A 72,089-nucleotide genomic window follows, 5' to 3' on the forward strand; every position below is an offset into this window, starting at 1 on the left:
ATAAATAGAAAATAATAATAAGAAGAAGAAGACAAAGTATATAAAACAAAATAGAAACTATCTGAGCCCAACCAATAATAGATTTTTGTTGGTCAATGCCAATACCAATATTATGATTTTTTTTTTTTTGTTACTATAATATATCAGCTGATATATCGGCTGATATTCGTTATGCACAATATAAAATATAGACTATACAGAACACATTTTTTTGCAATGTCTCTCAAATGTTCTCTCTCAAACACTTGTGACAAACATAATGGAAGCAGGATATTTCATAGTTTAACAATCAACTTATTTGTCAAAATGACATCAAAGCACTGAAACAGTAATAAATAATGACATAAAAACATGCAAATATATTAGAATTAAATCAGATCAAATACTGCCTATAAAGCGAAGACATCAAAACAATCTGCTTTCTGTTAAAAAAAAAAAAAAAAAAAAAAAAAAAAGCTGATGTCAGGCTGATAATATCAGGTGGCCATTAAAAGTGCTCACTCCAGAAACTAGACAAGTGAAAAATTACAAAAGTGAAAAATTGCAAGTATAAGTAACAGCAGTGTGATTACTGTAATAGCAGCAAAAGTCTAAAATATGTAAACAGTGTACACCAGACTATAACATAATTAAGTAATGGTACTCTTTGTCTGTATTAATACAACACAAAAAACATTGACTATTAAATACAATAAAGAATGAGTATAGTGTGTTATAAGAAATAAACAAAAGTAAATATAGCATAATAGATAAGAAAATATATAAAATATAAGCCAAGAGTATACTGTACATTGAAATAATATTGAATACAAAATAAAAGTGTTATGTATTATGTCATTAGTGGGGTGTTTGTGTCACTACATGCTGTATGAGCTCTAAAACTTAATAAAGCTATATTTCTCTAGTATACATGCTCACCTCATAAAATAGGCCATAGGGATATTATTATGTAACTTAGATAACCAAAATACAATAAATAATCATAAATTCACAACCGATAATCACAGAAGAAAACTATAATTCTGAGGGAATTGTGTTTTATTCACACATGTAAATTAAGGCGCATCTTTCAGACATACAGTTTGGATTGGTAAATTTATAAAGTATCTCATTTTCGGGGGGGTTGAGTCGTCCTGGCTCTCCACAGAGGGGGGAGAGATAGAGAGGATAGTGGGAGGTCCCTGTGGTGTGACGTCGCCATTGGCCCAGTGTCTCTCCTTAGCAGGGACTCGCCGCCTCTCTCTCTCCCTCTGTGATCAGTGGGTGAGAGGGGGGAGACGAGCAGCACACAGCGGAGAACCCGGCCGGCGTGCGCCTCCGGTAAATGACGCCCACCATTCATACCTTTACACTTACCATTACGCATGCCTTTTGTATTGCATGTCAGTGTCTGGAAGTACTATCCTCTCTCCTCACCCTCCTATTTTCTGCCCCTGTAGTCATCATCATCATCTCGTTGGCTCTTCATCCTTTCATCTCACCACCACCGGTCCTGGATCCCACAACCATCGGTCCTGGAGACGCCTGAGAGTCTGAGCGCACGAAGACCTGCTTTATTTCCAGCCTTTATCTGAATGACGGGCGGAAGGTTTGACTTCGACGACGGTGGCACTTACTGCGGGGGGTGGGAGGATGGCAAAGCCCACGGACACGGCATCTGCACTGGACCCAAGGGCCAGGGCGAGTACGCCGGGTCTTGGTCGCACGGCTTTGAGATAGTGGGGGTGTACACCTGGCCCAGCGGGAATACCTACAAGGGCTACTGGTCCCAGGGGAAGCGGCATGGGCTCGGTGTGGAGAATAAAGGCAAGTGGATCTACCGCGGAGAGTGGAGTCACGGTTTTAAGGGTCGGTACGGCGTCCGGCAGAGCCACAACACACCTGCGAGATACGACGGCACCTGGAGCAACGGGCTGCAGGATGGATATGGGATCGAAACCTACGGGGACGGCGGTAAGAAACCACGTCTTTACATATGGACCAGTGTTTGTTTAACGTGTGTGTCGCTTTAACTGCTGTGACTGACGGTGTGTTATGTAGCCTGTGAGTGTGAGGATGCTCAGACTCAAACTGAGGGAGGCTAATGGAAACACATCAGTGCATGAATCTCCATCTGATATGATCTGAAGCCGAGATTGCGCACTGCGCACGATCATCACTTACCTCACCAAAAACTCTGACTTATCACCCCGGTGATGTTAACTTGCTGGATACACTTGAAGATGATGGTTCCATCTCATCTGGCAACTACCGGTTGCTCCTCATATGACAGTGGGAGGAGAGTGAGTCCTATTGCCAGCTCAGTGGCAACATGCCCCTGGCTACAAGAAGTTTGGAAATCACAGTAAATCAGTCTGTTTGGAGCCAATTACAGCCAGACAGTCACCTACTTCTCTGTCATTTTCACATTTGAACCTTCACTTCAATGACACACCTCTTCAAGAGTGCATCCTTTGCATATTTGCCATCATTTCCACTGAAAATGAGTCAAATTTCTTGAAAAAGTACAATTTTCTCTGTCATTCTGCTGGCATTTGGTTCTTGAAAACACACAAAACAGGTGCACCTGCAGTAAAAAATTAGTGAAAACACATTGGTTGCCTTTTCCAAGTTCTAACACACCTCTACAACAGTGTATCTAACTGCCAACATCTTCAGTGAAAATGACTCAAATGTCTTGGGCAAGGTGCTGCTTTGAAGAAGTTAAGCCATTCTGCTGACACGTGTTTATAGACACCTCTTCAACAGTGTGTCTGTTGCACATGTGCCAATGTTTCCACGCAGAATGTTTCCAGTGTCTTCGAAAAAATTTAAGCAATTCCCCTGACAGTTGTTTCTAGAAAACAGACCAAACAGGTGCACCTCAAGTAAAAACTTGCGAAAACACATTGGATCCATTTTCCAGTTTTGAGTACTCCTTTTCAAAAGTGTATCTTCTGCATTAGTGCCAACATTTCCTCTGAAAATCAGTCCAATTTCATGAGAAAGTGCTGCTTTTAGTATAAGTTAAGTAATTATGTTGACACTTGTTTAAAGAAATCACATAGAAAACAGGTGCACCTGCAGTGAAAACTAGCAAAAACAAACTGGATGTATTTTCCAATTTCTAATACACCTCTTAAAGTGTGTATCTTTTGCATAGTAAGTGCCAACATCTCTACTGGAAATCAATCCAATTTCTTTAAAAAAAAGATGCTATTTTTAGTTAAAGTTGCACAGTTCTGCTGATACTTGCTTGTAGAAAAGGCACAAAAACAGGTGCACTTAGAGGGAAAAGTATTGAAAACACATTGGATGCATTTTCTAATTTCTGTTACACCTCCTCGAGACTGTATCTTTTGCACAAATGCCAGCATTTCCACTTAAAATCAATCCAATTTCTTGAGAAAGTTTTACTCTCAGTAGAAGGTAAGCAATCCGGCTGTCGGTTAGAGAACATAGAAAACATACAAATCAGGTGCACCAGCAGTGAAAACTAGTGGAAACATATTGGATGCATTTATTAACAATGCAGTTTATTTCAGATTACTTTTACTATTATCATTACTTAAGACTGACTAATGATTACTCTCATTATTTGTTAATCTGCTGATTAGTTTAATGATTAATCGATTAATTGTTTTAGAGCAGTGAATAATCGATTAATTGATTTGTTGTCAACTGAGTGAAAAATCTCAGATTTCAGCCTCTTAAATATGAATATTTTCTCTCTTCTTTTGTCTTTTATGACAGTAGAATGAATATCTTTGGGTTGTTGACAAAATTTTTGAAATTGAAATCACAATTTTCTGACATTTCAGAAAGCAAACAGCTAATCAATTTATTGAGAAAATAACTGGCAGATTAATCGATATTGAAAATCAACAATGGACTGAAAAATGACTGAAACAACGAATGAATTATCAAAATAGTGGCCAACTCATCAATCAACTAATCAATGAACTGACTAATCGTTGCAGTTCTGCTTAAAATAAACATTCCTACAGTGCTAAAAATACAGAAATGTATCTATCATCAATGCTTTTAGTCATGTTAAGTCACATACAGGACACACTCTTGAAGGTCAGAGGTCAGTGAAAGCCTCTCTCAGAGCTTTGATCCCACTAATCGGTGGTGTGCTCACAGATTGTGTGATCAGGGAAGAAACATCCTGATGGGCTCGCAAACATGAGTGCTTGCAAGCACTGCACGAGGCCTATTACAGACAGTCCTTTCTGGTTATAAAACATCTAAGTCGTCGGGTGATTTATGAGCATCATCTCCACTAACGGAGGCCTTATGGTGCTGAGTAAATGCCTCACATATGACAGCTACAGAGGGCCGGGCTTGGGAAATCAGCTGATCCTAGAGGATCTACAGAACATCTGGCCGTCTGACCCCGCAACATCCTGATAACTTGATCTGCAGGGTCACCGATTTGAACTGCAGTGCAGAGCCAGCCTGTTAATCTCACACTGTTTATCCATCTAAACTCCTGCCCAGGCGAGTATATCATTTTCTGTTAGAATCTGACCATTATAACTTATTTCATTGTATTGGTCAATGAGATTGGGGCGCTGGATCAACAAGCCTTTCTTATTATTAGGAACAGGATTGTAATATGATGCTCTGAAGAAGCTACAGTAGGCCGGCACATGCTCATTGGGCTCAGCAGCACCAAATGGGATTAATGAAGTATTCCTCTCATTATGTGACTCATAGCAATTCCCTGCCGTCAGAGACAAACGGATGGTGGTGAATGTGCCTACTGTCAGTGGGTGAGTTAGTGGCTGCCTGAAAATAGGCTCCTCACTGAGTGATTCACATTCATCCCCAGTGATCCTCAGTATCAGTACCTTAATCAAATCTCTGTGATTGAGTTAGTTATACTCACAGTTCCAGATCTGTGGGGAAGGAGAGAAAACATTTCATTGGCTGACGTACTCTGCACCCCTACAGTACAGCAAGACTCCTCTGTGTTCCCATATATAATGCTGTTTCAAGGTGCTGATATAGAGAATATCTGGCCAGCAAAATGCAAGGTGCACAACAGAGGAAAAAAAAAGAAACCTTGTGAATGTCACGCCAAAAAAAGAGTACACTCAAAAAAAACATAAATGCAACACTTTTGTTTTTGCTCCCATATTTCATGAGTTGAAGTAAAAAAAAAATCTAAGACTTCTTCTGTACAAAAGGTTAACCAAGGTTACACAAAAGTTTCACTTCCAATTCTATTCACGAATTTGTTCAAATCCGTGTTAGTAAGCGCTTTGTGAGCTCCTTTGGCAAAATAATCCATCCGTCTGACAGGTGTGGCATCTTGAGATGCTGATTAAACACAGTGATAATAAAAAGCCATTCTAAAATATGAGTTTTATCTTGAAAATACACATTTATTAGGCACTGAACTGTGGTTATTTAACATAGGTCCACAGATATAAATTATTTTATCCAGTCGTGACCCGCTTCTGTTTGGCTTACCCTGACATTCTTACACTAACCCTAACCAATCACTCCTCATGACTTAACCTAACCAATCCAACTAATGAAGGCAACTAATTACAAAAAACAGGAGGAGGAGAACAAAGTCATAACCCACTCCAATCTAAACAGAAACAGAGCAGGATGGGTTATGACTTTGGCCACCTGGGAAAGACGTTTGGCATCTGTAGCCCCAAGCCCTTTGTATGCCCCTGAATCGGTCACGATAAAAGGCTACTCTAAAATGTACAGATTTATGTTCAAATAATACATTTATTGTCAGCTGAACTGAGGCTGTTTCACATAAGGCTACGGATACAATTTTCATGATCCACCATACTTTGCCTCTGATTGGCTTAGCTAACATTTGGCTAGTTAGCTTAGACTTATTTAGCAGTTATCTCCCAATGACTGGACTCTGTGTCTGACTTCATCATGTGGGATAACAAACCAATTTACCAAGATGTTAGTTTACCCAAATTTATATTTATCAATTTATTTAACTGTTAGGAGACTTCAATCAAGGCTAGTTGTGGCTGTTTTTTGTTTTTTTGGCTCTGTTTGGTTTTAACTGCACTTTCAACATACTGTTTTCTTTGGAATTATGCATTTCTATGGCATAAAAAAGATATATGGAAAAATAAATGTCAAGAAGTCAGATTTTGATCTCAACTAAATGTGACTAAATCTGTAGTTTCTGCATTTTGTCTTTCTAGGCCAGTGTAGTCCTATGTGGAATAAAATAAGTCTTAGATCTTTTGTTTCAGCTAATGAAAAATGGGAGCAAAAATTATTATCATTATGGTAAATGTTACCCTGGTATGATTTCAAAGCATTCGAAAGACAGGTTCCACTTTTCAGACATAAATATCCCCAAATTATCAGGTGTTATCAGTGTTGGTGCAAACTTTCCCCTTTAGGACTGAACCATGAGGAGCATTTTAAATTGTTTTGGTTTTGTCTTTTTGTTTTGCTCAGATAGTTTGTGGAAATCCCACACTGCAGACATTTTCTAGGCTTGTACACTCCTTTAGTTGATTAAGATAAAAGACAGTCCCTTTTTTGGAAGTGGGCCCGGCGAGACAAGCAGACTGTACACTCAAGCAAAAACAGACAGACACAAGCAGCACTTTTAATACACATTTGCTTATTAAAATCATTGTGAGACCACTGCTGACTGTGCTTTATGATAGCAGCCAATGCCAACTGTCTGTTCCTGGAACTGATGGGTAATAGAGACAATGTTCAGAAAGTGATGACTAATTTAATCTTCCCAAATATTGTAAAAATAGAATATGCTAGAGCTTCTGCGGGTCAATGACTGAGATCATTTTGGAAAAAATTGTGTTGTTTATAATGGTGGACCTACTAAGTTACAGTCTTAAGCTCTTGTCACCTTAAAGTCTTTATTACCTTATGGCCTCACATCCCTTACCTGTATCAATGCAATTTCCACAACTCATGGTTTAATTGTAATATGCTGTATAGTGGTTCCCAACCTGTGGGTCAGGACCCTCAGAAGGGGTCACAAGATAAACCTGAGAGGTCTCAAGATGATAACAGGATAGGAAAGAAGAAAAAATGTACTTCTGCTGCATAAAATAATTCACTCTTTGATGGAGCTATACTCACAAATCACATGCTTTGTTGAAAGGTTCCAAAAGATTGAAAGTTTGGGAATAGGGTTGGGCGAGGAGACGATGTCCACAGTGAAACATCATGATGACTGATAACCTTTTTTGTTGGTGTTGTTCTGTTTTGGGTTAGGGAGTTTTGGGGGGGTTAGCTGTCCCATGGCAGAAAAGCCAGTTAGTGTAGTCACTCCTCGCTCCTTCATTCAGTCGAGTGGCAGGCTCCCATCACTCGTAAAAGAAGCAGGCAGGTCAACTCTTACATCCCCTGCCAACACACGGACAGCTGCAGGGTAACCAGACGTTTGGGTTCATCTAGCTGGGCATGTTTAATATTGAAATAATAAACAGGACATGGAGACGTAGCACAATGACCAGCAGCAACGGCTTCTTTGTTTTCTGTCCCACACATCAAATGCAGAAGTTTACCAACAACTCCTGCCTCAAGGCAACTCAACCACTGCTATATAGTGTCAGATGTATACAGTTGTGTCTATGATGACTCACTGACTCATGTCTACCTGTTCCTCAGGTACCTATCAAGGCCAGTGGATGGGTGGGATGCGGCATGGCTACGGCGTGCGTCAGAGTGTTCCTTATGGCATGGCCACCGTTATCCGCTCTCCACTCCGCACGTCTCTGGCCTCCCTGCGCTCCGAGCAGAGCAACGGCACAGTGCTCCAGGACCTGTCCTCCCCCGCAGACACGCCGACGGGCAGCCGCGGCGGCTTCGTCCTTAACTTCCACTCAGACAGCGAGGTCGTCACTGGCAAGAAGAAGGGCCTGTTCCGCCGGGGGTCGCTGTTCGGCAGCCTCCGGCAGTTGCGCAAGTCGGACTCTCGGACCTCAATCTCCAGCAAGCGCAGCTCTGCACGCAGCGATGCCGCCATGAGCCGTATCAGCTCCAGCGACGCCAACTCTACCATATCAATCGGTGACGGCGAGCTGCCCGATGAGGACCTTCCTCTAGAGGACCATGTGGATGCCACCACGACTGAGACCTACATGGGCGAGTGGAAGAACGACAAGCGCAATGGATTTGGTGTTTCAGAGAGATCCAACGGGATGAAGTATGAAGGAGAATGGCTTAACAACAAGCGCCATGGTTACGGGTGCACGGTTTTCCCAGATGGCACCAAAGAAGAAGGGAAGTACAAAAATAACGTGCTGGTGCGTGGAATAAGGAAGCAGTTGATTCCTCTTAAGAACCCCAAAACCAAAGAGAAGGTGGATCGGGCTGTGGAGGGGGCGCAGAGGGCTGCGGCCATCGCCAGGAGTAAAGTGGAGATAGCAGCCTCCAGGTACTGTGTGTGCGTTTGTGTGTGTGTTCATTCATGCTTCTGTGTGTGCATGTGGGTGTATACTGTGTAAACACAAAAACGACAGGGTGAATATCCTCAGGAGTTTATTTTCAGTGGTGAAGAGTCAGAGCAGCGGCCTGTTGGACAAACATCTCCGGCTCTGATTGAAGGCTCAGTCTTGTGTAAGTGGAGTCCCATGACAACAGCGCCGACCTTTATACATCATCAACAGTCAAGGCTTTTGTGTAGCCGGTGTGATCATCCCTGGAAAAGGTTCTGTTTCTATTCTCTGCCCATATCTTTCATTCCCAGGGAGAGGGGTTAGGCATCTTGTGTGTCTGTGTGTGTGAGATTTGTGTGCCTGTGAGTTCATGTGCATAAGCAGTATAGCCATACCCGCGCCCGTGCCAAACGCGTCTCGTGTGCCCAATAACGATACCTGCTCCTCCTGCCAAGTATTGCTCTGATGTGGCATCTGCTCTTTAACAGGTGGATGAGACGTGACCTTTTCCTTTAAAGCCTCCCTCCTACTGGGACACAGTTCAGCGTACGCAGCATCACTTTGACATCCTCTGGTTTCATTGCATCAGGGAATTATTAGACTGAAGACTGTGAGGATGTGTACAAGCTGTGAAAAGGTCTCTATGCAATCATGCCTGTTTGGATTTTTTTTTTCCTCTCTCAAGAGGCGCACATGAATTTGCATGCATGAAAAGACATGAATAATAATTTATAATACGCAAAAGCAACTACAACTCTATTGTATTTCCATCTCACACACAAACGGTGGTTCTAAAACAATTAGTCAATCAAATGATTTAAAAAAAGCATAATGAACTATAATTGTGCTTAATTAACTAATCACTTTAATTAGACTTTTATCACACTGGGCACAGCTTTACAAATTTCCAGATTTCTTTTTTATGTTTCATATAAAAAAGAAAGCTAAATGCTAACATCAACATGCTAACATGTTCACAGTTCACAAGATGCTGATGTTTAGCAGGTATAATATTTATTGTGCATAAACCGTTTTAGTTTAGGCTGTTAACATAACATTTGCTAATTAGCAGTAAGCACATTTCGCAGGTATTCAAACAAACTATTTTAAGAGTTATTGAAGAATACTTTTCTTGTGGCAGCCATTTTGATATGATTTATCATATTATATAATTATACTAACCTTAATTAGTATAATTGGTAACACCTGTTTTTGCCCTACTATTTCATGTTAATCCAGCTGCCATGAAACAAGCCAATTCATCCTGTTGGGAACATAAACATTTGAACCAAGTTTCATGACAATCTGTCCAATTTTTGTTTGATTCAAAATGAAAAATCTCCAAAGACGTCAGGGGATCGACTAAGTTTATCATTTATTGTCTGGGAACCATGAATGTTTCTCGAAAATTTTAAACAATCCGTCTAGTAGATGTGAAGATGTTTCTCAGGAAAAAGGGGAAAAACTGACAACAGTAAGAGTCAGGGGACTACTAAAATGACCACCATGAATATCAGTAAAAAGTTCATGTCAGTTCATCCAATAACTGATGTTTCACTAAAAAACAAAAATGTCAGTCTCATGGCTCTGGCAGATTCATCTGGCCTTCCTTCCTTTTAGACAGAATTCGAGCCAATCACAACCATTTATTTAATATGGGGCGTGTTCTATGGTTGACAGAGGCCTATAAACTTACATGACCATCTTTATAGTCACTCCACTAGCCTGGGTAAAAAAAACCAAAAGACTTTTTTTTGGCTGCTGTTCAGACCAGCTAAAGAATAATAACTCATTACTCTGTGCTCTGGTGATTTATAATGGGTGTCATTATTTCAACATTGTTAGTCTAAATGATTAATCAACAGTCTAATTTAACTGGTGAAATAAAATACACACCCTCGATATTCTAACACACAGGAGAGAACAAATATGAATATTTTGACTCAGAGCTGAACCTAGCCATTTCCGGCAACACAGTATGAATAGCAGGCTTTATTACAATATCCAGACGTTCTTTTAAAATATAATAATTCCTCCGCAGCTAGAAAAAATGCTTTATTCTGCAGATTTCAAGGATATAAGATAAAGATTACATAAGGTGGATTTAACATGCCTGATATTAAACCTGCTGCATACTGTTTGCTCCACAGATAAGACCCATGATATTATGAGTCTGTATCTGTGTCAGTGAGAGCCAGCGAGGCTGAGATAAAAACCTACGGGGGGAAAGGAGAAAAATGGATAATGTGTTGAAAGGCAGACGCTCCTCTTCAGCTGTGTGCATTAGAGCACCATCTCACAGCAGAAGGAAACACATGACCTGATGCATGGCGCTAAAGCTGCAACAGTAAAAGCATTCAAGCTGATACGGAGTGTTTATGGCAGCAAACAAGGTCCCCTGTACTGTAGTAAGTGATCAAATTACTGCCTGGTACGTGCCGCTGGAAATCTCTAAACAAGCTCTTCCGTTCTCCTGACTGAAATCAACATTTTTAAATTATTTGTGTTGCAAACAGCCCAAACAGCAGACTGTGACCGCTGTGTGTAAGCAGGTTATGTAAGTCTCATTATACAGTGCATGGCAAAAGATACACTCGTATCGATCCAGCTCTGGTCACGTGACTCTCAGTCTTTGAATGTGGAGCGGTGGATCCACGGGGACTGAGGGGAGGGAGGGGAGACAGAGGCACAGAGAGAGTAAAAAAAATGGATTGAAGTGGGAGAGAGCCAGGGGATAAATGTTGATTGGATAAGATGGGGGATGCGGCGTCTTTGCTGAGCAAGAGGTTTGCGAGGAGTCTGGAGTGGACAGAAATGAAAAAAAGAAGCAGAGTCAAACAAAAAAAAAAAAGAGGGCACAGAGGGACACACCCTCCCCTTCCCTCGCCTCCCCTGTGAATTACAGTACAGAAGAGCTATCCCATCAGCCTCTCTGGTGATGCTGATGACCTCATGCTCGTGATCAGCCAATCGATAGAGAGCTAGAGTGATGAGGTGGAGTGGATTTCTGTGTCTGTGACCCCCATTCACTGTTATTTTGCCACCGTTATCTTTATAAAATGGACTTCTACACACATTCAGTATGCTCTTGTGTCCCTGGGTGTGTGTGTGTGTGTGTGTGTGTGTGTGTGTGTGTGTGTGTCCGAGGCCTGTGAACTGAGATAAGTGACTGTGCCACTGAAACGTTTACTGTGTCATGGTGCTTCTCCCATAAAGCCTTTTTGTTACACATCAGCAGTTTCGGTATCCTGGTGGCTCAGTGGTGAGTCAGTTTATACTCTGTGTAATCTACTGTAATGGCTGCTGTTACACTGAAACTTTACCGTCACTCACAGGAAGAATTCACCTATCTCCAAAACTGTTCATCCAATCTACACTCTTAGAAATAAAGGTGCTAACTAGAACCACAAAGGGTTCTGCAGTTTGTCCCCAGTCCCTCAGTTTAAACTTTTAGAAAGGCCCCACTAGGAGAGAGTTCTACCGAGAACTATACATAAAGGTTTGTCCCTAAAGCCATCTGTGGTAACAAGAACCCTCCCCATGGGTTCTACTGAGAACCTTTTCATATTCCAAGAGATCTATGTATAACACACTCTGGGAACTCTACTCAGAACCTTTTCATATTCCAAGGGTTTTATCTAGAACGCACTCAGAGGGTTTTATATGACTCCTCGAACCTTCTTGATGAAAGACTTCTTCTTTCTTCCACGAAGGCTTCTTTGGATGAAAAGATTCTTAATGGAACCCTTACTCATACAACCAGAACCCTTCCTTTCTTCTCCTTTCAGGAAGAAGCTGTTTGGAACCTTTATCTCCAAGCGTGCACTACAAACTTGGCAGGTGCATTTCTGGGGACCCAAAAAAGTTGACTTTGGTGCAGTTTGAACAAGTGACATGTTCAGTAAACTTTGAATAAACAGGTGAAATGCAGCAGTGGGGGCTGGGACTCATTGACATGATTAACATCACGATTACGAGGTCAGATTCTCTGTGAAATCAGACGAAACAAGCACATTTTCCTAAAGCCAAAGTTACTGTGAGTCCTGTATTACCCAGTTGATTTTTAGATGATTTAATTTTTTGACGTTATAGTTTGTGGTTAATACTGTGGAAACGCGTCTGCTTTTGTCCACAGGGGCCTCCCAAATCAATAAAATATTAAAGTTGTAGCAGTAGCTTTAAAATAGATCTTCTTAATGTTTCTTCATCATACATATGTTAAAAGTAATGTCTATTTTGCTGCTGTTACGGTAACGTAACATTGTACCATGGGTCATCTAATGCTGTTATTCAGCCCTTGTAGATTTTCTTTTGACTTTAACAATCATATATGAGTGAGAAAATGGCTTACTAACGTTACAGACTGTTGTTACAGTTTGTTTCAAACAAATCAAATTAAACGGACACTGCACTGGTCTCATAAACGTCTTAGAATGAAGTGTGTGAAGCGTTAAAATGACCTTACAAACGCTGTTTAAATTTAAACGCGGTTGAGCTGTGTTGATGTTCTATCTTGTTTTATCTGACCTTCCTCTTCTCAGGTTAAGTTGATTAAGCACACCGCCTCTACAATGCTAAGAATGATTAAAATGCCAAAACAAACATACTGTAAGCCAGGCCGTGCATGCAGGCCAAGTGTGTGTTTCCATTTGATAGCACTGTTTGCTCTGCAGGCTCTAGTGAAAGGTTAACCAACACCTAATATGCAGCTCCTCCGGATATAGGGAAGATATTTATATGATGTGTATTTTCTTCTTCACGGCAATCAGCAAGAAGTTGAGACTAATGATATTCAGAAATGTTTGTCATCATCACATTTTTCCTCTACCAGCGAGGCTGTTTTGTTTGTCCGTCTGTCTTACATTTGAAGATATTTACATTAAATTTGCGGATAGGACAGAAAGGACACTGGTTACAAAATGGACAGGTTTTAATGACAATCCAGTCTGGAACTTCTGGTTTTAGATAATCCAAAGTTGGTTGGTTTATAGGTGTGTAGGAGATGACCATTGACTGGCAACTAAAAATTTAAAGATGAAGAAAAGAAGTATCAGTTGCTAGGTAACAGGAATAAAAGTTGATAAGCAATCTTGTGTTGAGTGTTTAAGATTTCCAGACTGAGATGACATAAGATAAGGTAAGAAAAGTTACAATTCCTACTTAATTAGGATTTGCTTCTGTAATTCTAAACTGGGGAAAAATCGTATCTTAGACTCAGGGCTATATTTTCAACATCCATGATGTGATACAAGTCTTTATATCAAATTAGGGTAAAGTTGCTCTACTCTGGTTTGTTGAGTATAATTTGATTACAATCAAGTACAAAATCTGAGATAATTAACATTTGCATAATTATAACAAAATATAATTAAAACCATAATCATACAATTACTGTAACAGTGGTGATTACATCATTCTAAATCAAATAAAATATGTTTCAGGATCACAAATTGAATTGTGTGCGATTGTGTGTCAGCATTATTATTAATTCAAATGTCTTTTTACCTTGTAGTTAATGTTGTAATGGATTGTTTATCTGTAAAGTATTGCTGCTGATGTTTCAAGTTGCTCAGTTTGTGGAGACATTAGGCTGAAAGTACAGAATATTCTGAATGACAAAAAAAGAAATCTGCTGCTACACCAAAACTTTTTCTCAAGTAGAATATTTTGTTAATGTCTACACTTAACAACTGTACGTATTAGTAGTAAAAGTCAAGATGCACATGTGCATGTGTACTCATCACGCACACACACTATCACACACACAGACTATCATATATATATATAGAGACTATCTATATGCATTTACCTAATCAGAACTCACCTCTCTCACCACACAGGAACACCTCACACACAGACACTCACTCACTCTCTCTCTCTCTCTCTCTCACACACACACACACAAGACAAATGCATACAGTGAGGGTGCATGCGGTGTGTGCTGCTCTGCTGGTGTGTCAGCAGTGAGTACTGACTAAATAAGGCAAGGCATCAGTTGGCTTATCAGCACCAGCCAGGAATATATACCCGTCCCACTACTGATATAGCAGCCCGCCATCTCACTCACACTATCATCTCTCCTAAATGTGTGTGTGTGTGTGTGTGTGTGTGTGTGTGTGTGTGTGTGTGTGTGTGTGTGTGTGTGTGTGTGTGTGTGTGTGTGTCTATATAAATAGGAGGGAAAGATTTCAAGAGAATGGGAGAAACTGTCTGTTTGGATGTGAGAGATTAGATAAGGTTTGCTATCACTTGGCAGGAGAACAGAGAAAGTGTGTGTGCGGTGCGTGTGTGGTGTCCAGGGGTGTTTGTTTATCACCTGCTGTGTGATGACCTCAGCCACTCACCACCTGCCCTTTTTGGAGAGAGTTATAGATCAGCCTGTGTTTCAACATGTGAACAAAATAATCCCAACTCGCAGTACATCATGTAAGATTCCATCTTGGCTGTCCTCAGCAGCGATGACTTCTTCTTCTGCTTCAAATAGGGGCAGAGGTGCAATTAGGTTAGATTTTTCTGCGTCTGTGCTTGCGTGTGTTTGGATCTTCGTGCTGAGGCCACCTCTTTATGAAGTGGCGCCACGCACCTTTCAAAGGTATGTCAAGTTTGGCCCTTTATGAAGTGACAAAATGTACAGTAGCAATGAGGCACGGAGCGTACAGTAACTGTAACTGTGGGAAGGACTGCCAGTCGTCTGAATCACGAGTCAGAGTAAAGCAAGCCACATCATACAGTATATTTATCCCCCGACCTGTCTCATATTTATGGTGATGATGTGGTGTGGGGTAACACAACATTTATTGCTGACAGAATCAAATGCACACACATAAAATAACCTGCCACATGTGCCTCATATTATCTATATAAGTATAATTAATGACCGCAGTAATTGCCAGCTAGTACCTACGAAAGAGCCATAAATAATGTAGCTGATGCAATGGCGCATGCATCATGAGTTAGCCGAGCAGGTTCCAAATGACCCACAGCGCAATCAAATTACAGCGTGTAATGTAATCTTATTCTGTATTTACACCACGTTATCATCATATAAAGTCATAGTTAGCAGTTAAGTAGGTGTTAGTGGATGGAAGCTGAAATGTCTCAGTAACTATTGGATGGCTTTGTTATTGAATTTTGTATACACATTCATCCCTCACGTGTAATAATTTAGGTGTCGGCTTTGGATAAAGATAGAGGGTCAATGGACGAGAAGTGTTTTTCCAACAAAGCGACAGGATTCAGCAGGTTCAACTCAAACATAAATCCCTGGAGGCTCTCTTTGTTTCGTTTTGCTGGTGGATAATTAATGTAGCTACCGGTTCAGACGAACATAACCAAGGAAATCATATGGCTCACCTTCCGTTTTTTTTCACAGAGGCATAAAACAGATGGAGAGCCTGACTCTGCTCCATTTTGGTGATTGCTTTAAAGTCAATAGCCAGATATTTCTCGTCCAGATTTTTCTCATCCTGGTGGGTGATAAATGACCACATAGTCTGGCCACGGCTTTGTTTCTTGGCTTTTCCAATTCTTCAATTACTCTGATTAATTCTTTCTTTTGGGACAATATTGTGGGCCTTTATGCCTTTAATTTATGGGACGCCTGAAGTGAGGACGGGAAAGGTGGAGTGAGAGTGGCAGCAAAGGGCCACAGGCGGGAGTCGAACCAAAATTTGTAGTTTAAAGAGCCAAACAACTACACAAAACTGTCTTTATTTTCATGTTCAAATGATGATTATTGTCCCGTTACACTGAATGTAATGAAACCTTAATTAGTACCATCAATAACACCAGTGTTTACGCTGCTATTTCATGTCACAAAGTCTACTGGACAGCTCTACCTATATCATAACTCACAGCTCAGAACTCTTAGAAAGAATTGAAAACATAACATAAAACCCCCAAGAGAGGATGTTACAAATCACATCATATACAGACAGAGAGGAGCAGATATAACAGCAAATAAATAGTTAATTTCAGTCTAGTAAAAGTGACTTTCTCATTGCAAAACCTCTTGCACAGACAAGACACTAGATAACTTAGAATGAGCAAAAAGTCCGATGCATCTGCTGCTGTTGATACATGTTATGATGCCATATGACATCTCAGTAAACAGAAGTGATGTAGAAGTTGGAGAAAGACTACATAGGCTTAATTTTCTGACGTACAGTTACCCCGCATTAGAGCTTTGTTCCTGGGGGAGCACTAGAGGAGAATAGCGTGCGGGAGACAGCCGTGTGTAAATGTGAGTGGAGCGCTGGGCTGTGTCGACAGCAGTGGTGATAGGATTGGGTTTCACCAACATGCCATTACACTGTGTGGCTGCGGCTCGTAATCTCTCTGAGAATGGCACATATTTCTGCAGCTTCTCAAGAAAGACCAGGATGAGTCAGGCAGGCGGGCGGGAGGGCAGAGGGGGGGAGTCACGTAGAGTCCAAGGCTGTTACAAAGAGGTTAACTCATGTAGTGGTTCACCTGCAATCATTAAAAATTCAAAAGTACTCCTTGTGCTGATGGTTTGCCCACTCTTCCATTTCCTCTACAATCTTTCTTTTCTTGGTTTATAAAGAACTACACCTACAAGGACGCATTCCCGACAGTATGAAACAGTAGATGTGAGGTACTGCCTCTTTCTTGTTGTGTCTCTGTGGTAATCGTGTGTAACAGGAGTTAATGAGAGTAACAGTCAGTGGAGTTAAAAATTGTGTTAGACAATGATTTCAGATGTAAAGAAATAAGGAGTACAAGTTAGTAGAGTTTCTGGTCAGTATGCTTGTTCTCCAAGGGTTTCCTTCCCTGTGTGTGTGTGTGTGTGTGTGTGTGTGTGTGTGTGTGTGCCATCCTCCTGAGAATTTCCCATGACGTGACAAGATATTACGTTAAAATCCCACATGTCAGCGTCATTTGCGTCTAACTCTATGCACCTGTTCAATGGCTGTTTACATTATTTTACATAGGCACGGTACGCAAACACATGTTCGGATCAGTGGTTCTGAATTCTGCTGGTGAAGTGACTCCAGACGAAAGTCATTAATATACTATAAGCCCATAACAATTATACGGTAATTGAGTTGTGAGCTGTGCTAAAGGTGCTGAGTTACTGCCCAAAACACTGCTTGGCCTGATCCAAAGGCGCCATCACTGATAGGGAATAAACCTGTTAACTCCTCAAAGTCCACAGCGTGTAGACGTGACTGTGGCAGTGTCTATAAATAGATGTACACTGGAGAGGCAGAGCATACTCTTTAGCCTAAAATCAAATTTTATTTTACACACCGTTCTGTCTGCTTTGTATTTTGGTGGCCCCTCGAGAAGTTAGCATTGTAGATTTTTGAATATTTGCAGTATATAAATGTATAGGAGTGGGCGATATGAATGACATCCTTTATTACAGTATTTGTAATTTTCTATTCCAGTGTTGTACTACATTGTGATTCAGGCCACAAGTATGGCATATTTTTTAATTATTTGTTAATCTTTTCATTACGTTCTCTCTAAATGACAAGACGTGACACAGAATTTCTGTGAACAAAAGTCTGAAACATCTTTGCTCAAACGTTCAATTTTTATATATTTTGTGTAATCTTTGGATTTTTTCTTGTATTCTTTTTATTAAAATGGTTCATTAATTATGAAAATTGTTGCAAATTAATTTTCGGTTTAAGTGTTGGCCAATCAATTCACCCTTCCATCAGTACCCTTAGCAAAACACAAGCTAACTACTTAGTTAACGATTTCTTTAGATCAGCTAGCTAGTAAGCTAAACTAAGTCTAACTGTGGGTACACAGTACTGCAGATTGACTGTGGTTCTTCCGGGTATCAAACTTGCTCAGCTGCTATTGGAGCACAGACCAAAAAAGGGGCGGGACTTCAGATGGGTCGACTGATTAACAGTTAAAACATATAACAGATAAAACATATTTTCTGGAAATTCTTTATGCACAATAATAAACATCATTATGAATTACACTGACATAAAATCCTAAAATTCAATACTGCTATAAATTAGTTCTCTTCAGTACTCTTAGAAATGACCTAATAAAAAGATACCCACTGAGGTATGATCCAGCCCTTCTCATATATAACATTGCATACATGTAATATCCACATCAAAATACATAAATCATCAATAATTAATACCTGCTGTATCTTGAAAATGCACAAATAAAGAATTGCAGCCACACCAGATTTAGCCATAATAGTAGACATCTGCTTAACTGAGACATAAACAACAGTGAGTCTGTTTCCGTTTGTGTTGCCTGAAGCAAGACTTAAAATCTGTCTTGTTGTTTTTCTACCTGCTACCACAGACTTGTGTCTTTAACCTCCGGATACTAATGTGCCCTGCTAAATCTGTTCGCCCACTGTGATTGGCTAGCTAGGCCGCTTTCACTCCAGATGTTCATGGATTGGATTATGGAATTATCACTTCTCTTGTTGAGTCACAGTATTGCTTTTCCACACAGAAATCCTTTGTGAAGCATGCAACCACACTTGTAATCACACACACACGATGGTATAGTACAGTGTGTTTGGCTGTGTTCATGATGAATTTCTTTAGAATTTATACAAATGAATGTGTTGACATGTAAACATGGCTACGGAAAGAGGATATTATCACCTTTTCACAATAATCCACTGGATTATATTACTTTAATGATGCACAGTTTGACCCACTCGTCATTATGAGCCACAGCTGATGGCACTGAGATATTATTGTGTAAATGTTTTTCACAATAGTTGACTTTTAATGCACATCTTCCAGTTAAATAGCCATAAACAATAGATTGTACAAAGATTGCATGACAATTTTTCAGCTGTGGGCAGATGTAACCTAATGCTAATGCTCCTTTTGGCTTTCCTCTGAAGAGGAAATTGATGGTTGTGTGTATATGATTGTGTGTGTGTGTGTGCATTTGTGTGTGTGTGTGTACCGACAGTGGGGTGAATGGTGACAGGAGATTGGAGGAGAGAGAGCACAGACCATAATTAAAACTATTCCTTAAGCTCAAGTGGTTGCCAGGCAATGTGACCTTTACTCACACAGGTTCAGCTCGGATGTTGAGCCTTGTAGTTAAATTAGACACACCATGGAGTGGCTGTGTGTGTGTGTGTGTGTGTGTGTGTGTGTGTGTGTGTGTGTGTGTGTGTGTGTGTGTGTGTGTGTGTGTGTGTGTGTGTGTGTGTGTGTGTGTTTCTCTGTACCTGTTTCTCCTTGTTTTAGCAGTTTTAAACCTTTTACAGTATATTTATTTCTCCAAAGCAAACATTGGATAAGCCGTTTCTCGTTTATGCATCACTGATAGTTTGTGTGTCTGCAAGATTATACCCATACATACAGTACACTCACAGAAATAAAGGTCCTAACTAGAACCATAAAGGGTTCTACAGCTTGTCCCCATAGGAGAACCCTTTTTGGTTCCTGGTAAAACCTATAAAGGTTTCATTTGGAACTCTTTTGGGAGTTTTAGCTAGAACCCAACATAAAGAGTTATACCAACAAATTCAGAGAAACTTTTTATATTACCAGGGTTCCACACATTCTTGAGAACTTTTTTTAATATTTCAAGGGTTTTATCTAGAACAAACTCAGGGGGTTCTTCAGAGAACCGTTTATATTATGGTGCAAAGAATCCTTGACAAAAGAGTTCTTCAAGGATTTCAGCATCCTTAAAGAACTCTTTCTTCCAGAAAGGTTTTTTTTGGATGAACAGGGTTCTAATGGAACCCACGGTCTTACAAAGAGCCCTTGACAAGCCCCTTTCTTCCCTTCTGGAAGAACCCTTTGGAACCCTGATTTCTATGAGTGTATGCTGTAGTGTGGGTTTGTTCATTTGCAAATTCATTAATACAGACCAGATGCCTGGTTGGACAGCTCGCTCAAGTGTCTCTGGTGGTTTCCATAGTAACTGCCTCACCGCCGTCATCATCGTGTCAGCCATTTGTTGATTTTCTTTATGAAGTAGTAGAGTGAGGAGGCGTTGTTAGTTTAACATTGTGTTTTTTTTCATCCGTTCACGCTCTGTCTGGTTGCAGTTGGAGCTTTACAAAAGATTTATGGACTGTTATTACAGAGACTGTGACACTCTGAAGTCACCTCGGTGTGTCCTTCATTCACGCCAACTCCCTGATTCCCAGGAGGCCTCATTATGGCACATCTCACTAATGGTCCTTTTCAACTTCTCATGCAGATTTGATGTGTGTGTTTGTGAGTCATTTGCATGAGGTAGCCCGTTTTTCAAGCTCCTGCATGTGTGCATGCATACATATTGCAGGTGTGTAATATTTGCATAGTCGTGTGACAGCATGTCTTGATTTGCATCAGCCTGAGCCTTGTGTGTGTCTCTGTGTGTGCAGCATTGGTGATGCAGTGCAATCTCAGGTTAAGTTGCTTAAATTGTCAACTCATGGCTCTTGGATAACAGCAGCTTGTGAGTGTTAAACAAGACAGAGAGCACGACACAAACCGGAGATCCAGTCCTAACATTCATCTCTCGCTGAGAATATGGACTCAAATTTCTTTCTTTTTCTAAGTTAGTGTTTTCCTCAGTTTCATTTTTGTGCTAAGACAGTCCATTGTGCCAGTTTCTTTCTGTCTTTTTTTTCTTTGTTGTTAATCATTGTGTAGATTTCCAGCTGTGTTCCTTTTGTATTCAAATCCATACAATCAAATTTTTGGTCTAAGTACATATGTTTTAGCTTCATAATGTTATTTTCCCAAAGCTTTCTTAAAACATTTTCCCACGTGACCTGACAGGTTTCTGCATGATGACATTGCTACATATAAACCATACAATATATAAACCCACAGGTTGATGGAGAGGAAGGCATCAGTGCTGTAACCTACATCACAATGTTTTGCTAACACCTGAGTATAAATAATGTAGATAATTAAAATAATTCAATACAATTAAATAATACAGATTTTATTCTTAAAAAATTAGTTTTTGTGTGTCTGCTTTCCTTCTTTAATAAAATAAAATAAAAGTAGCCAGCCTTTACCTAAGCATGTACAAAAAACTGGCATTGAATTGTCTTTAGCAGTGAATGCTTTTATAAAATAAAATAAAAAATAATACATAATATCACAGTAAATATTGTCACAGTCCAGTACGATATTGAGACATTTCTTCATTGTGGTATCGAGATATTCAGTATACTGTCACATCCCTAAGAACGACACTGACAAAGAAACTAGTTTGAAAAAGTATGTAGTGGATTCGACATCCGATGTCTGGCCGTTATCCCATCAACTTAATACAGATTTTACAACCCTAAACATTTATGGACAAAACGACAGAGAAATGATCAATAATGAAAATAATAGTTGCAACCCATTTCCTAAGGATTTCCTATCTTTATATTTGCAGCTAATCCACAAAGGCCTTGACATTTTACTAACAAACTTTATATTCAGTGATGTTGTGCACTGCTGTGAACTACAGAACTTTAGTGATCATAATTATGTTAATTGCCACTTTCTCATATGAGCTACATGTCACTTAAATACTCTATAGCCTAAAGATTTAAGGCTTAACAGACAGTATATCCGGGGCCATGTTGATTGACAGGTGTCTCAGCTTGAATAGTTGCTGTCTCCTCATCCCTACCAGCAGCTTCAAAGATACTACATCCCTGTTTTTCTGCAGTGTATGGTATCGCTCCCCCCTTCCTTTGTGTCATTAGCTCTATCAGCTGTGGCCATGTTTCACTCGCAGTGTTGACACAAAGAGCACAGAGCCGAGGTCTGAATCCCTGCCACTGCCCTTCACCAAAACCAGAGGGATCATCTCCGCAAAGGATTCTGTGTCACTCCCTGAACAGACTCACATCAGCACTCAGAGGAGACCCCTCAAACATAGCAGAGATCTTAACATGTACCACACAAACACGTGCACTTACACTTGTTATGTATTTATTATAAGACCATAATTCAGTGTGTGCATATTCACGGTAGCTTCAGAAAAGCATTTATACACACTGATACCCTGATGCACAAACATCCATCCGTACCTGTACCCATGCGGTTTTGGATGAAGGCCAGATAAAGTCTCTGTAGAGGGTTCAGTGGAGAGTGCAGAGGAGAGAGCACCGCTGGGAGATTAGGTCTGTTTGTAATCCACAGCCAAAAATGTCAGTAGAGTTTGGGGATTTTTTTTCCTGTTTAATCAAAAACTGATTCTACTCATTCTTCTTCCCAGAAATGAAGTCTGTTTGCTAGCTGAATTTCAATCTGTCTCAACCTGCCAGCGCAGCCATTGTATCATGAGTCAACATGATAAATGTATTATTTGAGGATAAATAAAATGATGAATATTTAAGCATTTAATGAAAAAGTACTTATATGGACCTAAAATAATATCACAGTATTTCAGGGGATCTCTGCAATAATGATATTCTTGAAAATATGACAAAATGCTGAAAAATATTTTTGGTTTAGCCTTGAACTCTGTTGAACTTCTCTTTGTTGGATTTGTTGCTCTTCTCATAATCAACCAGGTGCTTTGGCTTCAGGCTGTGAAATAATTTTGCTGTATTGCTATCTTTTGTTGTCACAGTCTTCTTGCACTTTTTAAATATTACTGTGGCTGTTTGTACATCTGATCTTTTGTTACTGAGGTTACCGCTGTCACTACATTAATCATATTTTTAAAAAAATCATACCAATATTATTGTGAACAATACAGTAATTATATTATAGTTTAGTTATCACAAACTAAACCAAGAGACATCTCTCATGTAGATGAAACTACCGCCAGCCTGTCTTAGAAAACCTTGAAACAGAGGGACACTGCTAGCCTCTGTCCAAAGTAAACTAGTCCCAGAACCAGAACAATTTGTCATTTTTTAAGTTCTTTTTGTACAGACAAAACAAATGAGAAATGACTTGTTAATTTGTGAGCTTTTTGTGCTTGAGAATTGAACTAGCTGTTTCTGCTTCTAGTCTTTAATCTAAACAAAACTAACTGCCTGCTAGCTGTAGCGTCTTCAGCGTGCAGACATGAGAGCGGTATCAATCTCCTCATATTGCTCTCAGAAAGAAAACTAATGTGTGTATTTCCCAAATAATACCTATTCCTTAAAGCTCTGTCATGCACATGCATTGTGCTTCCCTTCGGGGATTGTCTAGACGTAGCCTAATGATTAGCGTGTCTTCATCCTTTCTCTTTGATCCTTTCTTCTACGGTCTGACAGGTCGATTCATCACTTACGCAGTCGTGTTTTTTCCACCCTCATTTTCCCGTTTCCCTGCACCCTGCCATATGCTTTTACCCTTTCACCCTATGCTTTTGATATAGTCGCATCATTTATTCAAGTGTGTTTTTATGCTGTTGCAGTGGTGTATGTACTGTGTTCCATTTTACATTGAATAAACTCTGTATGTCTTGGTAGAAAGGAACGCTCACATTCCCTTTACATTCCCATTAAAACATATTATTTTGCTCAGCCTGTCATAAGACTGGGGTAAATCCAATAAGCATAATTGATGTAAGATGCTGCTTTTCTATTCTGAGCATGCATATCTCTCATTTTTCTGAAAGAGTAACAAAGAAAAGAGTAAGAAGTGGAAGACCCCAAAACCGTCAGGATGTCCTGAGATCTAAAATACAGTAGGCCCTCCCCAGATATTCTCATTATACAGCACTATAGCTCTCTCTTCAGGATAAAGTTAGCTTATCTCATAATAACAGCCACTTCATCTCCCATTTAAAGCCTCATTTGCTATAGCCATTGTCCCTCCCCTACCACTCCAGCCCCTGGTAATGTGAGCTCAGACCTCAGCCCAGGAATAATTCCTGAATAATTTCAGAGTCGGTTTTAGCTAACCACTAATGGTGTTAGTCATGCTTGAGTAATCCTGAATTAGCACCAGCCGGGAATTCAATAGCAGGCCTGCACGGATATAAGAGATATGTGCAGGGCAAGCTAAGTGCTAATTTGTGCAGACTTTCTGTGATGTTCTGCGCTGCTCCTTTGGACCTGGGGACTGTTTGGGAAAGATACAAGGCAGTAATTGCTGTTGATGTATAATATCCTTTCATGAGCAGATTTGTGCAATATGACTCTTGCTGTATGGCAGTAGTTTTCTCTTGGTTGTGGGCGATGACAGAACGTTTAAAGGGAGATTGTCAAGTGCTGATGTTTACCAAGGACAAGGTCAAGACTTCATCTTCTATCTTATTATATATACTGTACCAGTCAGCATTCCAGTTACCAAGCTGGGACTGACGGGGAGGGGGAATGGGCTGGTGCGATGGAGAGAAGGAAGATGAGGAAAAGAGAAAAGGGGAGGGCGGGAGGAGGGGACCAAGAGACGAAGGGGGCGCAGAACTGTGTCAGCATATGTGAGGGAGATTCCTCAAATAGGCCATAGCCTGGGGAGTGATGGACTGACGCTTCACTCAGGGGAATGTGCACACCCGACACGCAATCACACACACAACAGGCACAAAATAGTCGTATTAAAAAGTCATATGAATGTACTAACAAACTAACAAATCATTATCATGTCACAGACATGACTGATTGAGCAGGAACTAAAAAGAGAATGGAAAGTGAAAATCTGGAGGGTCATCAGGCCATATATCAAGGCCAAACAACATTTCATAACACATTTGCTTCTGTTAGACAAAGGTTAACATTCGCATTAACCACCTCTGAGCTAACATTACCATTTGGTATCATGTCACTGACTCCTGATTGATCAGCGACTAAAAAGAAAATGGATAGTGAAAATCTGATGGAACATGGGACCATAAATCAAGGTAAAACCAGACATTTGGTTTCCTATTGTATCACGTAACACTATAAAAGTAATAGGAATAGGAAGTGGTTAATGCTAATGTTAGTTGTTGTCTGACTGACAAATTGTTGTCATGTCACAACTCCTGATTTATCAAAGATTTAAAAAACAAGAGACAGTGAAAATCTGGAAGAACATCAGGTCATATTATGAAGCAAAGCAACATTTGATAACCCATTAGCTACCATTAGACAACCGCTAACATTAGCATTAACCACATCCTAGGTAACATTATTGTTTGACAATATTATACGAAAGAAAAAAAAATCCTAAGTGGTTGATGCCAACATTAGCTGTTGTCTAACCAGAGCTAATGGGCTATTAAACATATTGTTTTAGCTTGAAATATGGTCTGATGTGTCTCCAGATTTTCACTTTCCATTGTCTTTTTAGTTGCTGATTAATCAGTAAGGAAGTGGCGTCAGAGGAAAATGGCTGCAGTGTGAATATGGTGAATTCTGCAGGAGATCGAGGTATGAATAACCCTTAAGGAGGATGCACCATGCCGCATACGAGCCCGGGTTTGAAATTTAACCCTACAGTAAAATTAGCGAGGCTGAGATGCATACCTCAGCAGTTCCAAATACCCAGGAGTCTTTAGAGCAGCAGTCTGTCTCATTCTCTGTCTCTCTCTCCGGGTTCTATCTCTCTCTCCATTTCCATACATTTTTTCTCGCCCTGCACTTTTTCTCACCCTCATCCTCTATCTCAAACACACACACACATATACACACATTGTACAGAGAGAAAGAGCATCAGCCGCACTGCTTGCCAAACTGACTCAACACTTTTCACACAATTCATTTGTCACAGTAATGGAACAACCGAGGATCTCACCAGGCCTTTATCAATATCATCTCCCAAACTGAGCTCCTGTCCAACAGAAACTGCTTCAAAGTCTTTGCTTCTAGACCTCATCCAAATTTCTACAAACTGTGTGTGTATGTTCGTGTTTGCTTGCCTGTGTGATATTTGCATGTGTGCCAGCAGGTGCATTTATGGATTCAAATACACTGATTTGCTTGGACCCATCCCCAGCACTCAGCCAGACAGGAGTGCCTACAGAGCCCAAAACTAGACATGAACAGGTGTTGCTTTATATTCAGAGGCAGATCGGCCTCAAGTAGGGACGCTGCAGACTGTCTGACAAGTTATAGAACTTAAAACTTTTCTAAAGGTCAGTTGTGAGCTTGCACAATGTTGTTTAGCCAGACTTTTTTTCTCCTTGAATCCACTGTATAATCAACAAGACGATGTATTACATAATTTCTGCAAAAAAAGGTATTGTGTCAACTGGGGTAATCACACTTAAAGCTGCTATAAGCAATATTTTTTCGCTACGAATGGTTCGAATGACGATGTATAATGTAAAAGGGGTTGCTTGTAGCAAACCCAGGGAGAATTATCAACTGACTCTACAATTTCCATTCCATTTTTTCTGGATACCCAAACTTTGCATATCAGCCGATAAACCTGCAAGTCAGTTTTTGAACACTTTGCTCAATGGGACTGGTGATTCCAAGTGCTGATCCAATACCAGTGCCTTAAAAAATATATGTTGCTATGATTTTAACAGCTGTATACCCCTGTGTGAATGTGATATGATTCCTATCAGTGTTACATGTCCTGGATCCCATTTTGGGGCTAATAAATTACTTGGATTGGATGAATACCCAATCCAGCATTTTAGGCTGTATCGTTATCAGACCAACCCTATCTATATCAAGCATTTTAACAACTTTCAGCTCATTGTCTTTGTTTTAGAGCAGCAGCTGTTTGGATTAATGCTCACTCATCTCATTAGTGATGTTTTCAACCACATTTTTGTGCACATTTTCTGAAAGCTTATACGGTCAAAACACAGCAGCACCACCTCTGAAAAAGCTCTGGTAAACCCACTGTGCGGTGCCTCCTTAGCACCAAATGGCAGACAGAAAAAGCAGCTAAAGAGCTGGATATTTGACTCAGGAGTTAAAAAGAGAGCGAATATTGGACTTAAATTCATCAGGTCTAGAGAAACATGACTCCAAATGAGTCCTAATGGTGCTCTATATCTGTGTTCTCAATATCAACTTGTCAGAGAGATAATATGTCACATGTTGTGTTTACAGCTTGTTGCACTCCTTCCAAGTGGACATAAAATAGACTTTCGCAGGTTTAACAGCCCATGCATTGTGGAAGGTGTTGGTCTCACTCGCTGGTTTGATTAAAAGCGTCTATAAGATTAAATGAACCGATGCCAGGACAAACCAACCAAACCATTCGTCTTTGCGCTCCACATGCCCATGTTTTCTCGCCTTTCATTTCACTCTCCTCTTGTCCCACTGCTCTATCACACTCCCATCATTCTCTGCCTGTCACCTCCCGCCACCAGACATCCTGTCTGTGAACAGTCTGCATCGCTTCCTGTGTCTGCCCGTGACTTTATGCCAACTCTACCTAAAGGGAACTGTTAAGATCCTTGGGATATGTCATGGGCACGCTGTATACATCCGTGACGCATTCAAGCCTCCTTTCACTCGGCTGCACATTTCACACATTTCAGAAATAGAAGCATGTACGTCCTTGTGGCAGCGTGTGTGGCAAGTGGATGTGTACAGTATACATGTCAGCAGTATGATGTAACTGGAATGCTTTAATGTCCGTTTTTAAGACTGAAGTGCTCTTAGATAAGGCCATAAAGCCACACTGTACCTGCTTTTAGCCACACCAGTCACATTCCTATATGTTCATAATAACTCATGACGAGAAGCAAAGCATTGTGTGTTATAATGAGTGTGACTGTTAAAAATGTCTTAAATGAGAATTTTTGTCTGCGGCTGGTCAGTGGTTTCCACACAGCCTGACTGTGTCCTCTGTCTGTGGGTGATGCAGGGACTTATTTCTGGAGAGGAAACTGTCCGTCTCTCCCGCCAGCATATGGCTCCTCATGCATTTTAATATCTCGCTGTCCCAGCCCGTCGAAAACAGGCCAGCCCAGAGTCCAAGGACAGAGAAGTAGTCTGAAATAGAGACATCTGTCCGTTGGGGTCACTCTTGACAGAAAGACAGAGGGAGGGGAGGGGAGGCGAGGAGGATGAGGGGATGCAGCATCAATAGACAGATGAAGAAGGGTTGAGAAAAGCAGGCGCATTGATTGAAAGAGAGAAAGGATAGTGAAGGAAACAGGGAGAGGAAGATGGATGAGTGGGGTTAAGCAGGGCATAAGGCACAGCTGTCAATACTTACAGTGATACTTGGACAGCCCATCTGAGTCCTTCGTTCCTCGTTGCACTGTCATGTATTGTGTCAGGCATCCACTCACTATTATTTGTTCATACAGTGAGAGACTAATCCACTGGCTTCAACTGATGCATTTCAGATAGTTTCATAATTAGGTCTTTTTTTGAATGGAGTCTGGTGGTAACAGAGGAGAACATCCAGTGCATATACTGTATGCATGGGTTCCCATAGCTCAAAGTAGGGGTGCAAGATAAGCAGCAAGCAATTAACGGGATGTATGGCAGTTTTTTGCAGTCTGGGCAAAATATACAAATATATACAAATCAGCAGTTTAAATTCAACTACACTCCCCAGGAAAAAAAACATATTACACCTAATCCCCTGTAAGAAATATGACATACTAACAATTCCTTACATGTCTATAAAAGCAAAATAACCCTAGAAACACTCTAGAGGGGTGACGTGTTGACAGTCTTGTTAATTCAGCATGAATATAATCCATGAATAAAAACCTGTCTTTGTCCAAATGGCATTCTGGTTCAAGAATGTAACTCAGTCAATTTACCACAATATGTAAATTCTAAATTAGGGTTATTGCACAGATAAAATAAACAAGATATAACTTGTTAATTTGTGAGCTTTAATGGTGCTTTGCTTGAGAGTTAAGCTAGTCTCTGCTTCCAGTCTTCATTCTAAGATAAGAAACCAGCTGCTGGGAGCGTTATATTCATCATACAGAGATGAGAGTGGTATCAATCTTCTCTTGGTACCAACACCAAGAAAATAAATAGGAATGTTTCCCAAATAGTATATCTGTTCCCTAAAGCTATGTCAGTGGTGTACATTGTGAGAAAAATATCACATCAAACTCCCTTTAAGAAACATGATGTCTTAACAATTCCTTACCATCTGTGAAAACCCGTAACTCTGGAACCAAAAGACAAAGAGCATCAACAGTCTTGTTGTCAATTTGGCATTAATAGAACCCATAAGGATAAGCTGTATTCCTATACAAACTCTACATTTTGGACTGTTGGTTGAACATAAGAAGCAATTTGGAGTTCTGGGAAACTGTGATGAGCACTTTTCACATTTTTTGACATTTTATGGACGAAACAAGCAATTCATTGTTAAAATAATCATCAGATTAATCAATAATGAAAATAATTGTTAGCTGCAGCAGTAAAAGTTATGCCTCTCAGTAATTTTGTGTTTGCATGTGCACATGTACAGTATCTTTTGGTGGAGTTTTCAAGGGATTTGTTAAGCAGGTCACCCCCCGGCCTCTGTCTGTCTAACCGCGGTATGCTCCCATAATACCTCTCAGTGCTAATGCTAAGCTCACATTGATCCCAAAACGTATTACTCTTCTGCCTTTTGGTTTTTAACCATCAGCATAGTATAGTAGATGTGAATGCAAGATTTTCTCACGCTGGTTTTTATGCACTGCAAGGTGCTGTTGTCATTGCAGCATCACTTTTGTATTAATATTGATAGAGTAGGAGTGAAAACACTCCCAAAAGTGAGTCCCTTAGGGTTCCCACTAGCCTTGAAAGGTCCCTGAAATTAAAAGTAAGATTTTTAGGATTTTTGTAAAATATATTTTTATTAATGTGTTCATTGGTTTTACTTTGTAAGTCACCAAAATAAATATTTTTTGGCATGAGGTTCAAACCAAAGCCTTCACCACACCACCTGCAGTTTCATATGATATGATATGGTATGATATGATCATATGTGTGTTCACGTGTGTGTTTACGTGTGTGTGTGTGTGTGTGCCTTTTGGGCACTGCTCCCGTGTGGTCCAGCAGCACTGCAGTGCTCCAGACTGGATTAAGGTCTTGCTTGGTTGTGGCTGCGCTCCATTTGGAAAATCAGGATTTGGATTTGAGATAGAAGCACAAGGGGAGGTGTTATGTCATCCCCAAGAGGGACAGGCTGAGTGATACAGCTCAAAGATGAGGGGAAAGAGGGAGGGATAAAGGGTCAGAGTGGAGGGAAAGAAAAAAAAAGATTGTGGAAGGAAGATGCAGCACATAGACACAGTCACAGACCAAATATGGAAACTTAGTGCAAAAAAAATTACATGTGTTTGTGTATGTTTCTATGTTATATAATACAGTTCCTTTAATCATGGTGGTTTGATGTCTTTACCTCTGAGGTACCATGTGACTCTACTATTGTTTTTGTTTTTGCAGAACGGCTCATGCCAGGACAAAAAGCGAGGCTGCAGAGCAGGCCGCCATCTCCGCTGTGCACGACTCTGAAATTGCCAGGGCGGTTGCCAGAGAGCTCTCCCCCAACTTCTACCAACCAGGTAACCTTTAACAACAAGCCGTCATTCGTAACACGTCTAATATTTTAAAGACTATTCCTAGAGAAAAAGTGTGGAAATCATGCAGCTGCAGCAGGGATAGTGTTTAGCGAACATTATCCAATGTGACTATATGCAGTATGGCTTTTACAGGTACCCCAACATCTTTTAATCATCTTCAAAGTTAGCTAGCATTTTACTAACATTAGCTGTCAGATGTAACTAGCTAGCTGATGTAGATTAGCTAGTTAGCTAGTGGTTTGCCAACATTAGCGATCAGATGTTTTGTTTTGATGTTTTTTATCAGATTAGTTAACTTAAGATGTAATATGTCTTTTTTTTTTTTTTTAACGAAGGGTCAATTATTTTTTATCTAGATATGCATGTGAGGGAGGTTTTGTTTTCGAACATTTTAGACATGACTGATCCAGAGATTAAGTTTCAGTCTTTGCTAAGAGTGTCATAGGCGCCTGGAGGGGTCCTTTAACATATGAGTTGCCCCCGCCCCCCCCAGCAGTTGGACATTTACCCAGCCATGCTATTCTAAAACCACCCCTCACCTCCACTATCCCCTTTTTTAGCTACACAATCCTCGAGCATTCAAACCATGTTTTTAGTAACTGGGTAACTGGTATGAGGATGGGTAGTTTCTATGAATAATGGTGTTTGTACAGTTTAGAGTTGTTTACACAGGCTGTGTCTGAGTCAGTAATGAGCTTGTTCTGGGTGCACAAAAGCGTAAGGGTTTGGTGTTCCAGGACTGTAATGGAAGACTAGTGGTATTGAGGATGACTTCTAACGCCACAATGGAGGACTGTGTTTGTGCTTAGACAAAGCAGAGCCAGCTTGAAGCAGGGCACTGTATTCTGGATGGAAGCCTTGTCTTTGCTATCAAAGGCCTGCTGTAACTGCTTAGAAACATTCGATAAAATTTGCAGCCATAAACTCTGCCAAAAAAATGTGAGAAAGCAAAATGTTTTCTGTTCTTTTAGTCACTTTTTTTTAGAGCATATCAAACTTGTGCTTTAGTGGAGTGCATAAATGTCTCACAGGTATATGAGCGGTGGTCAAGGAAACCTACTGCTCCTACAGTAATGCCAAGCAGTTCTCATCTTTCCTCTGCCTGGAGGTTTAACAGGCACACTGCCATACTATACAGCAGCTTGCAGCGTAGGGTGTCAACTCAACTCTGTTTAGTTCATTTACAAGGTAAGCTGAGTTTTACAAGGCACTGCTGGACATATAATACTACATAAATAGTGAGGGGTACAAATCCTTTTTTGTCAAAGAGCTCATGGTGCACGTGGGTTCAGAGATGGAACATAAGGGCAGGAAGAGGGCAACATCAGAGAAGGGTTAATAAGGGTTAATTTTTTACCATCTTGGTTATAGTGATAGTTTAGATTATCTGAAGTGGGCTTGTATAAGATACTTTTTCATAGTCAGTGTATTAGCCACAGGTGCCAGGTGACCCCCGGCCAGTTGAGAGAAGCAGAGAGGAGTACCAGCCAATGAAATGCTGTGGATAGGGTCAACAACAAAACATATTTTAGCCACCTAAAAAAAAGACTCGCCTAGAAAAAAATCAATATCGGTTTAAGAAAACATTATTATACAAGCCAAATATCAGTCTCTCCAAACTCCATAGGCAAAATCAGCTATTTTACCTTGCTGACCACGGTTGCTGGTCTACCACTGCCTGAAGGATAGGTGAGATTCACCAAAGTCACACAATAACACAAACAAACTAACATATCGAGGCAGTGGTAGACCAACAACTCTAGTTTGTAAAGGTAAGGTAAAATGACAAATTTTGCCTATAGAGTTTGGTTGGTTTAGACAGAGTGATATTTGTTTTATATACCGGTGGTTTCCAATAAGAAAAGGCTGTCTGATGGCAAAGTAAACCGGTAAAAATATTCTAAATATAGCATACACTTAAATCAATGTTGAATTTTTTTTTAGATGGCCCTTTAATAAGTGTCTGAAATATCTTTTGCTGTTGACTCTATTCACAGCAGTTCATTACTTAGCTTCCATGCTGGTGCCCCTCTCTGCTGCTCCCAGCTGGGGGTGTGTCGACTATACATCTACTATAGGCCTCATAGACCAATTTTCATCATAACTTTAGTTTAACATGTCAGTTTTGGAGAAATAATTCTGTCCTGACTTCAGGCAAACATGAATCTCCTAATCAGATAAGCTAGTATTTAGTTAGAGGTTTGTGATGATTTGCTCTTACATTGGACTAATTTAAAATGGTTCTATAACCATCATTTGGATGGATAGGTTCTATTAATATTACTTGAAAATGCTTGCATATTCAGAAGTGCTCTGTCATACCTTTTTTGTTTATTTTTATTTATAGTGTAGGATCTACACTAGCCTCACCTCTTCCACTGTGTGTAATATATATAGGCCTATGAGCTAGCCGACCTTGGGCCCTTGCCAAAAGCCGCCACAAAATAGTGGGTGACAAATAGATTGACAATGGGACCCATTCAAGCATGTCCCTCCACTAAGCCACAGCAATGGCCAGCCGGGCCAGAGACATCCTGCGGCTTGTTTGTGTTGTGGAAAACGGCGGTCATGCTTGGCAGGCCGAGTGATCTCCGGGTTCGCAAGTCTGTGCGGAGAGTGTCCTTGCCTTATAAGTCAGATCATGAATGAGAAAGTGGCTGATGTCATAATAATGTGCAGTGCAGGGCGACATCTGAGCTGCAGCATTTAGGCGTTCAGTTGCGTAAGCATGTCTGGAAGCCAGACAGGCACCTGCAAGCCAAACCCCATTTTCCATACACTGAATTTATGAAAGTTTTAGTCTTGCTGTGGCAGTTCTGGGAATCAAGAAAGGTCTACTTTTAGGTTTGTTGCTGGTTCATGGATTTCCTCAGGCAGGATATATATCATGTTTTAGTATAAACAATTTCCCGTATTTGCAGCTTTGTGTCAAAATGACTGCTGCTGTTGTTAACCTTAAAGAATAAAATGACTGTGTGGAATCCAGAGCACCTTCACTGTACAAACAAAAAGTTTTCCCAACCTATAATCTTAATAATAATTATTTCTCTTCCTTAGATAAACTTGAATCATCAAGTTTTAGAAACAAAAAAATATTCACAGTGAGCTGTAACCCTGATTTAGCGTTATTTTGGTCCTTATCCATTATTAAATGGTTGCAGTTGAAATTATTAACCATTATTCACTCTCACTACAATTCAAGTTTATCTAAAGAAGAAAAGTAAATTATCTCAACAAAACATTACTAGTTGTCAAACTGTGGTCAAAACTTTGGTGTCTGACTGAAAAATCTGTTGCCTCAAAACTTTTAATTTTAAAAAAATTATTAAAAATTTATTTAATTTTTTTTTTTTTTTTTTTTTTTTTTAAATTTTGCGTTTTTACAGGCAACTTTAGATTTTAGACTTAAACTCTTAAGTTCTGAAAAAAGTTTTACTAATAATGCTTTTTTTTTTTAGAAAACAACTAACTTCAGTCTTTGTGTTTTAGAAGCCCAAACAAATTGTATTTCAGAAATAGTTTCAAGCACACAAATTAAAAAAAACAACAACAACAAAACAAATCATGTTCACAGCTCACTGGAAACAATTTTTATTTCAAAACATGTTGGCCTTGGAGTTGCCTTGAAATCCTGAGTTCTCAACTTGTGTTACAGTGATACTCAATCTGAGTGCCTATAGCATTAGAAGGCACTTGTGTGACTTTGGAATTTATAAGTACAGCCCCTTGAGATGTAGCATAGACACTATAGACACAATACAAGAAAAGGCTTTACGATAAAAAGGACTTTACAAAAACTCCTCTGCTTCCTCAATGTCTACCTCGTCTACCTCTACAGTGGAAATATTCTCACGTACCCCCGTCCCCTCAGCTTCTAATAAGTCCTCGAGGGTAACAACCAGGGGTCTAAACCCCTTGTTGTTTGTAATTGGCATTTCAGACTCATAGCAGATTATCACCCAGATTGAGAGTGTGTACTTCAAAAGGGAAGAGAGGGTCACAGGGAACAGGACCCTGACCTTTATGATTGGTTCACATACAGCACCCTGGAGGGGGAGCAGCGAGGGTTAGCTGGGCGTGGCCTGTGTTGTGACGTTAATTGGGCTATATTTGGTGTTCGCTGGGGTCTAATGGAGACATAGCTGAAATCCTTATGCACTGAGAGGAGCTCGGCCCCGCGCTTGCCCCTCTCAAGGGCTGACGCAGAGCAGCTGTCCCTTCCTTCAGCCGGGCACAGAGGGTGGGGGTAGGGGTTGGGGGAGCTGGAGGTTAGGGGGCCCAGCAGGGTTCCCGCTCCGCCCTGTGTGACCCAGTCAAGGTACGCTTGGGCCAGGTGAAACCATAAAAACCTGGACTTGTCAGGCCCGAGAGCCAGACACAAGCAGGTGTTGCTTTATATTCATGGCAGCAGGTGTCGTGGAGTAAGTTTGAAGACGGTAGTTCAGCTCAAGTTTAAAGTCATGCAGCAACTTTGTATGACTTTCAAGGATACAGCATATAAAGTATTTTAAGATACCAGTGATCCCACCCGTTTCAAAGCAAATGTCAGACATTTTTTTAGCTGTACCTTTAGCAGAAATAGTCATCGTAAGTTGTGAGGTAGATTGGGCATTATTCCTGTGATGATGTATTACTGTGTCAGCCCCAGGGTTGTAGAAAGATATTGATATACTTGAGTATAGCAATGTTATATTTTGTGATACTGTATCGATTATCAAAACTCTGATATTGTGATACATGCAAAGATTTGTGGCAGTGCTCAGTTTTGTGTTGTATGTAAACCTACCCTATTCAATACCATGGACAAAAACAAAATGATAAATCCTGTCACTACAACTTGGACTCCTTAATCAAATTTGGCTATGCAGCATTTCCAGTTGTCTCAAACAACAGCAACGGCACGGGAACATGTTTGGATGTGTTGTTAATGCAACGTTGAAGCTTACCTTGACTTCTATGAATTCGTTGCATCTAGATGTCATTCTTTGAGATGCTTTGCTGAGTTTGTAAGTGTTTCCTCCTTTCATCTGAAAAGTCTGATGGTTGTTCTTCAGTGCTGGCGAACAATTTTCTTCCTTTGGCATTTAACAGCAGACTAGACCTTTTGCAGGTGCATATGCCCCTACTTCAGATGCAGAAGAACTGCATCCCTGTTACAACTGTACCGTAGAAAAACATGTACTGTCATGTTATCAGAAATTTGGCGTTGACTTGATACTGAATCAGCAGTTACCACGACATTCCTATTAAAGGAAGAACTCAAGTCCGCTTTGAAAGTCTTACTGCATGAAAAAATGGGAATATGGGACAATGTGGGACTTGTTAAAGCAGGCACAACCTTCTGGACCATTTGTGGAAATTAGTAGATTATCTGTGACCTTTGCTATCATTTCCTTGTCTGGATTTGACTCTTTCCAGCACGCCATTTCTCCATCAATCACATGTCAGTTCATGTGAACACGATGCCCTTCATGTTCCTCTTTGCATGCTGCCAATTACAAACAAAGCACCAGAAAACAGTGATTACACTCAAAACAGTGGCCACAGACAGTGGAGTATACTTTATATGCATGTGTTTGTATGAGTTAAGTGTGTATATATATGTGCGTGTGTGTTTGTCTATGTAACAGTAGTGGAAGTAATCTGGCCAAACAATGACAGCTCCCCCTGCCCATCTGCCAGCGTGAGTAGGAGGAAGAAAGAGACAAAATCTAAAAGCTACAAATTGATTCATGAATGGTAAATATAACAGAGTAGAAAACATGGTGACATGGTGACCCACAGCACAGATTAATACATATATGATATCAATACTAGAATGTGAATAAAATGAAATCTAACCAAATTTATCATAGAACACAATCAGGAAAATGCAAATGTCTTATATGTTTGACATATAGCACTGATGAAAAGCTGGACCAAACAGTTTGCCTGAAGAAATGTAAATTTCTGTCCCTGTTAGGATGTAAAGACACGGCAGCAGCCAAGACTTGTCATCATTCATTTAACAACAATAATAGCCTTGGGTCAGTGTTTGATTGTCAGCACTTCTTGAAAAAAAAAGATTCAAGTGGCAAGAATAGATATTTGCTGAATGACTTTTCAACTCTGGGGTTTATAACAGTAAATTGTAATATACTGACCCCCTTCCTCCTTATGAATCTTCAGTTGAACCCAGAATGATGTACAATGGCAACAGATGTGGTAACAGCACATACTGTACTCCATCCCCCCTCATATACACACACACACACACACACACACACGTGCACACCTCCCCTATTGCTACTGCTATTCATCTCATATTAAGGTCAGTAGGGGTTAGGCTAGGTCTTAAACAGTCGATCCGTTGTGTTTTGTGTGAGTGTATGATCGTGTGTGTGCGTGTGTCAGAGCGTGTGTTTTGCTTGGAGAGCACTGGAGCAGAAAATGTGCTGTGGATTAACATGAACAGAACTGGCAACCGCAGCTTAAACAAAAGCTTGTATTCTAATAACCTCAAAGAGACCGTGATGAGGCTAGAAGATGAAGACATATTACATATTATACTTGAGCTTTTCTTGAAAAGAATTAAAAAAAATTGTATGCATGAATCTTAAAGAGACAGTTCACCCCAAAATAAAAAAAAATATCTGTAGTATTATTTATCCATCCAGATTGCTTTGGAGTCAGCTGCTGAGTTTTGGAGATATCAGCTGTAGAACTAGATGGCACACAGCTTGTGGTGTTCAGATCACCAAAAAAAAAAAAAGTTTGTAAAATTCAACAGCAGTATTTCAAGAAATTAGAACCTGCTTACTCAAGATAATCCACTGACCTTGTTGTGAGCAGCTGTCACAAGCACAAGCTTCTCATCCATGACTGGATGCACACTTCCTTCTGTGCAGTGATAGAGTTGGCAGGTGTAGTTAAGCAGAGGGAAAATAGTTCATACACAGAACTGTTCACTGCGAGGTCTGTGGATTATCTTGAATAATTGACCCTTCCTAAGTCCCGCCCTTTTTTGCTACATGCTCCAATAACAGTCATGCCCCTTTCGGTGGACCTCTATAGCAAGAGACAAATTATTTTTTGATCCCATTTGAATTATGTCACAAATTACACATGTGATGTTTGTCAGTTTAAGATTTTACAAAACAAGAGAATCTCAGTTCATAAAACTGTTCAAGTAAGACTGTGAAGTAATTAAAAAGACTACACACCCAGCCACTGAAGCTTTGATGCCTACGTGTTTTTGTACTGGGATGTAAAACAGCAGGTCTTACTTGTTCTTTCCCTTCATGGCTGATAAAACCACTAAGAGTCACTGGATAAAACACTTCATGCAAGATAACATTATAAGGAGTGAGATTAGTGTTTATGACTGTTGTTGTATTGTGCAAGACCAGAAATGTAGTTCACTGAGCGCTTTCGCATAAAGCTAAACTAAATTACAAACAAACACAAATTTAAAATTATGTTTTAAATTTACAAACAACATACGTGTAATGTCATAGCACAGTTCAAATGGATCAAAAAATAATTTGTCTCTAACATAGACTACCGTTCATATTATATCTAAAGTTAGATCCCATGGGGCTCACTGGAAGGGGCATGACTTCGCTTTTCTATAGGGTCACATCTTAAGTTAGATAACATTAGCAAAACACAGACTAATCAAGCAATAATGTAAACAAAACTCTAGCTAACTAGCAAGCTTATAGTTGATGTAGACTGACTATCTAGTTGCTAGGATTTTGCTGCTAACATTAGCTAATTTAAGATGATAATATATGTTGTTTTTACAGGTCCCTCAACAAAATCATCTTCAAAGTTTGGTTAGCACACAGCATAAGTACAAAAGAAAATAGGAAAAGGAGAAAGCAGACCAAGGTACTATGCTTGCTCAACTGTAACTGGAGCACAGAATGAAAAGAGGGCTGAGGAAATGTCATGATTTCCAGAAAAAGACGTTGCTGTTGACTTCTTCAAATGTGTGTTTTTGGTGCTTTGAGGACCAGAAGCTAATTCCATTACAGTCGAGATAAGGTAGACATTTCTCCAAAAGTGGGCAACTCATACCAAAAAAAAATCTAAATGGACAATTGGCTCTACAGGTAAAAAGAAAATAATGTATTTTTGATTTTTAGGTGAAATGTCTCTTTATATTTGAGGAAAAAAATCATTTTGTTATAATTCAGATTTTTGCTTGTGCTTATTTGGGTTTGTGTTGATTATTTGTGTCTTGGCTATGACTAATACCATGGCCTATTTTAATGACCCTCTCTGGAGGGCTGCAGACTCAGCCCAGCTGATCAATGTTCAGATGAAAGAAACACCACGACCATTTGGGTAATTGAGTCCCAGTACATGTTCCAGCTGACCTGGCAGGATTCCTTGGTAGAGTTAGAGTACGACTAATAAATCTTCACTCACTCATCACAACAACATGATAAAATATCAGCTTTCTAGTGTTGAAACACAAAAAAAAGTACATCCACGTTCAGCATGTTTTTGAATTTAGATTGGCTTCAGGAGGGGAATGCAGTCTGTGTGTGTGTGAGGCTGGGGGTCATTTTAGTGGCGAGAACCATTCAGAAAATGCCTGGAACCCCTGGCAGGAATCCGTCCCCAAACAGACTGAAACTGCTCAGGCCCGCCCATGAAGCCCTAACTCTTATTGAGTTATGGTGTGAAATTAAGCTCCGCAGATATATTAAGCCCCGCAGATGTTCAAATGTCCCCCCATCTCTTTGTAGTGGGTCTTATTGGTCGTGGCGGTTGTGAAACAAATTAAGAATGTCATGCAGCCGAAAAATACTTTGGGCTTATGAGTACTGAGGCCTAGAAGATTCTGCGATAAGGCTGCTTATGCTGATGTGGGATTGGAAACACTTGTTCCCTTCTGGATTTGAGGTTTGCACAATTGTCCCCAGAGGTGATAAGTGTCAAATCTAAATCAATATGAATTCTTTTATTGAATTACGGTGTGTAAGCTTAATAGGTGGCATGCATATAAGAGGTGTCAAGTAAATCCTTTTGATTGATCTCTGAGATTAACTCATTTTCCAACCCAATAACCCAGTCCATACTGAAGGACTGACAAGTATATCTTATCAGGTCGGGATGAATAGATAAAAATAAATCATAAATCCCACTTAAAATTTTAGAAAAAACATATATATTTTATATATATTTACATATATATAAAATTTGGGGAAACAGTCACTATTTCAGGATCTTTCCAACTCTGACTTTGAACCAAGTCTCTAGAATGGCCCTAACCTGTCTTTAAATTTCTTCCCTCTCTATATGTATACATATAAAATCAATTGTCCATATAATTTCTAGATTTGCTTCTCTCTGTTTCAGGATGGCTATATAGGATGCGGAGGATCCTTCTGCGCTCATGCCATCTGATGTACTTCAAACAAAGCAGCATTGTCCCTGTGTTAGTCACTCTGACACCGTCTAATTTAGGCGAAGTGAAAAAAAAAGCCGGCAAACAAAGAGCCTGATGTCTCTAATAAATATTAATTCAGCACAGAACAAAGGGACGGATAAAGTGTCATTTTTCTCACATGCAAAAAGGCTTTTACATTTAGATTCAGGCCCTATTGTCCATGCATTAGAGGACGTAAAGTCCAATAATGAAAATGCAAAAGATGTAGTTAAAAGAGGAGTGCACATTTAGTCAAGATGCTGTAGTGTCACTTTAATCTGTTCACTAACTGAACCTCAGTCCATAAACTCCTGATGGAGAGAAAAGAAGCAGCCACTTTAAAAAAAAAAAAAGAGGCATCATTACACCTTAAGGTTGACTCTCTTCATCTGTACAGACGTGTTGGTTGGATGCTGAGAATTGATGTGACAAGGGCCTTTCCAGGAAAACAACATACTGATAAAAGAGAATGGCTGATGATGAAGATGAGCCTGCAGAGGAGGCTTCCTTTGTGAAATGGTGTTTGTGACCCTGCATTAATCAGCCTATTTTTCCCCCGTCTGCCTCAGTCTGTGCAGAATGATTGCATATATAATGTTGATTCATGAATATTTTATTTGAAAGTTCAACTATGCTTAGGGCCAGCTCTGGTTTAAATCTGGCTCACGGTGCAGCGCGTCAGACAGGCGGGATGGAGAGAAAATTAAGAGTGCTCTGTTTTCCTAATCTGGCTCCTTGGACAGTGGCTGCATCAGAAATTTCAGGATAGTCTTGGTGTTTGTTCAGGACTCTGCTGGCTTTCCTGCGTCATCATTAAACTACATCTGAACCTCAGATAACGGGGCGTTTGAATCTTGGTTTGCCTGTCTGTAAATGTGTGAGCTAGGCAGGTGTTAACCCCATTTTGTGCCTTTCAGGTACTATCATTACATTCAAGTTGCAGAGCTAAACATGTATTTTTTCTGAGAGTTAAATCCTGGGTGTGAATTGATATCCCCTGTGCATACTGTTTTTTTTAATCCCCACTGAGATACATGGTATCTCTGCTTCTGGACAGACTGAATAAATTAAATGCATTGCTTTTGCCTGCTGGTAGATGGTGCAAAATGATAAGCCTCACTCACTATTTAAAACGTTATGGATGTTAGGTTAACTTAAACAATATACATCAAACAAAGCATTTTGGTATTTTTTATGCCTGTGAGTTAGATGAGAAAACAGATACCATTCTCATGTCTAGTCATGCTAGCCTAATTGTGTAACAAAAAAATACACCTACCAGCATCTCTAAATCTTGCTAAATATATTTCGGTTGTTTAATCTGTACAGGTGTAAAATCTTTTTTTTTTTGAGATACAACATGTTAATTAGTGAGCTTTAGAGGTTCATGGCCACACTAACTATGTCCAGTCCTGGCGCTAAGTTAAGCTAACTGATGCTGGTAGTGGTAGTGCTACTGCAAAATGTTTTTTTTATAAAGGTAGTGGTTTTTTTATATCTAAAAGTGCTCCAAAATAAATGTCAGACATCAAACTAAAATGCAGAATTTCAGCGACCAGTTATGTTTGACTCATGGCACAATCTGGATTCAGGACATAGTTTTTTGTTGTTATGTTTTTTCTCTTTTATTTTGAATGGTGATCAGAATATTTTTAACAAACAGAAGTGAGCCTTGAGGTACAAAAGGTTGAGAACCCCTGGTTTAAAGATACATCTGTTCTTTACAACTACACAATGATGTTTTTGTTGTTTTTGCATGCTGCAACCAAACCATACTAGTAAACAAGAGTCATGTATTTCTTTCCCGTGTAAATTGGATGTAGTATCTGTAGATTATTTATTAATGTGTGTTACCTGTCTCCCCCCTGCAGGACCCGACTATGTAAAACAACAGTTAAAGGAGCCTGTGGAGATTAAAGAGGTCCCTGTAGAAAAGAAGGACAGGTCCCCAAGAGATTCTCCACACTTTTACCGCAAAGGTACCACTCCTCCCCACTCGCCTGTGACCAGCCCTGTAGCCACACCGCCCCCCTCGCCTCACTCCAGCAAGAAGAAAGGTCAGCTCGCCAACAGCACCAGCCGCAAAACCAGCAAAGAGGAAAAGCCTTCACGCAAGATAAGCAAAGACGAGAAGTCGAGTCATAAACCCAGCAAGGACGAGCGGTCTAACAGAAAGCTGAGTAAAGAGGAGAGCATGCATGTCGAGGCTCCAGCTAAACCTGCTAAAATTCAGCAGCAGTCTACCGCAGCATCCGCTCCTCCTCCTCCACAGCAGCAGCCTCCTGCGGTTCCAGTCAACGGCGAGCTCCACAGCGAGTACCACAGTTATTATGTCAAGGCCCCTACACGGATCCCTCTGCCTCCAGACCCCGAGGAGGATCCAGAAGAAGAGCCTAGTGCCCTGGCCCTGGCACGTATGCCCCCACAAGCCACTAAGTCCTTTACCCCCACTCCTAAGCCAGCCTCCATACGTGAGAGCAAGAGCGACCAGAAACTCAGGAAGCAGGATTCCCTAAAGCCAAAGAGCCTCGCAGACACAAAGAAAGCCAGTATGGATATTGCAGAAAGCATGGAAGAAACGGTAAGTATCAGTTTTAAGATCAAAACATTTGTTTTTTGAAAGACATTTTGAGAAATTTGCTTTCTTGCAGAGAGTTCAGTGTGAAGATTGATACCACTCTTGTGTGTTTATGGTAAATATGAAGCTTGAGCCAGTTAGATTATCTTAGTGTCACGACTGGAAACAGGGGCAAACAGCTAGCCCGTCTCTGTCCAGAAGTAATAAAATCTGCCTTCCAGTACTTGTAAAACTCACTAATTAACAAGCAATTTCTTGTTTGATTAATCCATGCAAAATGCATTTTACAGGGAGTTATATATCAGACTATTTCTGCCTGGCAATTCAGTTGCAATATGATATAGCATGTTGATTATTAGGATTAAGTGGATTTTGTTACCTTTGGGCAGAGCCGGGCTAGCTGTTTCCCCCTGTTTCCTGTCTTTGTGCTAAGCTAAGCTAACTGGCTGCTGGTTGTAGCTTCATATCTAGAGATGGGCAGTGTTTCAAGTGTCTTAATGTATTTAAAATACACGTTCAATTACTTATTGCTTGTGTCTGTGTATTTGAAGTACTTAAAATACATGACTGAATATGTCCTTTTTTCCTCAAATAAGACACACTTTATCCTCAGGTTTAAACTGAAGGACAACAAAAACTTAATTGTCCTCATTATAGTTTATAGTTACACATCCTGTATGGTCCAGAAACTCGCTAAACGTGAACTACTACTGTCTCATTTTTGCTCCTCGTGACCAGTAGCTTGTGGAAAGTTCTGTTGGTGTTTGGTGCAAATTTCCCTTAAAGTAAAGGTATATTATCAAAATATCATCAGATGTTGAATTCTAGTGCAAGCAAACTAAATTACACTAAAATACAACAGATGTAAAAATTAATACAAAATAACCTCAGTTTTGGTTATAATAAGTGCATTACGTAAGTCACGTTTCATAGATGATGGTACTTACAAAACGTATCTTAAGTAATTTAAAAATAATTCTAGAATAAATAAGTCATTGTTGACTTTTGGTTTCACATGGGACACATATATTGAGCCTATCTAAAATATGATATTAATTTGTATAGTATGTATTTTTATATTTTCAAAGTTACTTATATTTTAATTAAATACATTTTCCATACCAGTATTTTGTATTTTATTTTAAATACAAACAAGTATTTGTTCCCATCTCTGTTCATATCTACCATACAGACTTGAGTAGTAACGAGTTTCTCATTTAACTTTGATGAGAAAGCAAATGATCATATTTCCAACCATTCCTTTAATCCTGCCTACTTCTTCCTATTCAAGTGATTCTTAATAAGATCATTTTTCTGAAGATATGTGATATCTGATCATAATGTCATTTATTGCAGGGTCCCAACTCCATCCTTGTTGCTATGGTAATGCTGTTGAATATTGGCCTTGCAATTATATTTGTCCATTTTCTGACATGATGATGCTGTTTCTCAGGTAAGTTCACTTATTTTCCCCAGACACCTTTATTCATCAACAAAAAATTAATAAGGAGTGGATGACTCTTTGTATTTCTAAAGATGAATCTGCCCTTTTATCCATGTCTTGTGTGTCCTGTGTGTGCCACAATGTGTTTCTGAAATGCGACAAGCAGCCAATTAAATCCCCACAAACTGTTTTATGTTGCAGTGAAACCATGGCAACCGGTACAGTTGCAACGCCGGCCTTGAAAAATGAAAATGGCGCCAGTGAGACACGGGGGCGGCCGTAGGTGTTTAGGCATCAACGTGACACCGAAGAGAATCAGGAGGAAGGCATCACTACCAACCAACCTGTCATGGGCCTTCTTTAGGGCCTGCCCCGTGAATTAGCACTCCTCTGGCTTCTCTAAAAGCTGAGGCGAAATGTCGTGTCTAGTGAGATGTATTAAAATAAAAAAAAAGTTTAAAAATGCAACCAAACATACACAGTCTGAAAAAAGAAGTAATTGAAACCCACACGTGTGCTGATCCAAGCACTGGTCTCTGTAGCCCACTCCCACTGCCTTGGCAGAGGTAGCGGTGGGCTGACGGACTTTGCTGGAAGAGTGTGGAGATGCACTTTTAGATGATGGGAGCAAACAGCTGCCTTTCTATTTTGCCATCTGACGTTTTGATGGGGAGATGTGAGCCCGGCGGCCGGCAGCGGGGGTGGGGAGGGACAGTCGCAGCGGGAGCGTGCTCGGGTGTAATGGAGCGTTTTCTGGGGTTCACGCCACTCTTGCAACAGGAAACTGGGCACGGCCGTTGCCAGCAGTCAGTGCTAGCACGGTCACTAGCCAGTCTTACTCTGTTTACCCAATCACCACAGCAGCTTTCTCGAGCTCCGTCCATTGTAACCCAGGATACACTGCTTTGAAACACTCCCCGTGCATGGTACCGTTTTAATATTTTGTTTTTGTTTGTTTTCTGTTTTATTGTAGCTTTTTTTGTTCATTGTTGTTCTCTGAATGTTGGTTACCTGCAGTCATATGCTTGTAGTTGAAAAGGAAATCTCTTCTCAAAATGAGTAAATTATTTTTTTTCCCTTTTATTTTGAAAATATTGAACTATTGAGTTGTAATTTGACATTACACATTCATGTTACTGAAAGTGCAATATGTTTATTTTTTTCAAAGGAAAGCTTATAGTTTATTTTGCCAAAAAAGGGGGGAGGGGGTTGTACCATTATAAAAATCCTGTGTTGCATTTTTATTTTGAAAATACTGGTTTGAGAAAGGTTGTCATTTAACAGCTTAAATTATGTTTAATAAGGAGGTTCACACTTTTAAAGCTACCTAGCTCTGTGAGAGTGAAGTAACCCATGTCAAATGTCTTATGTTATTTATTAAATCAGAAGGAAAATTATTTCATCGTACACGCCGAGACCATTTTCCTTGTATTTCTTCATGCTAGTCCTTGCTTTCATTGTTTCAGTGTAAAAATGCAAAGATGCAGTTCACACAGCTGCTTCCATAGGCCCAGCAGTGCTTGCGTACTTTGAGACTGGATCAGGACAGTCTTGTGGACAGTGGAAGCTGAATTTATTCAGGTTGAGGCCATGGGAAAAGTGGCACCAGGGAGAAGGAGAGATGCCTTTAAATGTCTTTAACAGTACTACTGTTTACCTCAGAAAAAAGATGAGGAAGTTTGGGGGGAGGGGGGGGAAAGAGATGCCATCCTTGTCTTAACTTTGTCGTGTTGGGGGGGAAATACTTTGACTGTTGTCGTCACCTGAATCATGCTTTTAACTTGCCTCATCGTAGCTGTTTGTAGTCTTTGTTGCAGGTATGGCATGAGTTTCTTTGATTTTAAAAAAGGTGGTTACTTATATGGTTGACATTTACTGTCATCACTACCAAGATTAATTATTTATTTATTGTACAACTGATGTGTTTGTGAACATTGGTCATTCTAAAAGGGCTTTAAAAAATGGCTAGGTTTTCTTTGCTGCGATTCAGTTTTGAAGTTGTGTCTGTTAACCAATGAGCAGCACGTTACATTTAGAGAACGCTTCAGCCAGTTAGATGTTTGCAAACTGTCCACACAACTGGAAACTAATCAATAAAATCTATTCGAAATCTGGAATAGACACTAAAAGCAGACCAAGAAACAAAATTATTAAAAAAAAAAACATTGTTGTATTAGAAATGTGACACATTAATGATGATTTTCTCTGTTTTTTTCCTCTACACCCTCTTTTTCTTGTTTTAACTGTCTTCACTCAAGCATGGTGAAGACTAGAGTTTCAGAGGGATTAACAGAACAGCCTGTTTATGGGATATTTTTTGAAATGCAACATTGCATGTCGGAGTCATTTATATATAGATTATTATATACTATTTGTAAGGATTTTTACAGAGCACAATCCAGAATCTGGTATGAGTTGGTATTTTTCTAACAATTTGCACACCTGTATTTTGACAATGAATATAACTTGTTTGTAATTGGTAATGTAATGCACATATGATAATGTTTGACGGTGGAAAACAAAATACTTTATTTCTAATTGGATGTACTGTATGTACCATTTGGGGATGTGAAAGGCAGATGTACTTGTTTGAGTATTTTAGGATATACCGAGGAACTGCGTGAGACTTTTGATATCTCAAGGTTCATGTTACCCCACTGATTTGTGCAAAGTCTTTGGAGATGAAGTTATGTGTATAACAATAAAGATGTTATGCCTTGGTAAACTACATTTTGCTTATATCTGATATTTTCACACCACTATGCATCATCCCAAGGATCATAACTTTAAACTTTCCAGGAATTGTGATTTGATATGCTGTGCGTCCACCTGCCACAGATTGCCACAAGTTGCCACAAGCAGAGTGCCAGGGGCTGCCTTGGGGTGCCACTAGATGCGAAAGGGTGCCACAAGTTGACATAGAGCGCCAAAACCTTCCACAGAGTGCCAGTAGCTGTCACAGAGTGCCATAAGCTGCCACAGAGTGCAAGTAGCAGCTGCCACAGGGTGGCACTAGGTGTCACAGGGTGCCGCAGTCCACCACAGAGTGCAATTAGCTGCTGCTACAGAGGACCGCTAGCTGCCAATGGGTGCCACAAGCTGCCACAGTGTGCCACTAGCTTCTCCAAGGTGCTAGTGATAGGATCTCAGCCCTGCTGTTTTTTCAATATATTAAATAAATAACTAATTGCATTACCAGTGCAATGTAATGTAATAAAACACAATACCAACAGTATAACAGAGTATAAAATATACAGTTAAACATTAATTAATGTAACATAAATAGTTACACTGGTATAAAACCCACAGATTTGAATAGATGGATTAGAGGATTTATTTTCTTAGAAGAATGTGTTAAATTCCAGTCTCATGTTCACTTCTATGTATCTCCGAGGTTCATCGTCTCATCTGTGCTTAGCCTCCTTACTGTGATGGCCTCATGGCGACCTTCTCCTAATGAGATCCGGGGGGAAAAGAGTAGGCGTGAAATCAAAGTATCTTCGTTGGGGTTTCACATTAACGGTGCGGGTGCAGGCAGGTGCCCCAGTTTGTCTGGGGTCAGTTTGTACTGTTTCCACTGATGATCAGCCCTGGATTAGTGTAGTGTTACACCAGTCGTGGCACCTGCCTGGAATCTGCAACGCCATGTCATGCACTTGCTGTGCCCTCTGCCCTGACCCTGGCAGACACTGCAAAACCCTCAGAGTTTTATCATCTCACACTGTTTCAGAGTGTAAATTTAGGTTTTCTGGAGGGCTCACTGAATTAGCAGTAATCTTTAGTTCCTAACTTGCTTTTGTTGCTATTTATTTGACATAATTACATATGGAAAGTTCTACATTATTTATGTGTTTACTTTGTCTTACAGGTTAAAATATCAGGTGTTATAGTATCATTGCCTATGAAGGAATATTTTGCAGAGTGTGTAATCCTGACACTTAAATCCCCTACATGAAGCTGAACTTGTCAGTAATAGTATAGAATATCTCTGTTACTATTCTGACATGATACAGCCTGCTGGACAAGATGCAGTTGCTCAAGCAGTCCCGGACAAATATAAACCAAAACCTTATAAGCGCATCTTACCTTCATCATGGCTATTTATCCAATTCTAATGACAGCTATGATTCTAACCACAGCGATTGGCCGGTTAAAAGCTTCTTACTTTGACACCTGATGAACTTACCATCCACTACATATTGTTTCTCAAGTTTCTCAGCCAACAAACATGATTTTAAGGAGGAAAAAGGTCACATTTAGGATCCCAGCTGTGATGGAAATGGTTATAAAGCATTCCATTAATTTAAACTACTACAAGGAACTTTCACAGTGTGTTGATTTTGGAGGCTCTGTGGACAAAGGTGGTAGTGTTTCCTCTGCCATAATCACAAAATATCACAATTAAAGTAAGCTAAAGAAAACTCACTGTAACTAAAGGTCCCATGTGATATACAGGGATCTATTGGCAGAATATGACATAAAAGAAATATAGTGTGTCTCATTAGATAATAATAATCAACTTGTTGCCTTAGAATTTATATCTAACAGAGAGCATGGATCTTCTTCCATGGAGGCTGCCATGTTTTGACATTAGCCCAAAATAAACAAACTAACCACAGTTTTGCTGCCACCATAGTTTCCCCTGCGTGCTTGGAAAGTAAGCATGAGGCGGAGGTGTCTGTAAGCTCACAATCAGATGCCACTAAATCTTATTTTATTGCTCCTCCAGAGTTCATGATCCGAACTGCGACCATAGCAATGGTCTGTTCATAGCAACGGTCTACTATACAGAAATAACAGACCTTTGAATTCTGTAACTGTCCGATCAGAATCGAGTAATTAATAAAAAAAATTATTTCACACCGTTGTAAATAATGTCATATAGTGACCTTTTTCACAGCAACTGTATGAAATAGTAGAGTAAACACAGGTGTTATCAATTAGACTAATTAAGGTTCCATTCCATTTAGTGTAGCAGAGTCTCTCCAGTGAGTTTAATGCTTTGACAATATTGTTTACAAAAGTTTCATTCCAATAATCGAATTGAACTGAATTGAAAAATTGAGTGCACAAAATCAGCACCCTGACTCTGTTTGAAATGAAGAGAACAGAACCTTAATTAGTATCACTGAGAACGTCTGTGTTTAGACTACAACATGTGAAAATGGCTGCTGCGAAAAACATCTATTGTCTCCATAAGTTTTAAAACAGGTAGCAGATGTTCATTATATGTTCATAAAATGACTGTTATACTCAGTTATTAAGCAGTAATTAGCTTTTTATACAGCAGTTATGGATGCTTGATTGGAGAAGTTATAATTCTTCACAAACATATTTTTAAAACTATGTATTTATTTACTGTGGATTATAAACCATCAGTTATTTATGTACTTCTTATAAATGCTAAATATTAGACAGCGGGTTATTATAGACTGATACAGATTTTGTAAATTGTGTAAATCTGTTGCTGATTGGTTGATTAAAAATAAATCCATGATGATTTCAAGAATTATATTTCTCTATTTGCTGTATGTCTGTGAGGATTGGCTCAGACATACAATATAATCATCTTAAGTCTTGCATATACCCACTAAGATGAAAGAAAGTGTATATTTATCTTCCCTCTGTGAGACCAAGCCTCCACCTTCTGACTAAAAAGCAACTTGGTTGTGCTTCTAAAATTGGATTAAGGCTTGTAAGCAGTGAGAGGATATCAGTGCCCAGAGTTTTTAAAAACTGTTGCTAAGACATCAGTATTAAGCAGATCCCCTTTCCATGCCTGGCATAGCTATAGCTTAGCTTAGCATCACTTCATCTGTTATATTTACACAAACAAACCTCAGTTATAAGGCATAAACCCATCACTCTGTCATCTAAAGTAAACTATTATCAGTGTTTCATCATTTAATCATGCAGCACTTTCATTTTCTATCATACGCTAACGTTCCCACATGCCGTTTTTAATAGGAGAGCGCATGATGGACGAGTAAGACGTAAACTAAATTCACTTATGTGCCATTTAGCACAAGACTTTTCATGTCTTGTTTATCTAATGACATGTGAGGTCTGGTGAAGGTTTTATCATGGGGGTCTGCTGGGTGAGTCATTATAGGTCAAACAAGCAGGGCCTCAGCACAGTGCATTAGCCTCCAGCTATTGAAAGTAAATGGTTGTCACATCCACTTATCTGTCTCTTATGCCATTTGAAACTTTCATCATGTGGGGAGTAGGGGCAACAAACCAACACTGTTTTGTAGAAAACAAACATGTCGAGCAGGAACATCTTTTGAAGGACTTTTCAGAATATTTCATGAATTGAGGGGACATTATTTCTCCTGTGCGTCATTCTCTGTTGGTGAGCAAACCACTTTGTCTTAATGGTTGCATAAGTTGGTGGCTTTTAATCATTATTGTATGGCAGTGTGCACTGTTGATCGAGAGCATAATGATGTGGCTTCAGTGACTCAGAGTGCGTTGTGTTGATACTTTTGTTGCTGTATAATTTCAGAAACATTTTGATAAAGTACATAAAAGCCCCGTTTCTCTATGACTCTGTGTCTGTTTGTTACACAGCTCCGTTACCTCAGAGTGCATCTGTTTATTCAAGAAACACATGGTGGAGAGAGTCCACCACCGTGTTTGGGTGCATAAGGGTATCACATTAGAGAACGGCAATCATGACGACCACACTTTTTTTAAATCAAACACTTCAGCAAGTTCCTGAGGTTTGGAAATACCGGCTGTAGAGATGTCTGCCCTCTCCCCAGTATTATGGAGCTGGTTTGTGGTGCTCAAAGCATCAAAAAACATATGTTTGAAAAACTCAACAGTAATGTATCTTTCAAAAAATCATGACCCAGTTAGTCAAGATAATCCACAGACCTCATTATGAGCAATTTCGTGAAGGAATTATTTTCTTTCAAGGCAACTTCACCCACCAATCACTGTGCAGAAGGGAGTGTGTATCTAAACATTGGATGAGACAGAGTATGATGTCAACACTGACGGCATCTTTCTCTGGGCTGAGCTGTAGCCTCTCATCCATGAGTAGATGCACACTTCTGTCTGCATGGTGATAAAGTTGGTGGGTGTAGTTTGGTAGAAAAAAAAATAGTTACTAAACTGATTACACCATGGTCTGTGGATTATCTTGAGTTTTTTTAATGTATTTTTTGTCACTTTGAGCACCATAAGTGAGTGACATCCAGTTCCATTGTATTCAAGAGAAGGCAGACACCTCTTCAGCCAATAACTCCAAAATGTGGCAACCCACTCTTTACAGGTCGGAGGAAAAATCTGTTTCTTTGATTTGGGGCCGTACCGTCCCTTTAAGTTAAGCATATTCATAATGCCAGCGTCAACACTCAGCATGTAAATAAGATTCCTGAAGAACTGAATGATTTAACAATTTGCCAGACATTGTGACCGTCCACAAATCACACATGACAGATGTGTGCCGTGTGAGTCAGTGTTCAAACTGTTACCAAACGATATTACTGGATGTGGTGTTGTAGTTGTGGTGGCAACAAGAGCTGATCTACTTCAGCATGTCTGAGCTCAAAATCACGCAATAAAACCAGAGTCTAATATGTCTGTCATACACAATATGACACATTATTACTGTAACGTAAGATTTGTGACGAGGATACATGAACAGAGCTCTTTAATGTATTTTTAACAGTATTGAATAAATGCATATTATTAATTACATTGCTTATAATTATTTTACCTTTCAACCAATGAGACATAATTGTGTGTGACATGCCATGGGTCGATGTTGCTCCTCTGCAGCAAAGGTTCATGAGATAAGGAGCAACATGGGAATTGCAGGGCAGCACTGTGACTCGCTGCAGGCAAAAGGGACAGCACCCTCAAATTCATTGTGACAAGGCTTTTCCTCTTTTCAGAGAAGAAATGCCCAAAGACACTCCTCCCCCATCTTTCCCTATCTTGACTAAAATTCTGACCTGGTTTCATTCAGGGCCTCTATAAACTGAGCCATTGTACTGTTCATAAATGATCCCATGTATTGACATTTGACCGACTCACTGGTGGTATTGAGACTGAAAAGGGAGGGGGAATGTTAAACCATGTATGAACCAAGTGAACATCATTGTATCTGCATGTTAGCTAGTCTAAACAACAATCTGAAACGTACTGTGGACAAAGCTTGAAAAATTGAGCCGCTCAATTCCTGAAGTTATTTTATCCCACAGACACTCAACAATTGAACCAAAATAGCTCAAAATTGCTTATTTACATCATGTCAGAATACAGAAAATACAGAGAAAGGTCAGTCCAAAGGCATTAGTTTTAGTATTAGTTTCTGCCTCTGGGAAAGTTGGAAAACAATAAAACTGACCCATCCTAAATACTAAATCAACTTTTCCCTTTACTGTTTCCTGTAGATATGCTATGTCTAGGGTGAACCTATGTTGAAAAGGAAAACAGTTTCTGAAGATGGCTGAAATAGTCTATGTTTCTGGGAGACCTGTAAAAGTGACACACAGAGTCACAACTTAAGTTGACTAGCAAAACACAAGCTAACTAGGGAGCCCTTTTGCTTTGCACTCCAAGAACACTTCTAACAAGCTGGCTAATTTACATTTGCTAACTTGATAGTTTACTAGATGAGACTAAATATATCACTTTTAACTGACTTAGTACTTATGGTGTGTCAATTCTACTGTTTTCCCACTGATAAATGTATTTGAACAGACTTTTTTATGGTGTATTCTGACGTTATAAATGTAATGTTACAATAATATTTGGCTACATTGGTTCAGTCGCTGAGTGTCTATGGAATAAAATGATCCCCTTAACATTCAGGAATTGAGCAAAATTAAGCAGGTAAACTAAGAGGGGGTACCTTTTTCCAGGCTTTGTCGGAGGGGAGGCCCACAGTCTCAGACTTTGAAAACCCCTGCTTTATCCAAAATCACTTTGAAAATCTCTGGTCTAAACTACGCAGAATATGGCACATTTTCCTTTAAGATGTCAGACTAACATCAATATTTAGACTAACAAGCATAAAGATGGACAAGTGCCTTTTCTAGCAAGTTAACTGCATCCCACCATTTCCTGAATGGCCTTGGTGTGGGCAAGACAGTGTGATCTGAGAAGGTATATAGCTGATGTGTTTAAAGGATGGATGATATCATTTGGCAGTGACAGTTTGCATGCATTGTGTGTGTGTGTATGTGTGTGTTAAGGAAGTCCTGTTCTAAGGGCCCACAGCAGCCTCCCCAAAATAGAGCTGAGAGCAGCTGCAGCGGGGTGGGTCGTATCAGAGAGACATCAAAGCAGCCGCAGTCACCCACCCGCTCTGATCATAAGCACTAATAGTGTAATGGGGGACTCGAAGGTCAGTGATTGTTTTTGGTTGTGTGTGTGTGTGTGTGTGTGTGTGAGAGAGAGAGAGAGAGAGAGAGAGAGAGTGTGTGGGAGTCAAAAGGCAACACAAGCAGTCAACAGGCAGGAGGCTACTAGAACTTTCTGGAACACAAACTGGCAGCATAGCTAAGCCTGGCATTACTGTAAGACAAATACCAGGTCAGGTGTCACCTCTGCAGGAGTCACCGTTGACATCTGTGGTAGCAAATGAGCACAGCCAATTAAACAAGACTGATCAAGGGCGGCCTGAAAAAAATCGTGGAGGTACGTGAGCTGTGGATCCTTAGATATCTGAGTGTGAATGACCAGAAGTGTAAGAGAATAAAACTGTTAGAATTCCTGACAGTCTTCCATGAGGAACACTCCACCACTGGGTCAAACAGCACAATTTGCAGGCACGCTCAGTCATCTACTCTTAGTGTCACAGCTCAGATAACTCTGTGTCCATTTGGAAGCCTCAGATTTCAACAGTCATCACTTTTCCTGCATGAAAGAAGTCCAGGCAGGATCATCGCAAAGTCACATTCCGAACATGACCGTGACTGCAGTACATGTCCACATCTAAACTCTGATCTATGACGGACACCCTTTTATCTGTTAGATGAGATTATGAGCTGTAATGGTTAACCTTAATTATGTAGTTTACAAAATGTGGGTCTTTTAAATGGTTATAACACTATTCACTCAGATGAATACTCTTGTAATCGTCCAAACATACTTTTGGAAGTAAAATAAAGTTCAAATCTGTTGTAGTGATTGATTTCTACTAGCTGAGCTTGTGTAGAGTGTATGATAGTGCAACATGCATGCCTTCTCTCTTTCATTCTTTCTTGAATCCAGATTTATGAGCCTGCAAAATGTCTCTGTTATGTCCAATCAGCACCTGCTCCTGTTCATCACAACCAGTGGAGAAAGTCAGGGATGGTAAGATGAAACACAGGCGCCCCCTACAGGCTTTACGGGGCAATCTCATCCCCTCACTGTTGGCCTGTAAACCAGTGTAAATTTGACAAGTCATCTCAGCTCTTTATTGAAATTAAAAATTAATATCCTTATTTCCCCTCTGTTATCTAAACTTATTATCTGTGACACTGGCTTATATCATGTTAGACAGCACAGGTGTAAATGTTCATTAGCCAGAAATAGCCTGTGCCGATAAGACATACATATAAGGCATAATGTCACATCCATTAAGCTAAAATGCTTCAAACTCCTATGCCCATTTATTTGGTGTTGAATTCCAGTACCTCTGACTCTGTTTGTAAGATTAGATCAAACAATTATGACATGTCACATAATTGAACAACATTATGCATAAAATAAAAATGAATAAATCAATTCTTTGATTAAAATTTAAGTTCACATTTCTCTGGAACAATTCGATTTTCTTTATTATTTATTTATTTTTGTTATTTTAGTTTTAGTTATTTTTTTTATTATAATATAATGTTAATGAAATCATAATAATATAATTTCATGAACATTATAATGAAAAATTATCATCTTACAATGTGATGAAATGTAATGGATATTTCTTGTAAAATGTTGTACAATTAAAAGTGGTCAATAAAAAAGAAATAGCCTATGATTTGCACATAATTTTTCACGTTTTCACCACATATGCTTTTATAAACGCGTTTTGTCTCTTTGAAAAAATTAACAAAGACGTGGCCAAAAAAAAAAAATCAACTAGATTTTCATTTTCAGATGGATATTATTGAGCAGCATGTAATGCATGCAATGGGACCGTTTCTCTCTGAAAAAATGAAATTCTACGGAAGACATTTATCGCGGACGGGTGTTCCTTCAAACTAGTTCCGGGTATCAAAAGTCTGGTGGCTAACACTAGCTGAAAAACAGTCTCCACTCCACATTCTACTGCAGAGTGGTAAGAATAGTGTTGTGTTTAATTACATGCTGTTGTGTGTTGGTGTGTCTGCGACTAATTATCCGAAGTAAATTTTAAACCCTAAACAGTCGATTAAAGAAATTAAATTATCGTTCTTTTGACAAGCCGTTAGCTTGTTAGCCACTGCTAGGTGACGGTGACTACTGCGAACTCGCTTAAAAACATTTTGGACAGAGAAAGACATGGCCACTAATCCACTTTTAAACTGGATTAGCACTTACAGATGTAGTGATTCCGTTGTATTTTAACGTTTATGTTGACGCCACATTTCTGGTTGCTAGCTTATGTGTTTCATCTGGCTAGACGTCAATATCACACGGTGTTCTTTACAAATTCACACAAAAAAATAAGGCCTAGTTAACGGAAACCTTGACGTTAGAGTGATTGTTTTACACTACGGAACAGTATTAAAACTAGTGTCAGGTCTAGGCCACTTTATATTGTGTGTTCGATCGGCTGACTTAAATAAAATGTCTTTATTTTCCTTTACAGGGTTAACAGAAATATCGGAACAGGATGGGTGAGTAATTAACTCCTCGGGATATTTTATTCTGTTCCTTCGCAGGAATTCATGAAGTTATTTGCCAATTCATAACAAGTGTTTTAACGTCACTGTGAGTGTGCCTGCCGACCCGCAGATGTGTCATTTGTTGACGTTTCTCTCGAATAGAAAAACCGGGCCATTCTCCAAAGTCAGTTGCGTTATCACAGTTGTTTAAATGTGTGTGTGGTACTTGAGCATTTGTCTTACACCTGTTTGAGGCTGTCAGTTTGTGTTGCTTCACAGATGGTGAAGAGAGAACTTACGGTGGCTGTGAGGGGCCAGATGCCATGTATGTGAAGCTGATCTCTTCAGATGGCCATGAATTTATTGTGAAAAGAGAACACGCCCTGACATCTGGAACCATCAAAGCCATGTTAAGCGGGCCAGGTGAGGATACAGGCAAACAGTATTGCAACAGCTAAATTGTCTCTTAATGTAAACTTAATGGGCTATATAAGTATGTATTACTTGTAAAAAGTCTATATCAATCATTCCTTGCAACAACAAAAAAAAATCCTCAGCACACCCAGTGGAAGTCCAGGTTGAACTGAAATAATTTATGATACAATTTAAAGGGCATCCAGAAAGTGCATACCTCTGCCAAGGCCAACAGTCCAGTCGTCTATGATTATGCAAATCTACTTGTGCCACCACTATATATGTTTGGATAAATTTTCCAAAACTATGGTTGTGCCCATCTGAAATCTCATCATCTGAACTGGCCTATCATGCAAGGCTAACAAAAGTGAAAATTAGTTTGAGGATCCCCTCTACCAAGTTACATGAAAATCTGGCCAGAAGATTTTCTGTAATCCAACCAACAACAAAAACAGCAAAATGAAAATATAACCTCTTTAGTGGAGGTAACAATGTGACACCCTTTTTGGAGCTGTCAAAATAAGTGAGGAATTTGTTCATGGCATATCCCATCCAGACTGCTGGATTCTTGTCATTCTTTCTGACAAGTTAAAATGGTTTTCTGGAAGCAGATATACATAGAATGTGCACAAGGAGAAAAAAAAACACATCTGTATCAATAAGGCTGGATATGCCTGTAGAATTCAATATTTTCTTTTTTCCAAGTGGATTATTGTTAAAATTGAGACTTTCTATTTTATGGAATTGCTTATTTCAAATAAAAGTGCAAACTTTTACAGCATGGTGTAATTTGCAATTGATATTTCAGGGGAGAAGTAGCTTGCCAAATGTTGGTAATCACACAAGGTTTGTTCTTCCAAGAGTCTAATGAGAGACAGAGACAACAAACTAAGAATTGCAGTGGGAGGGAGTGTCAGAAGAGCATTATGCTTTTTGGTAATTAGTTCTGCTCAGATAGATATCTTTACTAAGCCAGGCCTATTCAACTGCTTTTTGGAAGGGCCAGATTTAGAAAAAGTTAAGTGCCATTTCCTATATAATCATTATGTTCACAAATACAGGAAACAACAACACACCTCTGTAATCCTAGGTTAGTAGTAGCTTGTTTTAATGAACACAATGTTGCATCTTTTTTCATTCAGTTAAAAATTTTATCAAAGTGTGTGCTTTCAAACATACAAAAACAATGAATGGTATAATTAGCCTAATAATAAAATTCTGATCTTCTAATAAAATGTAAATGCCCATGAACTAAATACAATGTTAGCAGGGTATTTAAATAAAATCAAAGTGATATACTTTTTTCACATTTATAAATTATCAAAGGGACATTTGAATAGGCCTGCTGTAGACAGAAAACTGAAGGCTCTTACAGCTGTGTGCCTGTATTGTTTCAGGCAGTACTGGCTGAAGACCCAGCAAACTGGTGTGGTGTACCCTAAAATTACTTTACTGGGCATTTAAAAGTAGCAAAAAAAATGTACTGGACTCCTGTCCAGTGTGCAGTCTGTAAATAATACTGACATGTCCACTTGGGACCAAATTAAAATCAGATCTGTTTCTTTGTTAATACTCAGACTGCCACGTCTCCCTTTATTAAAGATTTTGCCCATGAAGGTTTTACTTCAATAAAAAACATTCCTCTTATTCATTTGATCACCTGGTTGCTATTAAAATATATGGTTTCACAGCCTGCTGGGAGTGAGTGAAGTGGCTCAACCATATGCTCATCCTATTAACCGTAACAACATTACTGGCCTGCATCCTATTAAGAGTGTGTGTAAGGCTGTAGAGGACATTTGTGCATTGGTGATACTTTGTTTACTTACTTGGAATTTAAATAGGCAGCCAGCTGTAGTTTAAGATCATAGTTAAGGTATTAATGTGTATTTATTAAAGTTAATTCTGCATGTCCAGTTGGTGGCACTATCCCCCATCCATACAACTGTTTTGCTTGAACTCAGAATTGTGCCATAGTTAGTTATTTCTACTCCTGACACCTGCTGTAACCCTCCATCTGCAGGTCAGTTCGCTGAGAATGAAACCAACGAAGTGAACTTCAGGGAGATCCCGTCTCACGTCCTGTCCAAGGTCTGCATGTACTTCACCTATAAGGTCCGCTACACCAACAGCTCCACAGAAATACCCGAATTCCCCATTGCTCCGGAGATCGCACTGGAACTGCTCATGGCTGCAAACTTTTTGGATTGCTAAAGTTACGGAGATAATGTAGCAGCTTAAAACATTTTTAGATTTTTTTTTTCTTTTGAATATTTAAACTGTTTTGCCATTTACATCATATTTTTTTGCACCTGGCTTTCTGTCATAATTTTATTAGTAATAAAGGATTTCATTTTAATGTAATAAATAATAAATGGATATGGCAGGCTGCATCACTTGCCCCAGAATGTGACAAATGTGCCCCCGCCCCGTACATATTTCCTCACCTCTCCAGCTTAATAAAGACCTGTTTGGTGAGCACTTTGTTGCCAGTTACTACTTGTTCCGTATGCAGTACTTCTGACTTTATAATGTGTGTTTAGGTTTAGCTAAAGAAAAACATGACAAAATGTTTGAAAGACCACAATCAGCAGTTGGTAGAGATATTGCATCCCTCAAAATACGTAATTCAGCGTTGGACCTAAGTGATTGGACATAATGAGGAGGAGATCTGTCTCACCTGAATGGCATGTTAGGAAGGTTAAATGGATGCTTAAAAGAAAATGTGTTGAATTCTCTGTCAGAACAATAACAGCCAGAGAACAATCAAAATTCATGTGTTTTTTGTTATTTTTCTAAATTTAACTATGACAGGTTGATGTTGATGTTTCCTTTCTGTTCCTTATAGTAATGATAAATGTTGCTTTGAACGTGCATATGAGTCTTGAGGAATAAATCAGCATTTTTTCAATGTGGTTACATGTTTCTACATGATATACTATAAAGCTTATAGTGAATGTGGACAATTTTGACTATAGACCTTTTTCACAGCAGCCGTTTTGACATGAAAAAGAAAGGTGAATGGTGTCACCAATGATACTAAGGTTCTGCTGAATGTCATTGTGCTGCTGTTGTGAAAGGCTCTGCTGCAGTTAATGGAACAAAATCTTAATTAGCATCATTGGTGAAAAAAACAAAACATGTTTACACTCTTTCATATCAATATGACTCCAGTGAAAAAAGGTCTATTTTCTGCTCCTTATAGCGGCCATATCAGGTGGGAACTACTATCATATTACAGTTCAGACTGACTACAGATAGAACATTTAATGTTTTTTATTTTTTTCTGCAGAAATCTTAGAAAACTCGAGTTGAACAAAATGTTTTAAACTTTGCTAATGCAGATAAATGAATGTACATCCTGTGCATTGCATAAACAGCTTTCACTGGGAATGAATAGGGATGAGGTTTTAACATGTTATGCATTTATGCCTCTTATATTTTTTATATATATATATATATTTAAAAGGGAGGTGAAGAGTACAGAATAACCAAGATATTAATTTATCACACAAGTGTATCAGGGCCTTCTTAAATAAAATGTATAATAGTGTAATTACAGATGAATAACTGTTAAATGATATGGTTAAGTGGAGAACCAGTGTTTTTAATATTTCACCTTAAGTTAATTATTTTCCTGACAGTCATCATTTTAGTAACTACAAGACAAACATGAAAAACAGCATTACTTGTTAACTCTGGATTAAGGTTCTTACAGATATCCTATTATTATAGTTAAGCTAAAAACTGAAACTATGTGTAAAAACATTTTAGTTAACTGACATAAATACACCTAAACAATATTGTGTATTTACACAAAACTTAGTACTGCACTTAACTGAAAAGAAAAACAGGCAATGTTTTTAGTTTTAGTCTTTGTCAATTTGGTCATGACGGTGAGTCACTACTGTGAGTCAATTGCCTTCACATATTGTTGTAAACTAAAACCAAAACTGATAAAAAAAAAAAAACTAAAACTAAACTTTTTAAAATTAAACTGAAACATTTGGATGAGGGATGTGAGGCAGGTCATCTCTCCTTGAGCAGAGGTCATTGACCCTCCTCCTACCTCATGTCCTCTGTGACCTCAGCGGTATTTAACACGACATTTACTCTTAAATTCAATGAAATGCAGTTGTAAACGCTGTAAAGTAGTCTGTTAATGCCATAACATAAAAAAGGTGACCGGGTTCTTGTCTCTGACGCTGCACGACACTGGATTGTTTTCTTCTGTCAAAACAACTCCTCCTGTCACGTGACTGCCTGACGTACAGTCCTCCACTCTGCGCTGATGCAGGGGGGTTTCCATCATGGCGTCGATGCAGGTAAGAATACAATTGACAGCGATCGCATATTTAGAATTTACCTGACCTTCAGTCTGATCTTTTCCTCTAGTTTGTTAACCACAACACTTAGGGTCACGTATTTATTCGAAGTAGCGATGTCGTTAAAGTAAAAGCCACGAGATTTATCCTCATCTGTTCAGGGTAAGCGCTTGGTCTTTGCTAGCAATACAACTAGCCCATCATCATCAACAGCACCAAGTCGAGGCTAGCATAGAAACCAGCTTCCTGGATAGATATGTTCACGAGTGGCGGTGTATTTTATTCGAAGCAACACACGGATCATAATTCAAGGAATATCATTTTTTGCGTTTAAGTTAATTCCAGTGTTTTAAATTAGTGCTAGCTGCTATTTGGCTGCCGTTGATGTTAGCCAGCTAACGAGACAGTGCGCAGATTGAGTGGTTACAGTTTCCTCCTGAGCTGAACAGGTGTATCGCTTTCTCTTAACAGCTGTGTCGATTTTCCTTACCTAAAACCCATGACGCTAACTTTACGTATTCACCCATGATGAACTGGGTTTGTTGCTTGTGTCTAATATAAATCGTTTGGTTTATAGTCAAGGTAAGCTGGTCATATCAGTCAAGGTGAGGTTTTACTATAGCGTTACAAAACGTTAGCTAGGCTATATGTTATCAGCTATCATGAAATGATAAATCTAATCATCATTGATATTTTGCAGTGGTTTGGTTATGGATCTCTTGATATAATTCGGGGCCAGGCGTGCACTATATTCTTTATTTGCGTTATTTAAATAGTCTCCCCTATGTCTATTATTTGTGCTATTTATTTTCTTTCTTTATTTAACCTGGTTAATCCCGTAGAGATCAATGATCTCTTTGTCAAGGGAGACCTGACCCAGACAGGAGCACAAGGTTATGGACAACATCAGTAACCACAAGAAGACATATAAGATATTCATAAATACATTAATATATATTACTGTTTAAGCCTGGGCAATAAAACAACAGTGATATGTAATCTCAATAGACATTTGATCAATATAAATAATAAATTGTTTTGAAAATGTTCAATAGTTTCACCTAAATGTAAACTGTTGTATGTAAAAGCATATAACTAATATGTCCAGACTCATAAACAGCCCATAACATCCCTTGATAATTTAGCCAGTAAACCAATAATTTAGCAGGTGTGTTGTTCAGTTGAACTGTCAGCATATGACACAACAACAAAACAGTGTAGAGTGAGAAAATTAGTGCAAGACAACGAGGACATTTTTTGTTAAAAAAAAAAAAAAAGGACAGGGAAGCTCATCAGTATGGCACTTTTCTATTACCTGTGTGCCTTGATAAGTAAGGTGATTCAATTAATAAGAAAAGTGGTTAAATTAAACTTTTTTCTCTGGGTCTTTATTAAAAATAGGTCTGTCGTAATTATTCATATTGTCTGAATTTTTTCTGTTATATCTCACCAGCCCTATTACTATTTTATAAAGCTTCTCTGAGTGAATTGTTATACATTTGCACTGTGATTGCACAGAGACATGACTGTTGTAATCATCTGAGATCACCAGATTTAGTCTCTCTGTCTGCTCCAAGTGGAGGGACAGAGCTGGTAAAGAAAGCTTTTATGTGTTCTGCTCCCCTCACTCAGAATAACCTTCAAAAAGACTAAGAAAATTTGTCTCCCTTCCTGCCTGATTTTAAAGCTCTCATGAGTACAGTGTTGAATGAGTCAGTTGGAACTTGTCACTGTAGTAGGCATTTAATTATTTAAATGTTAATTTATATATTATATGTTTTATTGTGGTTATTATTCTTGTCTGTTGAGCTTTCCAATGCTGCTGTCTTGGCTAGATCTCCCTTGAAAAAGAGAGATTTATGGACTAAATGAAAAAGTAAAATGAAATTGTTAGTTGTACATTGTCATGATGCATAAATTTTAACATTTTTGAGTTTCGTAAAGCATAAATGAAAATGTTTTCTATCCAACAGAAAAGGCTACAAAAGGAATTATTAGCCCTGCAAAATGATCCACCCCCAGGAATGACTCTTAACGAAAAAAGTGTACAGAACACTATCACACAGTAAGTATTTTTTCTTTTTTATTTCATATGATTCATTTGTTTCAGCATGACAGCATTTTCTGACACAGTAAACACGAGGATGTGGCCACCTTACACCTACAGGAGTCGTTGAAGGAGGTTTGCATCTGTGAATAAACACAAATTCAGTGTGGCTTTGCAAAACGTCATGTTTTATCACCATGACAGGGCAGAGTGGTGATCATGGCTGGTTCCACACATGCATTAAAGGTAATTGTTGCAATAGAAGTGGTAGGAGGTATTAAGTCAAAGCTCCTGTAGTCTCAGCAGCAGCGATTGGTGAGGAGGAATCGGGGTCATTCCAGTGACTGGCAGCTCTGGCCCCTCAGTAGAGTGTCTCTAATGCACAGTGTCACTATTCATCCTAATAAAATATTTAACAGTTGGCATGCAGGAGTTGGGCTAGGTTAGCAAGGAACAGAGGCTGCTTGGCTGACCTTTCTGTCTGGTTGTCGTCTAGATGTTCCTTTAAATGTCTGTGAATACTGTAACCAAGTGAGTCAAATTGTGCCTGATAAGCAGTTGAGGACAAACTGAGTTGTGGTTGTGTAAATGGACTCGAGACAAATTTCTGGCAGTCATTCAAATGTCTTTGAAAGTTTACTATCTGGTTGGGCTCATCTGAATGTCTTCCAGCATCATTGCTTGGCACTATAGCCAGAGTAAAGCGGCAATACATGCTACAATGCTTGTGGTTATTTTAAGAAAACAATGGAAGATCCATTATGTTGGATAACAATCTCTTGGTCAGACTGGATGAATGTTTTGTTTTGCATGACTGACAGGCCTCCGAACCAGTTCAGCTGGCTTCCACTCTCACTGTACATCTCAGTTTGAGATGGTATGTATGGGCGTGTCAAATTGTCTTCACCTCTGATGTTGAAAGCAAAGCCAGACGGATATATCAGTATTTGCCTATCGAAGCTGTATAACTCAGTCAGTGTCTGTCAGTATTGGCATATATGTAATCAGATATGTGCTGATTAGAAAACTTTTACATAATGCAGATTGGGTGGATTCAAAGTTCAAAGTTGCACTGATTGGACAAAATTGAAAAAAATTGATTGTCACGCAGGTTGATCACAAACTTCCTGGAAGAACTGATGTCATTATCTGATTTTTTTTGTTGTTGTTGTTGTTACTCCATAATATTGTTATTGGCTCCAGAAATTCAGTGCAGGCCAGGCCGTAGTTGAAAGATGTTGTGAACCTGGGTTAGTTTTCTGTCATAATGGTAAACAGTAATTGAGAATTGCCTGTTTTATGACACTTGTCTTAGAGCAGTGAGGTACAAATATTCTGTTCCTGTTTGATGTTAAAGCTAACCTTATCCTTTTTTAAAAACAAACATGGGGAAAAAGCTCACCGTGGCGTGTGTGTGTGTGGCAGTGATAAGAAGTCCATGTGTTTTTAGTTATAGCTTTTGTTTGTATAGTACACTTTGTCTCTCGGTGCTGCTCATTAGACTATAATGTCTTTCACTTGACTGTGTGATAGTGCAGATGGCTTCGCTCGATGCTGTCAGCCATCGTAAACAAGCAAATTGCTGCTTTAAAGCGCTGCGGAGTCTCTCGTGTGCACAGTTTCTCCCCCCTTTCGCTAAATGGCTCGGTGTTATTTTTGTTGACTGGATCATATAATCACCAGGCTATGGGGAATTTGAGCAAGTTGAGCATAATGTCCTTGGAGTCCTTGGCTGTGCTCAGCGTGGGTTGCATCAGGTGTAACTCAGCATCATGTTCAGTGATACTGCCTCCCTCTAAGCTGTACTTCCTGAGGAAAAATGGAGCTCCTTTCGGACGCTCTGTGGGTGACGTTTTCAACTGGATTGACCTTGTATGTAGACCTAAATGATCATGTACCCGAGGCTAGATCTGAAAGACACAAGGCAATGAACCCGAACAACAGCCACAAGTCTCTTTGGTGTCCTGACTGCCCTGCTTGCCTGGAAGAAATTAGGCCAGAGATTGTGATGCTGTCATCAGTGCTCCTTTTTCCTCTCCTTGGAGGTTTCTACCCATACATGTTCTGCACTTTTATTTCAATATTTGGCTTTTTAACCAGTGAAGCAAGACCTAGCCCCTGGGTCATATTGAGAAGGTAGACTGCCCTTCATCCCAGAGACCTGAAATCAAGCCCCTGAGTGTCCAATCATCTCCTGTTCTTAGCAAGACATTGAATCCCTCTGTGCAGCTCAGTCAGCACAGTTCTGTAGCCAGGCTACAGGGGTGAAAATAGATTTTGTTCACTAGATCAATAGAGTATCACATTATTACTAAACCACTGTCATAACCCAGCTGAATATTGAATGTCGCTGGAATGAGTCAGACTAAAAGCTTTTGATTACACACTTACTGCAGCACTGGCAGCTTGCAGTTTGTATGATTCTTTTTTAATGATAATGAAATGTGATCCATGCAAGTCACTCTGTACATGCTTCCAACTGATGCACACTGCAGAATGAAGGGCTCCACGGATGTCTGTACTAAATTTCACAGCTGTCCATTGAGTAGTTCATGAGATATGTCAGACAGACAGACATTGCCATCCCTGGAGCCACTGCTAGTAAGGCTAAAAAAACAAACAAACAAACAATCCTTTACTGTGTAACACCATGTCACCCCAAAGCACAGTGAAGGTTTGTTGTTAAAGGAAGTGTTAACATGATACCATCACCTGACAAGAGGAATGTAATAATTCTCCTGTTGCTTTCTAAATTACCTCAAAAATATTTTGCAACATATCATTCTTGGAAGTTGTCACAAGGTGTAGAAATAAACAACAAAATTGAAAAATCACATGAACCATTTCTCAATCGGTCCTCTCAAACTGCTGGATGCTTTCGTTAATTAAATTTCACATTGACAACTGAGTGTACCCAAAACAGCTTTTTAAATAAAGTTAAACTGCTTGGCTTGTGTTTTGGTTGTTGGGAGGACCTGTTTTGGACACATTCTAATATTGTGCCTTTCTTTCAGGTGGATTGTAGACATGGAGGGAGCACCTGGCACACTGTATGAAGGAGAGAAATTCCAGCTGCTTTTCAAATTTAGTAGTCGATATCCCTTTGATTCACCTCAGGTAAGCAGCCATCTGTGTGTGTGTGTGTGTGTGTGTGTGTGTGTGTGTGTGTGTGTGTGTGTGTGTGTGTGTGTGTGTGTGTGTGTGTGTGTGTGTGTGTGTGTGTGTGTGTGTGTGTGTGTGTTTGTTTGTTTGTTTGTTTGTTTGTTTGTTTGTTTGTGGCTAAATGTGAGGTGCTTTGTCTTGCTTTCAGCTTGAAAAGTGCCATGAAGTGTAGTCCATTGACCTTGTTGTCTTGAGGACCTAGAAAGTCCTGTCTGCTTTGCTGGCTGTCCTGACTAAATTTCCAATATCCATTTTCTCTGATATAGTTTGATCAAAGAATGGAATTCTTCACTATGGAACTGATTTCCAAAGCAAATCATATAATGCCACAGTTTGCATCCATGTGTCTGTATCCACTGTCTGGATGCCTGCAATAATCACATGAAACACATTGCCTCCGCAGTTGTTCGTGGAATGAATCTCGGCTTGGAGACACTGGAATCACTGACAGAGACATCAGTACAGGGCTCTGACTGAAGCCACGTTTGAGGGGATTAGTTTAACTCAACAATCTTGTTTCACTCATCAGGAGCCTGGCCACCTAAAAATAGAGAATGAGTCGGTGTAGAGAAAATTAGATAAACTTAGCCACTTAGCGTCCGTCCTCTCCGATAGGAAAGACTCTGTTAGAGTCCTCATGGGGCCCCTGAAAGGACTCCAGTGTTGACTGCTGCAGTGCATTATTGGTTGTGTGGGCAGCTTCAGTGGTAAATCTATATTGCACACATGTAGTTGTGACAGTATTGTATGTGTGCATAGTCAATGCTGTTATTGTTATGAGAAGAAACGAAGGCATACTTAAACTCAGTTGTTAACAATTGCATGAACAGCTTGTAGCTTCAGTTTCTGTGGAGTCCTGTCACAGACTGTGTTCAGAATCACATACTAACACACTGCCTGCTACATACTCAATCAGTTTGTACTGCATACTGCCTGGTAAATGACTCATTAAGTATGCCAATATCAGCAGACTGTTCCCATTCACATGACTATCACAACATTATCCATCTCAGCAGCAAATACTGAAAAATGTTTATACAAATGTAAATCAGTATTACACTGAAGCTGATTAAATAAAGAGGGAAAAATGTAAAAGTTGCTTGTGGGTTATGTGCGATTTAAAAAGGATGAGATAATTAAGGTTAAATAACTATGAAGATCATTGGCATTCTTTACTGAGAATCAGAAGAGGAGGCTACTGAAGTGACCGTTCACTTTAAAGATATTCAGACTGATAAAAATGGATCCAGGCCACAGAGCAGGTCAGATAATGCAGATCATATTAATTGCAGTTTAGTTTCTAAATCTTGTCCTAAACAAGGATATTACACGCACCAAACACATACAAACAAAGGAATAATACTATAATATTGCCTATAATCACATAAATTTCACGCCTGGTTAATGTTATGCTATAAACTGCAAACTCATTTTTGACTACAATCTCCATTATTCAGTTACCAGAAACAGTGAAGTTCCACAAAGACTGTTTGATGCAGATGACAGCAGCTGTACTGTAGGCGTACTGTATATAAACCAGGCAATACAATAGGTTTTTGGTGGACAGTCACCTAATGGCATGTTATCTTACAAAGTTTATCTAAAGCAGCGCTTAAATATAAGAAAGATAAAGACGATACAGCAGATGGAGATGTTGCTGCCTTCACTGTCATACAGATGACTACGGGGGAAGAGGGCTCTGTGAGAGGACTGACTGGCTGGCTTCTCCTGCAGGTGCTTGTGGAGCTTCTCAACTCCAAAAACACTGGAGCGCATTTTCAAATATTTTTCTTTTTTATAAAACTACCAGTAAGAGTCTATAGACTTTCCTTCCTAAAAATGATCAGAGGTGAATATAGTAATCGCGTGTGAGAATTGTACACAACACAACAATGTGGTGCTGTCACCTTCTGCCTCCTGGGACGCGTCTGCAGAGACGCAATACGTTGTGGGGCGGTTGAGTATGTGCAGTGAATTCACGGGGCATCATGAAGTATTCTTGCTAACAGACTATACATCCAGGCATTTTCTCACATACGGCATACCCACATTTGTTTGCAGCTTTCTGACAATGTCATGTTTGTGGTTTCACTTTTTAATATAGTATTTTCGGGCTGTGTTTTATGTAGTTTTCCCTGTTTCTGTATTTACTATATCCTTGGCTATTGGTTGTGTAAGGTAGATGGTGATTGTGGGGTGATGTATGTGGCAATCAGAGTCACATGCAGCAACCTGAATTGGTTGCAAAACTGCCATTTTGCCTATATGAATTAGGTCACATTGATTTTATTCTGGCTATACTTGGTAATTACAGTTCCAAAATAAAAGGGACCCAAAGGCTGTAAAATAGTCTTGAGAAAACAACATGTAGATTACCCACAGTACTCGTCTGCTGTAACTTTGAGTGTATCAGACATCTCAGTAAATATTTAAACTTTGTGTCAGGGATGAGTCCTCCTCAGTTGTCTTGATGTTATGAGTACAGTGCCAGCTTCACTTTCTGCTCCTATCTGTGACACTCATCCTGTCATCCCCCTCCAGCCCCACTGATGTGGAGTCTGCACTCTCCTGTGAGGCCCTATCTGGTGCCAGACTGCCTCAACCCATTGTTACCCTTCATTACCCTCTTTACCCACTCTGACTCCCCCCTTCTCTCTACTTTAAGCGCCTCACTCTCAAGTTCCTCTCCTCTCATCACACTCTTTGTATCTTCCTGTTTAGCTCGGACTCTTGCAACCCTTTACCAACTAATATCCCCTGTTCCTTTTTATAGAACGCAACTCCTTTTTTAAATAAAACATGTCTCCTCTCTAACTCTCCCATTCCCTCTTCCCCTCTCTCACCCCATCCCGGCCCCGCTGTCCTAATCCCAGAGCCTCATGTCGCTGTACAGTGCTAAGCCTGAGCTTATGCAGCAAGTCTCATTATTTTCTGTCATTAATGAAAAAATCTCAACTTTTTCCAGACTCTGCCAAATTGTATCACTGACCACCAAAATTCTGTCAATTCAGTAGAAAAATATAGAAACGATTTTTAATAAGGATGCAGCATTTGGCCTCTTATGTCATTTTTTGGTATCAAATCCTCATCACCTTTCTAAACTTATTATTTATGATATATTTATTGAATTATCCTAATTTGTTTTTCTTTGTTTTACTGCAGGTAATGTTCACAGGAGAGAATATACCTGTCCACCCTCATGTGTATAGTAATGGTCACATCTGTCTATCTATTCTAACGGAAGATTGGTCGCCAGCCCTCTCAGTGCAATCAGTTTGTCTTAGCATTATCAGCATGTTGTCCAGCTGCAAAGAAAAGGTAGGGATTCTGTAATGACGTGTCCTATTGGGGACGAATGCAGTGATTCGTGTGAATTGTACGCTGGTTAAATGTTAAATCTGAATGTTCTCTTTCTTTGCAGAGACGACCGCCTGATAACTCCTTTTATGTAAGAACGTGTAACAAAAATCCAAAGAAGACAAAATGGTGGTATCATGGTGAGTCTTTTAAACTTTAAAGGTAACTTTGGTTCTTTGGTTCTACCTGGACCCTATTTCCACATGGTTTTGTGTCCAAGTCACTAATGGGGACAACAGTTGGTCTGGTACTGAGAGAAAATGCTGCAGCCAGCGGAAGTAAAACTAAGCTACAATGTAATCTCTTTTCACAAAACTGTAATTTTAACATAATTATCTATTATTGTTTCTGTCGAGTTTGAATGAAGACGACTATTAAGTCATTAAGTAAGTCATTAAGTACATTTCAAAGAGTCTGGCAAGTTCTGCGAGAGCGATGAAAAAGCTGTTTCTGGTCAAACAAAACATGTGTTAGGGTTTTTTTCACATTAGGGACCTGGGCCTGGATCAGAGAACACTGGACCCCAAAGTCCAGTTTATTTGATTAGTGTGAACTACGGTTGGGCGATGGGATGAATATATCGCCTAACGATGATGGGCTGAATCCTTCACTGGCTATTTATTTATTTTTTTGTCCAATTTTGGGGGCAGTATATGTCATTGTATTTTGCTAATGTGTGAGCGACGGCTGCTGCTTCTCAACATGCTCTCATCCAGCGGCACAGTACACACCCACTCAGCTGGACCATTAGTACACTGAGCTGGGTGAAGAGTGATTTTTATAAATCACCAATTGCCGAAGGATGGGCAGACGATGGATAGTTGGAAACTTTTAACATATTGCCCAGCCTCGTGTGACCTCTGCGCACTGTTCTCGGGCACGGTTCATTAATCTGTACTCGGGTCCACTGAAGAAGTTGGTCTCCCGTACAGGCCACGTGCACACAAATACTGTCTGCATCAGGTGTGAAAGCTAACCTCGGCAAAACAAGGCAGTGCAGGCAATATAAACAATATAAACAAATGTTGCTGCAGTGCTCTCCCTCAATACTGGACCAGTTTCAAAAATTGTCATCTCAATTAGTCACTTGGACACGAAAACACGGGAAAAGCAAGTTTTTTCTTTTTTGTTTGAGTAGATGAAAACAATAGCTTGTCATTCTAATGGTGATGTCATTTGAATAATTGTTGTTTTCCTTCACAGATGATACATGCTAATGTACAAACTTTGTAATAATCGTAGAAGAAAGAAGTCCTACTGACCTACGTAAAGCACTTTTTAATCATTCAGTCTTTGAACTCTGACCTTTGACTGGAACAATGGACGCCATGCGCTGGAGGCTCTTGACTGCATTTCCCCCGAGGACAGTTGGATGCATGTTTTAGTCGGCTGTAACATAGAGAATGAAAATAACGGAACGTTTAGATGCACCCAAGACGGATCGGTTTCTGGCAAAAAGGTAGTGATGCAGCGAGCAGGCAAGCAAGCAAGGTGGATTTGTAGTGAGATGATTATAATTCCTGTTTTAAGATTATTATTGTTACTTTTTTGTTAGTGTATGGGTGCATTTTAAGGTCCTTGTGTTGTGCAATAATAACTGATGGATGCATGCTTGGGCCTACAAAGAGAAATCCAAATCTAATTGTTTTCTGGAAGGGATCTGACCATCATAACCCCAAGAAAATGCTTCATCCATTTGTTTGTTTTGTTTTTTTAATTATATGCACTGTGAAAGTATCTAGTTTAAAAAGGCACAATTAGTACGCTTTTCCCAACTTGCAGTTGGACTGTAAGAAGTCCTCCACGTATCTATCAGGTTGAAGGGTTTAAGTTTGCGACACTGTATCATGAGTAGACGGTTTTTTCCTCTTCATCTTCCAACTCGAGACCTGGCTGCAGTTCTTCCTAGTGTTGGACAGAATGTCGGTACAGATGGGAATCAAACAGATCTCTTAGTCAGCTGATGACCTCTCGGTGTACGTCTCCTCGTAAAGTTGGGCTGAACTCGTGTAGTGTTCGCTTGTCCAGCCTCGAAGATGTGCAGCGGCCTCTCTTCCATTTAAAGAATGTCTGTAAGAGAACATTGTCGCATGATCCATTTTTATTTGTACGATACTATTTTTTAAAGGATTTTATTTCATGCTTTAATCTTCTAAAAATGTTTGATTTTAAATTGTCTTGAGTTCTTTTTTGTACCTTTTTTTTTCAGCTAGCTGATGCTTTGAAAAGGGGGGTTGTTTTGATGGGTCAGTATGTTTTTTGATCTTTTTTTTTCTTCTTTTTTTGTATTTGTTATTTAATTTAAATCTTTGTTCTCCTGAACGGTAATGAATGACGAAAAGGAGATTCTTTATAGAAGTCGTTAACAGAGACGAGGCTTTTGTGATTCCCCCTGGTCAGAGTTTTGGCTCAGGTACTTTTTTCAATAAAGAGATCACCTCTAAAAAGATACCTATCAGATATTTTGAATTTAACTATATTTTCACCAAAAGAGACTGTTATGTTGTAAACTTATAACATGTCTGAAACTATTGTATATAAGTCTTTAAATCGTTGGATGACGTGAAAGAAATTAGCAGAGGATGCATTTACTTTATTGCCGAATGATAATAATAGGAGTGCTTTATTTCATTGGAACTTAGCCTGCATCTTTTGCTAATTAGGATGTGTACAGACAGCAACAAACACTACTGTTGGTTAAAAAAAAAATACATAAAAAGTTTAGTAGTTTTACAGTGGGGGTGCATGCAATTTTAAACCCTACTTTTTCTTATTGGCA

The 72,089-nt window shown here is 39.5% G+C and overlaps 3 protein-coding genes across 4 annotated transcripts in view; all 3 read left to right on the forward strand.

Annotated features, from left to right (window-relative positions):
• Positions 1-1,188: 1,188 nt before the first annotated feature.
• On the forward strand, positions 1,189-46,923 carry jph1a (junctophilin 1a). Its single transcript, XM_084746884.1, has 7 exons — positions 1,189-1,320; positions 1,440-1,953; positions 7,624-8,392; positions 30,616-30,734; positions 42,045-42,754; positions 44,108-44,204; positions 44,397-46,923. The coding sequence occupies exons 2-6, from the start codon at positions 1,575-1,577 to the stop codon at positions 44,186-44,188; spliced, it is 2,058 nt and encodes a 685-aa protein (XP_084603010.1). The 5' UTR covers positions 1,189-1,320; positions 1,440-1,574; the 3' UTR covers positions 44,189-44,204; positions 44,397-46,923.
• Positions 46,924-55,341: 8,418 nt separating this feature from the next.
• eloca (elongin C paralog a) lies at positions 55,342-59,330 on the forward strand. The gene is made up of 4 exons (XM_084747658.1): positions 55,342-55,476; positions 55,990-56,017; positions 56,285-56,428; positions 58,443-59,330. Exons 2-4 carry the CDS (start codon positions 56,014-56,016, stop codon positions 58,631-58,633), a joined length of 339 nt encoding a protein of 112 aa, XP_084603784.1. The 5' UTR covers positions 55,342-55,476; positions 55,990-56,013; the 3' UTR covers positions 58,634-59,330.
• A 1,348-nt stretch (positions 59,331-60,678) lies between these two features.
• The window catches only part of ube2wb (ubiquitin conjugating enzyme E2 Wb), a 12,176-nt gene continuing 765 nt past the window's right edge, over positions 60,679-72,089 (forward strand). Inside the window, exons 1-6 of one of the 2 annotated variants that reach the window (XM_084747277.1) lie at positions 60,679-60,744; positions 62,718-62,809; positions 65,806-65,908; positions 69,116-69,271; positions 69,375-69,450; positions 70,514-72,089. The exon at positions 70,514-72,089 is cut by the window's right edge and continues 765 nt beyond it. In XM_084747277.1, coding sequence (XP_084603403.1) covers positions 60,730-60,744; positions 62,718-62,809; positions 65,806-65,908; positions 69,116-69,271; positions 69,375-69,450; positions 70,514-70,527 — 456 coding nt within the window. In that variant the 5' untranslated portion in view covers positions 60,679-60,729 and the 3' untranslated portion in view covers positions 70,528-72,089. Of the gene's footprint in view, positions 60,745-60,855; positions 60,907-62,717; positions 62,810-65,805; positions 65,909-69,115; positions 69,272-69,374; positions 69,451-70,513 lie in introns of those variants that run through there. The other variant, XM_084747278.1, reaches the window with a different exon arrangement.

Source organism: Lutjanus erythropterus, chromosome 21 (genome assembly GCF_056507025.1).
Source record: "Lutjanus erythropterus isolate fLutEry1 chromosome 21, fLutEry1.hap2, whole genome shotgun sequence".
NCBI lineage: Eukaryota > Metazoa > Chordata > Actinopteri > Lutjaniformes > Lutjanidae > Lutjanus > Lutjanus erythropterus.

What these genes read in the sequence shown, in the direction of transcription:
- jph1a (XM_084746884.1), top strand. Translation starts at nt 1,575, where the DNA reads ATGACGGGCGGAAGGTTTGACTTCGACGACGGTGGCACTTACTGCGGG. An exon ending in CGAAACCTACGGGGACGGCG is followed by an intron (nt 1,954 to 7,623) that starts GTAAGAAACCAC and finishes CCTGTTCCTCAG; the next exon opens with GTACCTATCAAGGCCAGTGG. An exon ending in CCCCAACTTCTACCAACCAG is followed by an intron (nt 30,735 to 42,044) that starts GTAACCTTTAAC and finishes TCCCCCCTGCAG; the next exon opens with GACCCGACTATGTAAAACAA.
- eloca (XM_084747658.1), top strand. An exon ending in AGCCATGTTAAGCGGGCCAG is followed by an intron (nt 56,429 to 58,442) that starts GTGAGGATACAG and finishes CTCCATCTGCAG; the next exon opens with GTCAGTTCGCTGAGAATGAA.